A 65761-nucleotide genomic window follows, 5' to 3' on the forward strand; every position below is an offset into this window, starting at 1 on the left:
GCTCAGTTGCAGTTGTAAATTGAGAACTACCTCTAATACCAGGGGGCTAAGAAATAATCTAGATAAGTCACTGCAATTTCAGTGAAGCCTTTGAAGCTTTGCATAAAAGTTGGCTAGCTGTGTATCATGGGATGAATGACAAGCATTGTCCTCCTGCCTGATCTGGAAGTAGAACTGCCCAGTCCTGCAAACAGAAAGCTGGATTTCGCAAGATCATGATTCCCACCCACCCACCCACCCAAGTTTCAATGGCTGAGGCCACTGTTTCTCTTGGGATGGTCACTTGAACTCCTGGCTTTTGAAAAAAAACCCCACCCTTCCTGTTTTTACCTGGCTGATTTGCATCACTTTTAGCTTGACTGCAGCCTACTTAAATGGTAGGTATAATTACAGATGGGTGGATGGATTACATTGACGGGTGGATTTACATGGGCATATAAATTTAGTAAATAAAGATGCATGGATTATGTGCCATCAAGTCATGGCTGATTCTTAGTAACCATAGGGATGGATTTCCTCATGACATCTGTCCTTAATGGTCTTCTAATACAGGAGTCACCAACCTTTCAGACCTCAGGGACCACTAAATTCATAATTTTAAATCCCATGGACCACTAATATGATCTGCCTAATGACTGGCTGGGTGGGCGTGGCTAGCTGGTCACGAGACTGAGTGGGCATGGCCAATTTGATGTCACTCATGTCAAGGGGCGCCTCGCCAACCTCTACTTGCCCTTCCCCTCCCAGCTACTCTTTGCCTGCCCGCCCAAACTCCTTAGGGTCCCAACAGGAAGCAGTTGTTGGAGCTAAGCAGCCATCAAGAGAAAGAGTTGGCAAAACAGCTGACTCAATTCAAATTGAATCTGACTGAGATGGAGGCTCAGAAGAAGCACCTCACTTGAGGGCTACAAGCATAGGCTTTCCAAGCAGAGGGAAGACCTGCAGGAGGGCAAGGCCAGGTACCAGCTCCTGGAGGCTCAGCGGGCTGAGTTGGTCAGTCAGCTCCAGGCCATGGTGCCACTGGAACAAGGCCCTCCGGCTGTTCGCCACCAGCAGCACTTCCCTCCAACCTTCCCCAAAGTCCGGCACCAGGAGGCTGAAGGAGACCCCAAGTCGGAATTTCTCCCCCCTCCAACAGAAAGACCCCAAAGGGGAAGACTCTCTGCAGCAACACAAATGTTCATGAAAGGGAGATGAGCACCTCCCCCTAGAGCCGGGAACAACTAGTGCATATGTGCGAGCGTAACCTTTACCTTTTTTAGTAACAGCACATAGACTGTCTAAAGAGGCCTTAAGATATGAAAAGGTGAGAAGAATCACTTATATTTATTCAACAGTCACAGAGTACACAATGTATTAAGACAAAAACAATGTCCATTGGGGAAAAAACTGGATCCATCCAAAAGGTTTGTTTTGGAACCTTAGAATAAACATCCTGAAATCTGAGTTAAAAAATTGTGATAGAGAATGAAATGGATCACAGGGAAGTGAGTGGTTTTTTTAAAATCTATCTTTCTTTTTTTATTATTTTATTCCTATTTACTCCAACAAGAAGCAATGGGTGGAAACTAATCAAGGAGAGAAGCAACTTAGAAGTGAGGAGAAATTAGAACAATTAATCAGTGGAACAGAAGTTGTCTCCAGAAGTTGTGAATGCCCCAACACTGGAAGTCTTTAAGAAGATGTTGGATAGCCATTTGTCTGAAACGGTATAGGGTTTCCTGCCTAGGCAGAGGGTTGGACTAGAAGACCTCCAAGGTCCCTTCCAACTCTGCTATTGTTTTTTATTATTATTATCTTTTTTATTAATGTGAAACTTTATTTTGAGCTGCACCTCAGCATGGCTTTAATATATTCTGGTTGAAATGTTAAATGTTTTAAAGTGCCTATACTTTTAGGATAGTAGATTTTAGAAGAAGCTCTCCTATTCTACCACCTCTTACAATATTAAGCAACACACAGATCTTCAGGTTTCTAGGTTCCATTATCTCCAAGATCTTGAAATGGACACCTAACATTAGAACCATCTTTAAAAAGGCGCAACGAAGAATGTTCCCTTTGCGTCAGCTCAGAAAGCTCAGATTGCCCACGGATCTGCTGATGCAGTTCTACAGAGGAATGTTTGAGTCTGTTATTTGTACCTCAGTAACTCTGGTTTGGCACAGCGTCTAAACAGAACAGGTACAAACTTCAACGGATAGTTGAAACCATCGGCTGTCTTCCGTTGAAGATCGGTGTACTGTACAAACCAGAAAGAGGGCTGAGAAAATATCTACAAACCCTTCACATCCCGGAGATAATCAACTCTTCCCCTCAGGACCCTGCTATAGAGCAGCAGTGGCTAACCTTTTTGTCCTCACATGCTGAAATTGCGCACATCTGCGTGATTGCATGCATGTGGGTGCCCACACCCATAATGCAATGCACCCTGCACATGCGCGCATGACACCCCCCCCCACTCTCCCCCTACCTCTATGCATGTGTGCAACCCCTGTGTTCCCCCCGCACTTGCGGGCAAACCCCCTGTGCCTCTTTTTGGGCCTAGCAGACCTCCTTGAAGCCTCCTGAGACCAAAAACGGTGGGTGGGCACTGCATCCCTCTGTGCTCCCCCATGCCCCCACGTATGCATGGCAGAGACTGTGTGTGTGTGTGTGTGTGTGTTTTATTTGTGCTGATAAATAAATAAAGGTGTGTGTGTGTGTGTGTGTGTGTGTATGTATATATATATATGTGTGTGTGTGTGTGTGTGTGTGTGTGTGTGTGTGTGTTTTTATTTGTGCTGATAAATAAATAAAGGGAGACTAGTATAGATCTATTTCAAGCTATTTAGCTTTCATCAGCTAGCCATACCCTTCCTGGGATTCGAACCTGGGCTGTATTATATCTTAGGCAGACGTCTTAGCCATTAAGCTAAGCTAAGATGTAATATAGCCCAGGTTCGAATCCCAGGAAGGATATGGCTAGCTGATGAGAGCTAAATAGCTTGAAATAGATCTATACTAGTCTCCCTTTATTTATTTATCAGCACAAATACCACACAAATATAACAAAGGCAACAGTAAAAATATTGGGTTTCTGTCGTGATGGACTCTTGTGACGAGCTGATTGACAGATAATGGAAGCAATTAGCTTCCTCCCATAATTGGGGCATACCAGGGGTTGTGACACTAAATAGATGATAGATAGATAGATAGATAGATAGATAGATAGATAGATAGATAGATAGATAGATAGATAGATAGATAGATAGACAGACAGACAGACAGACAGACAGACAGACAGACAGACAGACAGACAGACAGACACACATTATGCTAAAACAAAGCCGGAGTTTCAACTCTTCATGGGTAGAAGACACAAATTTTGCTGAGTGTGTCATAAGATATGCACGCATTATTTTAATAAGGGAAATGCTGGACATAATTTTTGTTGTACATAATACAACAAAATCGACTTATGCAAAGCTGATGTATACAAGTAATCAACCTCCACCATGACATGCATTTTTTATGGCTAATGATTGTGGCATTACAAATATCAAACACAATAATTTCTTCCCTTTTTTCATTTAGATTATAATTGAATTATTAAATTTTTATCCCACCCTTTATTATTTTACAAATACCTCAAGGCAGCAACCATGCCTAAACATTCCTGTCTCCTCCTATTTTCCATAAAACTTTGAGAGATGGATTGGGCTGAGGGAGTGACTCGCCCAAAATCACCCAGCTGGCTTTTGTGCCTAAGGCAGAATTAGAACTTGCATCTCCTGGTTTAAACATTTTCTAAAACTACAAGTGCAAAGCGTTTGATTATAAAGCAGCAGCAGGCAAAACAGTTTTTGAACTTGTTAAAAAGCACACAAAAGTTATTAAACCACCATAAGCCCTTTTCTTATTTTCTTTCATTCCTTCTATCTATTCAGCAGTTTATCTGAGTCTCAAATTTAATATGTAGGTTGGGTGTGGGTGTGCATACAGTGTGTTTGTGTATATGCATGCATATATATGTGTGCATGTATACATGATGAATGAATGATGATACATACACATACCACTTTGCCCGAACCGGTAGTAAAAATGCTACCCATTCATCCAAACCGGTAGTAAAAAAAAAAATGCTACCGGTTCAAGTGAACCGGTTTTTCCAACAATCAGCTGTGATGGGCAATTTATATTAGCTAGAAAGCTAATTCTAGATAATCTAAATCATATGGCACTGCAGATTCCCCCCCCCCCTCACTGTTCACTTGCCTCTGCAGGTGTGCTCTGCGCATACTCGCGCCCTTGTGACCTCTAGACTGGACTACTTCAACGTGTTCTACATGGGGCAGCCCTTGAAGAGCATTCGGCGACTTCAGCTTGTCCAGAATGCAGCCGCACGAGCGATTGTGGGTGCACCTCGGTTCACCCATGTAACACCTATCCTCCGCGAGCTGCACTGGCTGCCTATTGGTCTCCGGATACGCTTCAAGGCGCTAGTCGTCACTTATAAAGCCCTTCATGGTATTGGACCTGGGTACTTGAGAGACCGCCTGCTGCCAATTACCTCCACCAGACCAATTAGATCCCACAGAGTAGGCCTCCTCCGAATTCCATCCGCCGGCCAGTGTCGACTGGCGACTACCAGGAGGAGAGCCTTCTCTGTGGCTGCTCCGACCCTCTGGAACGAACTCCCCGTGGAGATTCGCACCCTCACCACCCTCCAGGCCTTCCGCAAAGCCCTTAAAACCTGCCTGTTCCGACAGGCCTGGGGCTAAACAACCGTTGCCCCTATCTCGAATGGTATGATTGTTGCGCTTTTAAATTATGTATTGTTTTGTGTTGGTGTCAAACTGTCTGTATCCCCTTTCCCTTGCTCGACTTGTGAGCCGCCCTGAGTCCCCCTCGGGGAAAAGGGCGGCATACAAATGAAATAAATGTAAATGAAATGAAATGAAATGAAAATACGCGGAACGTCCTAGGCATGTGCGGAGGTGGCCCGTGCAAGTGAAGCGTGCATGCTCACCTTGCTACCGAACCAGTAGCAAAGATAAGTGGATTTCACCCCTGATTCATCATCATTTTAGTGTATCTACTGCAAGATGAAGGCTTTTTCCGTATGTTTTCCTAAGCTTTCCGTACGGTCCTAAGCTTTCTTTTGCCAATTGGGATCACAATACTTGCTGATATTGTTGATCCGTCTTGTTTTAGGTTTCTTTCTTGGGCGTGCTTTATCAAGTGGGATCCATTCTGTGACTGACTTGGTCCAGCTGCTATCAGTTCTCCTTGCTATGACCAGCTCATTTCCATTTCAATTCTTTTACTCTCTTGACGATATCGTATACTTTCATTTGTTCTCTAATCCAGGTGCAGGTCTTTCCATTGTTGAAAGAAATATCCATTTGTGTTCAGTTCCAGGGAGGGGGGGGGAGACACTAGATTCATGGAAGTTGCTTGGAAAGATGGTTTAATGGTGGACAGGATCGCATGCCTTGAGGTTCTGGGCAAAAAAAAAAACCCATGCATTTTTTTCACCCTTTCTGAAATGTGGTATTTCACCAAGGAGCTGAATCGGTCATCTGAATTCTTGTTGAAGAGCTCATCTGATTGTATAAAGCTGAATTATAAAGCTAGCATTGAACAGGACCTTTCTGAAATGTGGTATTTCAGAAAGGTCCTGTTCAATGCTAGCTTTATAATTCAGCTTGATACAATCAGATGAGCTCTTCAACAAGAATTCAGATGACCGATTCTTCTCCTTGGTCACATGTTCTCTGAATGTGTCTGAAGAGATATTGATTTTATTCAAAACCTTTTTTTGACTCTGCTCTTTAACCAAAAAGCTTTCAAGAGCATCATGCAAGGATTATAATTTGACATGCAATCTAAAAAATATGATGAATAAGGAAAAATAAATAGAAACATGAGTGTTCGTGGGGAAGGGGGGGGGAGTAACCAAGATGGCCACAAATACGCAATGAAAAGCCCACTCCTTTTTTTTAAAATCTGCCTCACAACATACATCAAAAGTAGGGAAGACTTTGATCTCATGATTCCGGCCACCATCTTGCCTTTTGGACTACCACCTCCCAGGCACTCCTCAATCAGCAAGAAAGAAAGCGGGGAGAAAAGATAATAAGATGCCTTTTCTTTTAATAACCATTCTAATAGCCAGGAGAAACAGGTCAGATAGCCTGATGGACTGCTGTTTAGTGACATGAAAAAGGAACCAAAAGTAGTTTGCTCACCAGCAGGTCTTACTTTTATTTTTCTCATCTTCTGTAATTTCATAGACATACAATATGGTAAGCCTATGAAGAAAGTTAGCACCCACACCTCTTCTAGGAGAATGAAATATTCTAGGAAATATTAAAAAGGCAGAATATTCTATTTCCCTGGATGAGAAAAGGAGAAACATGTTTTTAAAGACAAAGCAGCTCCCTGCCCCCCAGCAGATATTTGGTACCCGTTGAGAAGGACTGGGCCAGCCTATCTACAAAACAACAGACTTCAGCTCCATGGTGGTGGGATTAAGACATGGCCCTCCAGGACATAATAGGATTATCTATCAGCAGAACTCACCACATGGCGTAACCAAGCCCCTACATTACATCACCCAGCAAAGTTCCACCAAACTTGATTCAGACAAACATGACTCCTGTTCTGCCCCGGGCAATGAGGTTCTGCCTGGGCAGCCAGTTAACGCCACGCTTGGAAATAACTTTCAGATCACGTTTATTATCAGGAATCCTTAATAGCAAAACTTACAATTCAGTGTTAAGATTCTTCTGACTTTCCATGATCTGTCCCATCACGTCAGGGGTGGGTTTCTCGCCCCGTTCCAACCGGATCGGTTGGAACGAGGCCGGCGGCGTCCTTGCGCACGCATGTGGCGCGCATGTGCACGCACGCGGTGCACGCATGCGTACTAGCGTCTGCGCAATGCTCCAGCTGCTCCTGGAGGATCGCGCAGGCGTTCTGCGCATGCGTGGAAAGTGCAAAATTCAAAAAAACCGGGTAAGGAGCGGGTGCGGGTGTGCGGGCGCACGCGCGCGGGGGGGGGCTTCGCCGTTCCCGGAAGTTACTTACTTCCGGGTTTGGCGACCAACCGGATCGCAGGGACCGGTGCGAACCGGTCGAAACCCACCCCTGCATCACGTAGTGTAAAAAGACATTAATTCCTCTAACCCATGCTGCTAGTGCAAAGCTGCTTCTGGTAGTGCTGATAGCGATTCAGTGAGTGCGCAGTAATAAAAACAATTTCCCGGGCAAAATACCCCACTGCCCAATCAGGGAGCACAGAAGTGGTCACATGTTATGGGACTACATTTCCCATAAGGTAGTTGCATTTCCCATGAGATAGTTGCTTAAAGGAGACAGCTTCTAATTCTTAAATTGGCTATATACTGTTGGGACAGCACAACTCCACATGCGAGTCTGATTGCGACCAATAGGATACATACCCTTGCCACAGGAACAGGAAGCTCAAGTTCAAAGCCCAAGAGAAGGTGTGTGTGTGTGTGTTGCATTTTTGCTGATAAATAAATAAAGGGAGATTAGTATAGATCTATTTCAAGCTATTTAGTTCTCATCAGCTAGCCATACCCTGGAGTGGGGTTGAAAGGCAAAAGGGAAGCAGTATGCTCCCTCCCATATTTGGGCATACCAGGTGCTTTGACAAAAGAAAAAGAAACACACAGACACATTCAGACACACACACACATATCCTCCATGTGTTCAGCTACCCAGGACTTCACACCTATGTGGCCCTGTCCACCATTAAACTATCTTTCCAAGCAGCCTCCATGGTTCCAGTGTCTTTCTCCCCACTTGGAACTCAACCCAGATGGACATGTCTTCCAACACCTTTATAACAGGGACTTTAACAAAAACCAATATTAATAGGAATGCTTCCATGCAACTCATTTACCACATTAAAGTTTCCAATCTTGATACTGACAAACACTGTTTATAGCACTCATTCTCCAGAAATAGGATATTTATTGTTGGCCTTTTTCCCCCTCCCCAATCTTAACCCCATGGATTTGCTCCTTTTCACACAATAGAAGCTGGACAAGTGCCAGCTGTGTAACAACTTCATCTCTAAGTCAGGTCATGATGAGCTGTGCATTCCTCACAATCAGTGCAATGTTTTTATGTTCTGTTCTCTGATTTTGAAACCAAATCCACAGAACCAATATGTGGCGTGTGTAATGCTTCAGTGATTCCTCACAAAGCTACCTGTTTTACTTTTGCCAATTATTTTAATGTTGCGGAGATAGCAAAGGTCCAAGAAGAATTTTACAAGTCTTCAGAATATGATTTTAGTGGTAAGTAATTAAGAAGGTCATAAATCAAAATGATGGAAGTATCATGAGCTGTCTTTTTCTTTTTGGAGCTGATGGCGTTATGTGTCTCAAGTTCCAGCTTTGTACAACTAGAATTACCCATAAAACCACAGCAAACTTTTGTGATTTAAGATCTTTATTGCAAATCCACAGAAGCATTCAGACCGTTCATTTAAATAAACTCCAGTCCTTTCCTCTAGGTAAGTATAAGTTTCAGAAATACAACTTTTGTCTGGGGGAGGATGAGAAAAATAAAAATAATTCAGTTATTTTCTAAATGGGAAATTCTATCAGGCTGCCTGAATTCCATGGCATAGAAATCAATAAATAAAAATAATATGGCATAATAAACTACCTATAAAGTAATAGGATAAAAAAAAATCTAATGAATGAATGAATAAAAAGGGTCGGATTAGGAACAATTTCATTTTTTTTTCAGAATAGATTTCAAAGAGGAAGAACAGAAATACATTAAATGTTTCATTGAGGCAGGTTTTATAGGAGGTTTAAAGAAGGTTGAATCATGCTGGTTTTATGTTTGCATCCTTTTGAGTTCAGAATGCGGTAAACCCTAAAGACTATATCATTATTCAATACAATTTCACTTTAAGACCAAGAGTTGGCAACTACATGGAAATCATTGACCACTTGTCTTAGAGAAACTAAAATGTAGACCTCTGTCAGATCATAGAATATAGCATTCTTTATAGATGGAATAGAATTCTTTATTTGCCAAGTGGGATTGGACAGACAAGGTATTTATCTTTGGTGCTTATGCCCTCAATGTACATAAAAAGACAAGATCTATTCATCAAGAATCATAAGCTACAAAACTTAATGATAGTCATAGGGCACAAATAAGCAATCCGGAAACAATCAATATCAATATAAATCATAAGGATACCAGCAACAAGTTACAGTCATGCAGTCATAAGTGGGAGGAGATGGGTGATAGGAACGATGAGAAGACTAATAGCAATAGAAATGCAGCCTTAGTGAATAGTGTTGAGAGAATTATTTGTTTAGCGGAGTGATGGCGTTCGGATAAAAACTGTCCTTGTGTCTAGTTATCTTGGTGTGCAGTGCTCTATAGCGTCATTTTGAGGGTAGGAATTGAAACAATTTATATCCAGGATGTGAGGAGTCTGTAGATGTTTTCATGACCCTCTTTTTGACTCATGCAGTATACAGGTCCTCAATGGAAGGCAGGTTGGCAGTAACTGTTTTTTCTGCAGTTCTAATATCACGACTTAATATTACGACCATGTTATTATTTGTTTAAATTCAAGAACTGAAGCTATGGTGACTAAAGGGGAAATAGAGAAGATTCCGGTTACTTATAATATTGCCACCTTAACCGAGAAGCTGGAACAAATCTCCTTGGATTGTCCTGGCCAATTCAATGTTCAGTCATTGAAGACCCATTTGAAAACCTCTTCTCAATTTGGTAATCTCATACAGCATCCTTTGACCAACTCTCACCAATTAACACAAATCCAAGGTAAGTATTTCAAAGCATCCCTCTCCTATGCACAGCTGCTACAAACTTCAGGTATATATCTATTCACTGTATTTTATAATATAATTGTAACTTAGTAGAAGGACACGGTGACTCAGTGGCTAAGATACTGACCTTGTCGATCAGAAAGATCTGCAGTTTGGCAGTTCGAGTCCCTAGTGCCAGGTAAGAGATGGATGTGGAATGCCAGGACTGTTAGGCGAAACTGGAAAATCAAGATATTTCCTCTAGGAAAGCAGAGTTAAACCACCTCTGTTATTTTCAGAGAAACCTGAAGTCAAACAACATTAAATGAGTAGCATTTAATTTAAAGAAAGACAGAAAACAATAATTGTATATTGTTGCAGTGCTTATGAAGAATTTCATATTGACAAGGCACTTTTAATTGCAGCAAAATAGGATAAGGTGTGTGTTTTTTTTAAAAAAATAAATGCATACCGGTGTTTCCACATGTTGAAGTTTCTGAGGAAGGTTAGTAAGCAGAGTGGAGGGTTGGAGAAATGGAAAGGGACACAAGGCCATCCTTTATCTACTTTTCCCTCTAAATATGTGGAAATACCAGAATCCTCTTTCTGAAAAGTCCCAAATTGGGGAAAACAATTAGACTCATATTTACAAATATATGCCTGTAATTCACAGTTTTGGGAGAAATAAGGAAAGATTGAGAGAGGAAGGTGGGGGAGGGTCTGCTTTAAGGATAGCGAAATTGAAACCCAATCATTTTTTTTGTTTTTTCTTCACCGATGGCTTCTATCTGTACCACTACAAAGACTACCTCGAGTGGTCCTTGAAAATTGTGCCAAACAATTGACTGCAGACTTTATACAATCTATCCTGCATGATTCTGAAGGTCACCACTATGAAATACAGCAACAACAAAATCAAGAGTTTGGTGACACCTTTTCTAGCTAATAAATTTTATGAAAAGACATAAAATTTTGGCAATCATATTTTCATGCCTTTTCATAAAATTTGCCAGGAGGAAAAAATGCTACCATACTCTCCATTTTTTTTGCCATCGTACTCTCCATTATTTTTTTGCCATTATAGACCAACACAGCTCTCTTTTGACACTAAAAAGTAGGATTTTCTGAACAGATGAATAGAATTCTGTCTCTCTGACATGTAACCTGTATCTTGGATAATCAGCCTATTTTTATGAAAGCTTATGCCTTTTCATAACATTTGTTAGTTGAAGAATGTATTAGCAGATTTCTTTTCTTTCTGTAAATCTCAAAGCAAATCTGGAGGGTTACAGAATTTGAAACAGATAAGGTTATGCATACAACAAATGTTGAGATGATTATCTGGAACATATTTGATTTGTTTCCAAAGTAAATTCAGGTCTTTTGCCCCAGGTTGTTGAGCTGCAGTTTGTGTTAGTTTCAACTAACAACAGGCAACTTTTTCAAACAACACAAATTAATTCAGGGCAAGAATATTTGTGTCACACCTAACTACTGCTTTGTTTATAGTCACTATTTATCAGTCATTCTTTTTGTCATATCTTTAACCATTTCCCTCTTTCTCCTCCTCCCTTCTTTCCCCTAAATTGTTGAGAATATATAAAAGATCATCAGATGAAGCAGCCTATGAGCTATGGAATTTTACACAATTTTAAATCCACAAGACTCTTTGACATTTTGTTTAGAGACTTTTGTTTTGTTTTGCAGCTTTGAATGATGCTCCTGGTTGCATAATTAACAATGAACAGTCAGAGAAGGCAATGATAAAAACTCATCTTAATACTCGTATTTCAAAGATGCTTGGAGTCCAAATACCAATTGGTGACCCACTGCCTTTTCCGGTCCCCAAGCTTTCAGTGGGTTAGTATGGAAACCTTTATGCTTTGTTTAGGAATTGATGGGGGTATAATCCAGAGCTGGTATTCTGCCAGTTCGCACCAGTTCGAGCAAACCATTAGTGGCAGTGGCATAAGGCTCCACCCATCCAGACATCATCACGGACCTTCTGCGCATGCCCAGACGTATTTGCTCGTGCTTCTGCTACTGAACCGGTAGTGAAGAAAAGAGAATACCATTACTGGTATAATCTGACTACCAGCACCCCCTACAATGGACAGTCCAACACATCTAGAGCAAGAGTGGGTTCTAGCTGGCGTTACAGCTGGTTCACTCGTATGAGCGCTTTGCGCTTGTGCACTGGATGCATGTTGGATGCACATGGGCAGTTTAATAAAAACTTCTGTGCATGCGCAGAGTTCCAAAACAAGATGGCGGCAATGACTGAGGCAACTGGGGAACTGGTTCAGAGGTGTATTTTTCGGAGTATAAGACGCACCGGAGTATAACATGCACCAAGATTATGAAGACACAATTTTTTTTTTTAAAAAAAGGTTTTGCACTCTGCAGACCTCCCAAAAATGGCATGCATAGCCTTTAGGAGTCTTGTAGAGTGCTCCTGGGGGCTGGGGGGGGGCAAAAACCTAGCAAAAAACAGTCCATCTTTTGTCAAAAAAAGGGCATGTATAGCCTTTAGGAGGCTTATGGATTCCTCCGGGGGCTGGGGGGCAAAAAACGGCCTATTTTCCACTCATTTGGGCCCTCCCCAGCCCCCAGGGGCACTCTGGAAGCCTCCTAAAAGCTATGCATGGTCATTTTGGTGAAGGGCCAGGGTTTTGAGAGGCAAAACATTTTGTATTCAGTGTATAAGACGCACCCAGATTTTCACCCTCTTTTTTGAGGGAAAAAGGTGCATCATATACTCTGAAAAATATGGTAAATTGAATAGTTAAATTATCCTGCAATGAGTTGGCCGTGGCGAGTTGTCACATTCCGCCTTGAAGGTCCCTTCCTACTCAGTTATTCTGTTATTTTTCAAACCACTCTCATTGTTTCCTCACTTAAAGAATGTAAAATAGAAACAATACTTGGCAACTGCTAAGGATTGTATTCTGTGCCACCACAACTCCTTTCTGCTCCTTTTCTTGCTCAACCCAGTTATATCACTCTGTGCAGGAATCTGCCAGCTGTCCACACCTGTAAATACATAAGGGATGTAATTAAAGCTGATTTGGCCGTAGCAAGTTAGCTCTGGTGAGTTGGCTGCGGCAAGTTCTCCCATTCCGCCTTGAAGGTCCCTTCCTACTCAGTTATTCTGTTATTTTTCAAACCACTCTCATTGTTTCCTCACTTAAAGAATGTAAAATAGAAACAATACTTGGCAACTGCTAAGGATTGTATTCTGTGCCACCACAACTCCTTTCTGCTCCTTTTCTTGCTCAACCCAGTTATATCACTCTGTGCAGGAATCTGCCAGCTGTCCACACCTGTAAATACATAAGGGATGTAATTAAAGCTGATTTGTTAAAACAAAACTTGGCAAACCAACAAGCTACCTGCCGTATGTGAGCCACAACACCTGTTTTGCAGCCTCCAGAGCATCTTAAAATCATATCACTTATGTGCAGAGGCAAAATAACACATTTTGCCAACATAATTCATCTATTTGGGTTCATTGGTTTGTTTTTGTTTACAATTCACAAGTTCTTAGGTCATTCTAGGCCCTGACCCCAAGATTGAACTACTAACCATTTCTCCCGTGGTCTTTCAAGTTCAGCCACTAATTTAACTTCCAAATTGTCCAGCTTGGAATAGCGCTGAGATATGAAAATATTGCTCATTGGTATGCTAAATAGGTAAAGTGCCTATAGTGTGATGAAGGTTAACAGGCTTTATGACAGACTTACACATTTCAAATATGTTTCTTACATTTGAACCAATGTAAGAACAGTAGTAAAGCATTTGATATTCTAGCCCTGTGATGGCAAACCTATGGCATGTGTGCCACAGGTGGCATGCAGAGCCCTCTCTGTGGGAACGTGAGCCGTCACCCCAGCTCAGCTCCACCACGCATATGCGCACCCCTCTCACCAGCCAGCTGTTTTTTTCAGATCTGCTTGTCCACATCTCTTCGCCGTGACTTCAGCTGCCCAATCCTCCCCATAGCCAATGGTTTTTCTGTGGACCAGGGGACCATGGTTTTGTGCACTGCCTGCATCTCACAAGTGCATGGATGGGGCTTTGCTTGTTTGTGCGACCCAGTTTCTGACAGGCCATGGACCAGTGCCATTCACTGGATCAGGGGTTGGAGGGGACCTTTGCTATCGATGACTAACATAAAACTCAAGAGTCTTTTTTCTAAGGACCCAAGAAGATGTTTTCCAAAAGATTTTTTTTTTGTACCATTGAACTGGGTTGGTACTTCTGATGCTTAACCATTATTTTCCGATATTCACAAGGTCCTTCATCAGACACATCAAGAGAAGAATTCAAGAAGTCTGCCATAAGATCCAGAGGTGCTACCTCTTCTATTGAGTCAGAGAAGAAAGAAACAGTAAGTTTCATTAAATATCACTAAGTGTAATTTCATGTCATCAAATGTCATTAAGACTCCACTTTACTAAGGAGTGGCCTCAACCTTTGAGTATGAGAGAAGGAAATAAATTAAATGAGAAGTAACTATAATTGTGTACTGAAGCCTGAACTATTTGTACAGGAGATAGTTTCAGGGTATAGTAATTATGTCAGTTTCCTTCCTTCAGATGTTTTGCAATTACAATACTTAGACCGTTTTTGTTAGCTAAGAACCTTGAAAATTATAGTTCAAACAATTCTGGAGGGCACCAAATTTGGAGGGTTAGGAGATTGGTATAATATGTTACTAGCTGAAACCAGTGGGCTCTAAGCTGCTAGGCATGCAACTCCAAACAGCTTCAAAATTCAAAGATTACAGTCTTCAAAACAAGTTCTTGAATCCTGCTTGTTTGAGGATAAGGTTGCCAATGAAGGTGAGGGCAGTGTGTTAAGGCAAAGAAAGATAAATTAAGCAACTTCCAGTTTTCTAGCCATCTAGCTTCCTTAGCTTTCCTAAGCTGAAATAATTCCTAGTGAAATAATTAAATTAGAAAGAGTCTGGTAGCAGCTTTTCTAACTAACAAATTCTATTGTGTTTTGTTAGATATGGCTGACTACATCAAATGTATATGAATCAGAGGTGGTATTAAGCAGGTTCTGACCAGTTCTGGAGAACCAGTAGCAGAAATTTTGAATAGTTTGGAGAACCGGCAAATACCACCTCTGACTGGCTCCACCCCCATCTATTCTCTGCCTCCTGAGTCCCAGCTGACCGGGAGGAAATGGGGATTTTGCAGTAACCTTCCCCTGGAGTGGAGAGGGAATGGAGATTTTACAGTATCCTTCCCCTGCCACACCCACCAAGCCACGCCCACAGAACCGGTGGTAAAAAAAATTGAATCCAACCACTGATATGAATGGTTAAGCCAATGTAGACTTTAAAGGGGGAGTAAGGTACAGAGTAGAGAAAGGGGGGGTTGTGCAGATGCAAGTTAAGCAAATGACAGGACTTCATCAGTCAACATGATTGTGTTGGGTTAAAAACCCATTATGTTAGTTAAGACTTTCTGAATATCCTGGAACATTTTGGATATATTAGTTTGGCAGTTTCTCACTCTAAAACTGGTATAGTTCTATTGTTTTAAAATGGGCATCTTAACATCTGCCATGAAATCCACTGGGAAGGAAAAAAGGTTCTGATTTTAATCTTTTTTTACATCTGATGTCAAATATATAATTCTTTTGTGCAAAGTTTGTCCCATTTTTCATAGAATCTGGGAAGGGGGGACGACAGATCATGGCATGTATGGCATTGAAAGAGGAGCATGCAAGAGTGTTTTCTACACTGCTTAATGTTACTCTGTTTCCCTGAAAATAAGACCTCCCCAGATAATAAGTCCAATCGGGATTTTGAGCACATGTACTACAATAAGCCCGCTCCACAAAATAAGCCCTATTTGAAAATATTGCAACATAGCAGCCTAGCCATGAGGTGACCATGATCGCCGCTTCCTGCACCTCAAAAATAATAAGATCTCCCCAAAAATAAGGCCAAATGCTTATTTTGGGGGTCAAAAGAAAATAAGACCCTGTCTTATTTTGGGGAAAACACGGTAAAAAAATAACTTTCTCAACAAGGCCAAGTTTATCTGTCTGTTTAGTTCGAACATTTTAAGAATTCTCTCATGAAACTTTAATTTTTCTTTAATTTTTCAAAAAAAAAAAACCTTTCAAAAACTGCTGTCCCTTCTGCTTTAAACGTTGAGAGATTCAATTCTTCTTAAGCTTTTTGCTGAAAATTTAGATTTTTCTTTCTTTTTTCAGAAACTGTGCTAACTCACCAAGTGTATTTCTTTTATTTTGCTGCTCAGAAAAACCTCTCTTTAGCTGTAAAACATTTACATCTGATAGCGATTAAGAAAGGAGGCTTTTGCAAACCTTGCCTCCGTATAAGCCGCATTACAGCTGTCAGCTTGTTTGAAGTCCATCAACCCCCAGCTGCTCGACCGACATGTTGACTGCAAAAATCTCAGTTCCTGCTGTCTTCTCAGGATGAGTAGCTGTTGGGAATACAGATGGGCAATCTCACAATCTCTTTTGTTCTGGAGAGAATGTATAAGCCATAATTCACAAACTGGCTGTCAAATTCCTTTGCAATGCCAACCATGTTCTTTCAGGGATGTCTACTCCAGCACCCGAGGGACAAGATAAGTAACAGGTGGAAGTTTATAAAGAGAGATCCAACCTAGAATTAAGGAGAAATTTCCTGTCAATGAGAACAATTAATCAATGAAATGGTTTGCCTCCAGAAATTGTGGACGCTCCATCACTAGAGGTTTCTAAAAAGAGATTGGATGGCTATTTGTCCAGAATGACATAGGGCAGTGTTGACGAATCTTTTCGGCACTGAGTACCGAAACGGAAGCACCCATTTGCTGGAAACCATAAGAGTAGCTGCCCACTGGCCGGCGCATTGGAACCCGAAGAGCAACGGGTGACAGCTCACGTGCCCAGAGAGATGGCTCTGCGTGCCATAGGTTCACCATCACAGATATAGGGTCACCAGCTTGAGCAGGTGATGGACTAGGTGACCTTCAAGGTATCTTCCAACTCTGTTGTTCTGTATTCTAATAGAATAGAATAGCATAGAATAGAATAGCATAGCGTAACAGCGTTGGAATGGACCTTGGAGGTCTTCTAGTCCAACCCCCTGCCTAGGCAGGAAGCCCTATACCATTTCAGACAAATAGTTATCCAATATCTTCTTTAAAACTTCCAGTGTTGGAGTATTTACAACCTCTGGAGGCAAGTTGTTTCACTGAGTAACTGTTCTAATTGTCTGGAAATTTCTCCTCAGTTCTAAGTTGCTTCTCTCCTTGATTAGTTTCCACCCATTGCTTCTTGTTCTACACTCAGGTGCTTTGGAGAATAGCTTGACTCCCTCTTCTTTGTGGCAATCCCTGAAACATTGGAACACTGCTATCATGTCTCCCCTAGTCCTTCTTTTCATTAAACTAGCCATGCCCAGTTCCTGCAACCATTCTTCATATGTTTTAGCCTCCAGTCCCCTAATCATCTTTGTTGCTCTTCTCTGCACTCTTTCTAGAATCTCCACATCTTTTTTACATCGTGGTGGCCAAAACTGAATGCAGTATTCCAAGTGTGGTCTTACCAAGGCATTATAAAGTGGTATTAACACTTCACGTGATCTTGATTCTATCCCTCTGTTTATGCAGCCTAGAACTGTGTTGGCTTTTTTGGCAGCTGCTGCACACTGCTGGCTCATGTTTAAATAGTTGTCCACTAGGACTCTAAGATCTCTCTCAAAGTTACTGTTATTGAGCAAGGTACCACATATACTGTACCTGTGCATTTTGTTTTTCTTGCCTAAATGTAGAACCTTACTTTTTTTCATTTATTCTATATGCAGAAGCCAATCCAAAAATCTCTTACATTTTTTGAATTTATATTTTGAAGCTATATATTTTGAAACCATGCCAGAGACAGGAATTTTGAATCAGAAAAAGAATTACATCGTTACATAGTTGAGCAGAATAGTTAATATTTTAATTATTAATATAGACATGTTGTTGACAAAATATGAGTGGAGAGAAGTTTGAAATCACCGTTAAGGGGGGGGCGGCGACTGGAAATAATTTATTACATCAAAAGAGGAAATTATGTCCCCAAAATGAATTGTCCAACATGGATAATTTGTTATATCCAGCTCAATTCACCTCTGTGCTATAAATTGGAAATATCCACTAGTATTATCAACAAAGAACCATTTTCAGGTTCCAGGGAGGTGACCTCAAAATAAATTCCCACATTGAAAGCTAGATAAAATTCATGCTGCCACCCAAATGACATTGAGTCCTTATTGATTAGCCCTCAGTGCAAAGTTCCAGAAATAAATTATTACTAAAATTTGATAAAAGCAATTTAAAATGAAATTGGAATAAAATACGATCTAGGATGGAATTGGAATAAAATACAGTCTAAAATAAAATTGGAATAGAATACAATACAATAATTTAAGATATAGATAAAATATGATAAAATTATATTTTGGTGTCACCCTTACAATCTACTCCAATCAGTCCCATGCATGCAGATCTCAACCAAACCATTTTTTTTAAAGTCCTGTGCTGTGTTAAATGTTATTTTCCAGTTCTGGCCGCACATAAGGTAACGTGTTTTCATATGGGGATCCCAATGGGTCATTTGCTTGGTATATGGACCAAGGTACCTGTTTCTCACCCCCTTATACAGGCAATAATCAGAGGATGTGAGCCAGGTTTTCTACCTCTGCTGCTCCGCACAAGCAGAGACCCTCATTGTAGGGCATAGAATGGAATCTCTCATATCTGACCATTGGGTCAAACCGTTCAAATCTCGTTCCCGTAAAATATCACCCTAAGATGTTTTGGCAATTTTAACTTCAACTAGCTGTCTACTTGAAAAGTACATTTGTATTTACTCAGCCATTTCAAGTTACTCACCTTACTAACGATAGCTAGTAACTAAAGCTTTCTCTTGTGGATCAATCAGTTGAGGAAACTATGGAGGATTTCTCCAATAATTGTCCATCACCAGTAGGTGGCTCACAAACCTCATTTATATGTAAAGAACAACAACCAAAATAAGGCCAAGGTAGATGTGTAGACATGAAGGGGAAAAGCCAACATTTCTGGAAGCAATATCTTCAGTGGGCCCATTGAGGATTTTGTAATGTTGACCTACAGTCCAAAGTTGGGTTGCAACACTTTACTTACATTAAGTCCATGCAGATAACTGCAACGCTGATATTTACACAGCCAGAGTGTTCTACAAGCAACCCTATGGGGAGGGTTTTTTTTTCTTTCAAAAAAGCACAACATTTCACAGTTGTGCCCATGATGATAGAAAAAAAAATGGTGGCAGGGAATGCAGAAACATTTTTCGGCATGAATCCTAGGTGGGAAATATGAGGTTTATAGGTCAACGTATCTGGAGATGGCTGGAATAAAAACCCTGAAATTTATTTTTATTTTATTTGGTTTGTCAAATATGTACAAGATAACAGGTATACGTATAAACATGGACATGAACAAAGGAAATGAGTACAAATAAATGGGGACAGTAGGACAGGGATGGTAGGCACTCCGGTGTGCTTATGTACGCCCCCTTATGGACCTCTTAGAAGTGGGGTGAGATCCACAGTAGACAGTTTGAGGTTGAAGCTGTCGGGTAGAGCATTCCAGGCGTTGACCACTCCGTTGCTGAAGTCGTATTTTCTACAATTGAGTTTGAAGCGGTTTACTTCCAAAGAATCTGAATCTGAAAAGAATCACTCAGCACTGTGTTATTTTCTTCTTCTGTCTCTATTTTATGTTCTTTCTGTTGTCATCTTACCTCTTACTGGATTTGAAGGCAGAAAAGTCTCAGAGAGGAAAACAGATCTTGGAAGAAACTGGACATTTCAATCTACCTGTCTCCCAAGCCACAACTCACCAGTTATCCTATTGTATATTTGGAAACAATGATATAAATAAAGCCAGAGATGTATTTACCTTTGCTTTCCAGAATCAGCTAGTCTCAAGCAAAGCATAAATACAAGAGTAAATACAAGAATTTTCTGGCTAACATACAAGCCACCATCTATGATGTAGATTTAGCATTCTTTCGTGCGCAGAAGATCTGGAAATGCAAGATTAAGTAGCTGGAGAATAAGAAACTAAGCTAGATATACTAATAAATTAAATCAGATACATAACATTTGTTAAACATTACTGGGAAGTAAGATTTGCCATGTAAGCAATAAAAAGTGGTATTGCAATCAAGAACTTAGTGGCTCTTTTATTTCAAACAAAACATATTTGCTTCCTCTGACATTTTGGAGCTATCCAAATATACGGAACTACGGGTCGCAAAATTGCTCTAGCTTCAATGGCTGGGAATTCTGGAAGTTGGCACAACTGAGAGTGCCAAATTGAAAATGGCTGAATTAACAAATTGTTCAGTTTCATATATTTTGAGGGAGAAGTTGTTAAATACTAAGAAAGCATATTAAATACTTCATAAGAGATGTTTCCAGAATGATTTCCGTGGATGAGAATTGTTGGTAGGATGTCTACAGGAGAATGTCCAAAAAGTCAAGATGGCAACTGCACTTGACTTTTTGATCTCGACACGTAATAAAAGCCCTACCCCTTTATTGAAATCTGAATTGCATCGCTATCTTGACTTTTTTTTTGGCTTGCAGACACCTATGAGTGTTGCTCAACAGAAGCAATTGAGAAAACTTAAAAGAAAAGTATCATTCTACCTCGGGAGGGGGGCATTGAGAAAAATAACTAAGGGTCCCTCCCTTGAATATCTTCTATTGGAATGTAATTAAATGTGGATATCATACAACGTTCAACCATTTCTGACTGATGGACAATCCAGAATTTTGAGATCATCTGATGGGCATCTCTCAAAGTATGCCAGTTCATATGTTGGGGTGGGATTCAGCTGGTTTGGACTCATTTGGGTGAACTGGATCCTAATTTTACATATGTTTTGCTGAACCAGTAGTTGAAAGAACTGGATGGCCTTGCACACCCTCCTCTGACCCTCCCAGTAGTCTCCATGTGGCCCGTTTTGGATACCAGCTAAGTGCAGGGCCCACATGGAGGTTCTTGGACAGCGAAAAACAGGCTTCCCAGAAGTTCCAGAAGTCCGAAAATGGGTCTGTTTCCAGAGGGCCTCCAGAGCCCAAGAGAGGCTGTTTTCGCCCTCCCAGAGCCTTGAGGAAAGCCTCCAGAGCCTGGGGAGGACAAAAACACCCTCCAACGTGGTGCAGGAGGCTGAGTAGGCAACACCCACCATGGCCATGCCCACCCAGTAACCAGTTGCTAAAAATTTTCAATCCCATCCCTGGTTGGGTCTTCTATTCACAAAACCTCTGCAGTGGGAAACTTAGCTTCTTGGTGTTCTTCCTCAACTTTATCCATGGTTTCTTTATCATTCTGGTTTCCCTTATCTCAGCACCCCAGTTAAATAGGCAGACTTCCAAAGAAAATATTGGAATGCATCCATCCCTCATTTTCATTTTCTGTGAAAGTGAACATGTCTCTTTCAGAGTCCAGAAGTATTACTCGATCTAAAAATGATAATGGAAATGGGATGTCATCTCTGAATAAGTACAGGTAATCCTCGACACAGGTGGTATCCAGCAGGTTCTGACCAGTTCTGGAGAACCGGTAGCAGAATTTTTGAGTTGTTTGGAGAACTGGTAAATACCACTTCTGACTGGCAGTTCCCCCATCTATTCTCTGCCTCCTGAGTCCTAGCTGATCAGGAGGGAATAGGGATTTTGCAGTAACCTTCCCCTGGAGTGGAGAGGGAATGGAGCAGTGGTGGGTTTCAAAATTTTTTGAACCTACTCTGTGGGTGTGGCCTCCTTTGTGGGAGTGGCTTGCTGGCCATGTGACCTGGTGGGAGTAGCTTGCCGGCCATGTGTTCTCATTCTCGTTCTTGTTCTCTCTCTCTCTTTCCTTCCTTTTGTCTCTCTGTCCCTTTTTCCTTTTTTTCTTTCATCTCTCTCACTTTTTCTTTCTTTTTTTCTTTCTTTCTTTCTTCCTTTCTTTCTCTTTCTTTTTCTCTCTCTGTGTGAGTCTGTGTGTGTGTGTGTGTGTGTGTCAGTGGTGGGTTTCAAAAAATTTTGCAACCTCTTCTGTAGGTGTGGCCTGCTTTCTGAGTCCACTGGTGGAACCTCTTCTAACCGGTTCGGTAGATTTGACGAACCGGTTCTACCGAACTGGTGCGAACTGGTAGGAACCCACCTCTGGAATGGAGATTTTACAGTATCCTTCCCCTGCCACGCCCACCAAGCTATGCCCACCAAGCCATGCCCACAGAACCAGTAGTAAAAAAAAATTAACCCCACCACTGGTCCTTGACTTACAAACATTTGCTTAGCGACCATTTAAAGTTACAAAGGCACCAGAAAAAGTGACTCATGACCATTTTTCATACTTACAACCATTGCAGCATTCCCATGATCATGTGATTAAAATTCAGACCCTTGGCCACTGACTCGTATTTAGGATGGTTGCAGTGTCCCGGGATCATCTGATCCCCTTTTGCCACCTTCTGACACACAATGGGGAAGCCAGATTCACTTAACCACCGTGTTACTAACATAATAACCGCAGTGATTCACTTAACAACTGTGGCAAGAATGGTCGTCAAATGGGGCAAACATTCACTTAACAGATGTCTCACTTAGCAACAGAAATTTTGTGATCGTAAGTCAAGGATTACTCATCTTAATCTTTTTCTTTATTTCAGTTCTTTCAAATGCTACAGGTTACTTCCATAGTACTTTATAGCAGCTTCATGCCCTCTTTGTTGCATCACTTAGTTATTCCAACTTCCTACTGTGTTTCCCTGAAAATAAGACAGGGATTTATTTTCTTTTGACCCCCAAAATAAGTGCTTGGCCTTATTTTCGGGGAGGTCTTATTATTTTTGAAGTGCAGGAGGCGGTGACTGTGGTCACCTCATGGCTGCTGCTGTGTTGCAATATTTTTGTGGGGGCTTATTTTTGGGAGAGGGCTTATTTTAGCTCATGCGCTCAAAAGCCCGATTGGGCTTATTATCCAGGGAGGTCTTTTTCGGGGAAACAGGGTATTTTATATCTTAAGAAATGAAACATGGAAAGGAAAAAGATTCACAGATTCTTTGCCAGGCACGCAGGGACACCTAAGGGTACCTCAGCTCAACCAGAGTTTATGAAATGTCCTCATTTCTGCCTGGTCTGCCTGAAGGAGCTGCCCTCTGACAAGTGGAAAGATTCAATGAAGTACAACCAAATTGTAATTTGGGCAAAGTCCTTCATAATGAAACACAGGGATTCAGATAAAACGGGACCCTTTGTGTATTTAGCTTCTTAGCTATCTACTATGAAGGTCATCGTGACCTGTCATTCTGCCCTTTCCACCTTCCATTTCTTTCAACATTTTTTTTGGAACGGCTTATTAAACGTTACAGACCCATTTCATGGCTATAATTCAGCAGCAGCTATTCACCACTAGTGAACAGAATGGTGAGTGTAGCCTTCATTTTAAGCAGAGGTGGTATTCAGTCAGTTCTGATAGGTTCTGGAGAACCGGTAGCGGAAATTTTGAGTAGTTCACAGAACCAGCAAATAGGCTGGGCCCGCCTCCACTGCCTCCCAGGCTCCCAGCTGATCTTCTTTTGTTGCCCTGAACAGGACAATAGAGCTGGAAAGCATGTTAGTGGGGTGGGGAGGGAATGGATATTTTGCAGTATCGTTCCCCTGCCTCACCCACAAAGCCACGTCCACAAAGCCATGCCCACAAAGCCACACCATGCCCACAAAGCCACACCCACAGCACCGGTAGTAAAAAAATTGAATCCCACCACTGATTTTGACATTATGTAATTTCTGATTATTCCTATTATGCAATTATGTAATTTCACACCAATTCTCCTCCCTGAGAATACTTAGGAAATCCAACACAAATAATGCAAATTTGGGAAACAGCTCTGGAACGAATTTTCACCTTTTCCATGCCTGCAAACCCATGTTTGTAACACTAGCTAGTCTTGACAAGGAGCTAATATCAATCCTAGTTTTCTGACTTACCTTCCAAATCACACAGTCTACCCAAATCCTATGTAATTTCTGCACTCCGGGTAGTCCTCAAGTTACAACCACAATTGAGCCCAACATTTCTCTAGCTCAGTGAGACATTTACGACTTTTCTTGCCACAGTTGTTAAGTGAATCACCACCATTGTTAAGGTAGTAACACAGTTGTTAAGCGAATCTGGCTTCTCCATTGACTTCACTTATCAAAAGGTCGCAAAAGGTGAACACATGATTCCAGGACACTGCAACCGTCATAAATGGGAGTCCATTGCCAAGCATCTGAATTTTGTTCACATAACCATGGGGATGCTGCAATGGTCGTATAAAAATGGTCATAAATCACTTTTTTCTGGGTCCTAATTTTGAACGGTCACTAAACAAACTGTTGTAAGTCGAGGACTATCTATAGTGAATCACAGCATCGCTGTAGCACATTTGGTTATAGCTGAAATGAAATAATGGCTAGCTATGTTATGATTATTTGGGCACAACAATAATTGAATGTAATTTAATGGAATGGAAATTATCTTGGATCACAGTTCCAAAAAGTGGCATCTTTCCATGCTTTTTGTTTGTTGTACAAACAAGGTTTGTAGAGAACACCAGTGAAGGAAAGATGCACTGAATTCCACCCAGACAGATTTGTAAGACAGTGTAAGAAAAATCTTTGATTGAGAATGTCTTGGCAACATTTCGGCGAGGTCTCACTCACCACCTTCAGGCTGGTGTTTTCGGCTTAAAGCGTGGTCCGAGCTGCCGTCTTTCTATAAATCTTGGTGGGGGTGTATGGAGTGCTGGCTTTGTTTCAGTAAGTGGATTGATTGGATGTGTAGCTGTATCATGATTGGTAGATTGGTGCTGATTGGTGCTGGCTGTGTGTCTGTTGTTGTTTTGTGTTGTAATGGCCTGGGTGGTGGGTGGGGCTCGTTTGTTGACTAGGGGTGGTTTCCAGATGTCTGGCAGGCGTCACAAGAGACCATCACGACAGAAACCCAATACACAGGTTCGAATCCCAGTAAGGATATGTCTAGCTGATGAGAGCTAAATAGCTTGAAATAGGTCTATACTAGTCTCCCTTTATTTATTTATCAGCACAAATACAACACAAATGTAACAAAGGCAACAGTAAAAATATTGGGTTTCTGTCGTGATGGTCTCTTGTGACGAGCCGATAGACTAGAGAATGGAAGCAGTTAGCTTCCTCCCATATTTGGGCATACCAGGGGTTGTGGCACTAAATATATACATACATACATACATACATACATACATACATACATACATACATACATACATACATACATACATAGCAAAATTCCACTTAAGCAGCATCACAAAATCTTCAGAACCATAAAGGCTACAAACCTGAAATTTGGCAAGTGTGTTCCTCTTGGTTTCTAGGTGCTCATTAAGAAAGGATTTCTCGAATTGACCATCAGATCATTAGTATTTTTTATACAATAATTAACATGCTCTGATGCTAAGGGGTTCTGCTCCCACTCCCCACCTGAAAAGAACTCTGTTCCAACTGCCAGTTGCCTCACATTCCATTACCTTAGTTCAAACTTTTAGGAAGACATCATGCAAAAATGGAGCAATTTGTAATGGACTTCCAGCACCTTGTTAATCAGGGGTGAGTTCCGTCAGGCACTACTGCCAGTTCGCTTGTGTGTGCGCCGCACATAAGTGCACGCTGTGTGCGTGTGTGCAGTGCAATTAAAATTGTTCTGCACATGGACAGAACTAAAAAAACAAGATGGCGGTGCCTATGGTGCCATCCGGAGAACCGGTTCAGAGTGTGGCAGGCCTGGGTTGCTGCTGGTTGCAGGCCACCAAACCACTACTGGTTTGGCCAAACCGATCCAAACCGGTAGGAACCCACCACTGCTTGTCAACTCCCTGGAGCAATAGATCTGCATTTCAATCAACCTTGACAGAATTTAAATGGCATCCTGAGTCGTAGGTTTTTAAAGGAAGAGCCAACCTGTCATAATTTCATTTCCAAACAAAGTCAAACTTTTAGAGAGCCTGGGGGGGCGGGGATAAGGAATGTTGGCCCTTGTTCAAAGGCATTAATCTAATCAAAGTGATCTTTGCCTCAGACCAGTTTGTTTGCATATTCTACCTTGGCACCATGCTTGGTTAAAATCAGCAAAAGCTCCAACACTTTCCATAAGTACCAAGGAAGTAACAAAATTAATCACCTGGAACTCTTTAGAATCCTACACAGTGGAATAGCTATGAACCACAGCTTCTTCTTCTGAGAGTCTTCACCCACTCTTTGCGTTTTGTTGTTCTTTTTTACCAGATACTGTATGTTCTGGTAACTCCACTCTCCTTTCACTCCTCTTTTATTTTCTCTGGGAGGGGCCATTCATCGTCCACCTGTGGCCTTACTCCCAAGTCGACCCCTGTTCTTTAGCTGTTCCCTTCAATTGAGCCGAGGTGGCACAGTGGGTAAGAGTGCAGTACTGCAAGCCACTTCAGCTGACTGTTCTCTGCAGTTCGGCTGTTCAAATCTCACCGGCTCAGGGTTGACTCAGCCTTCCATCCTTTCGAGGTGGGTAAAATGAGGACCCGGATTGCTGTTGGGGGCAATATGCTGACTCTGTAAACCGCTTAGACAGGGCTGAAAGCCCTATGAAGCGGTATATGTCTAACTGCTATTGCTATTGCTATCTGGCAACTCTGCGCATGCGCACACTGGGAACAGGCTCCAGCTGTTCTTCTGCCTCACTGATGTCCAACTCGGAAGGCAGCTGATAATTGTCATACAGCCCTGGCCCCCTCTCTGCCTCCAACACAGAGCCCTCATCAGAGCCTTCCCCAGACTCCAGGACTGGCCCATGTTCCTCCCCAACCTCCTCACTGTCCGAATCTGCTGCCAGCTTCACCGGCCCCTGGAGGGCCACAACACTATGAAGCTTTTTCTCATTTTCATGAAAAAGGTGAGCTGATTTGCCATCACCAACAAATGCAACTTTCCTCTGATAAACTGAGCCCCAAACTTTGCCTTGTGCTGCCTCGAATTTCTTTCCCCCAAATAAAATAATTTGGGAAAGGAGGAACAGGCGGCACCAGGCAGCATAATTGACTATGGATAGTCCTTGGATTACAACCATTTGTTTAGTGACTGTTCAAAGTTACAACCACACACAAAAAATGACATCGCCATTTTTCACACTTATGATCGTTGCAGCATCCTTATGGTCGCACAATTAAAATTCAGGCGCTAGACAACCGTCATGTGTTTGCATTCCCATGTGATCACCACTTGTAACCTTTCCAGCTAGCGTCTGGCAAGCAAAGTCAATGGGAGAAGCCAAATTCATTTAACGACTACATCATTCACTTAACAACTACATCAATCTGCTTAACAACTGTGGTAAAAAAAATAGAGCAAAACTCACAAACAATTGTTTTGCTTAGCAACAAATATTTTGGGCTTCATTGTGGTCATAAGTCAAGGACTACCTGTAGGGAAGATACATGTCCTGGAAAATCACATGTTCTTCTTCCCTGGCTTGAAATAAAAAAATTCTTGCAGGAGATATAATGAAATGTACCCTGTTTCCCTGAAAATAGTGATCTCTAGGCTGGAATACTGCAATGTGCTCTACATGGGGCTGCCCTTGAAGAGCATCCGGCGACTTCAGCTAGTGCAGAACGCAGCCGCGCGAGTGATTGCGGGTGCTCCTCGATTCACCCGCATAACACCTATCCTCCGCGAGCTGCGCTGGCTACCTGTCGATCTCCGGATGCGCTTCAAGGTGCTATTAATCACCCATAAAGCCCTTCATGGCAGTGGATCTGGATACTTGAGAGACCGCCTTCTGCCAATTACATCCCTGCGACCAATAAGATCTCATAGGTTAGGCCTCCTCCGTATTCCATCGGCCAGCCAGTGTCGGCTGGCAACTACAAGGAGGAGGGCCTTCTCAGCAGTAGCCCCGGCCCTTTGGAACGAGCTCCCTGTAGAGATCCGCACCCTCTCCACCGTCCAAGCCTTCCGCACAGCCCTGAAGAACTGGCTCGCCCGCCAGGCCTGGGGATAAGGATAGTGACCCCTCCCGAATGATGAATGTATGTTGCTTACCATTTTAGTATTTGTCTCTATTTTGTTGTCTGTATCCCCCCCCCTTCCTAGTTTATGTGAGCCGCCCTGAGTCCCCTCAGGGAAAAGGGCGGCCTACAAATTCCAATAAACTATTAAACTAAACTATTAAAACTATTCTTTTGACCCCCTGAAATAAGTGCTTGGCCTTATTTTCGGGGAGGTCTTATTATTTTTGAGGTGCAGGAGGGCAAGCATAGTCACCTCATGGCTGCTGCTGTAGTGCAATATTTTTGAGGAGGGCTTATTATTTTTGAGGTGAGGAGGCCCCTTAACCTTGGCCTGCAATCAGCTAATCCAGAGAGGGCCGGAAGTTCTGTCTCTGTTTCTGGCACACTCTTGCCAGCCCTAGCATCACTGAACATGCTGTTGTTTTTGCAACTGCAACTAAGAGAAGGGGAACGGTAGCCAGGGTTGCAGCAGCGACCTCTGCGAGGCTATTCCACGTGGATGGCAGGTGTATGTGGGGCAAGTTTCCCGCATTCCCCCCCTCCCATGAAATGGCGGGGACTGGCTGCGCATGTGTTTAAATATTTTATGGGGGGACTTATTTTGGGGAGAGGGCTAAATTTAGCATATCAACTGCGCTCAAAAGCTCGATTGGGGTTATTATCTGAGGAGGTCTTATTTGGAGGAAAACAGGGTATCGGGCCGGGCTGGTGTGATGGCCTCTTCTCCCTGCAAGTATTTGTTCCAAAACTCGCTTTTCTTGTTTTAATTCCAGTGAGAGGCACAGGGTGTATTTCAGTGCACACCAGGAAAAGAGAGGCCTCTTTTTACAACTGGCAAAGTTCCCACGTCAATTCCCCTCTCAAGACAGAGAAGGGGAAGAAAGCAGAGAGAAGGAGGGGTGTGTGCAGGGTGTTGTGCAGGGAATAAAAAGGTCCCATTCAGGAGAGACGCTGATTGACACTCACAGTTTCTAAAGAGAGCTCAACTCGCTCTCTTTCAAACCTATCTGGATTTGAAGCACCGTCTCTCTGGACTTTTGAATGCTTCGGGTTTTCTATTTTTTTTTTCTTTTTTCCCCATTTGGGTGGCTCTGAACGATTAATCATTTGCTCTTCCTTGTGATGTGTAACTTGGGGATAGGAAGCGAGACGGGGCTGTGCCCACATAATACGGTTATCTCACCTCGGCTGAGTCTGTGTTGAAAGGACAACCTTCACTGCCCTCCTCCCGGCTGGGTTCTCTGCCCATTGGTGTGTTCAATTTTGTACCCGCAAAACACACCATGAAGTTGCAGGCAGCTTGCCGGTATTTTTGTTGGCTTTACTTTTTCTTAGCTGCTACAGCAGAAGGTAAGTGACCAAGTGTTGTTATTTTGGGGAGCAAGTGGAAATTAGAGCTTCATGGAAAATTATTGTCACTTTTTTTTACCCCAAACCAGTGGTGGATTCCTACCGGTTCAGACTGGTTCGGCCCAACCTGTAGTAGCTTGGCAGCCTGGGTCACTGGAACCGGCAGCGACCCAGGCCTGCCATGCCCCCAAACTGGTTCTCCCAGCAGCACTGTAGGCGCCGCCATCTTGTATTTTGCTTCTGCGCATGCGCAGAGCAATTTTAGTTGTATTGCACATGCGCATGCAGCGCACATCAACCATGCGCACATGGCGCAGCTCTGAGTGGACCGGCAGTAGTATTTGCCGGAACTCACCCCTGCCCCAAACCCCTGAATGCCAGCCACTCTGTGTAATGTGAAATCTAAAAAAAAGGATGCTTCTGATTTGTATAGAATTGAAAAACCTAAATCCCCAATTGAAATGCTAATTAGAAACAGAGAACATTGAAAAGGTAAGCTTCACAGAAATTTTATGTAACTAATTACATCATTGCATAATGAAACTGTTTAATTTAATAAGAGGGTCCTGGGACCTAAATGTATCATTTGGTCTCAACCAATGTTGAAAAATTAAAACTGATGTGGCCCAATCAAACTAAAGGATTTCTAATAATCACAAATGTCACCCAAGGTTGTACAACCTTCTACATACCTTGTTACCAGACCTTGCTTCTGAATTCATTGGGACTTATTATAGTGTATGTATGTATATAGTTATATATTACTATAAATAAAAATGAAAGTAGAAAATCTACCTGGAGAGGGGGAGGCAGAGAGGGAGGGAGAAATGGAGGGACATACACACACACACACAGAGAGAGAGAGAGAGAGAGAGAGAGAGAGAGAGAGAGAGAGAGAGAGGTTGATACAGCCTTCCATCCTTCCAAAGTCGGTAAAATGAGGACCCAGCCTATTGGGGGTAATATGCTGACTCTGTAAACCGCTTAGAGAGGGCTGTAAAGAACTATGAAGCAGTATATGTCTAAATGCTATTGCTGTATAGAATAGATAGATGATAGATAGATAGATAGATAGATAGATAGATAGATAGATAGATAGATAGATAGATAGATAGATTCTAAGGTAGAACATGGTACTCATGCTCTCCTGATTTCTAATCCTGCACTATACCATATTGGCTGTCATGATTGCTATACGAATAGTATGCCATATATGCCCACAAACCAGAGGTGGCATTCAGCAGGTTCTGACCAGTTCCGGAGAACCGATAGCAGAAATTTTGAATAGTTCGGAGAACCGGTAAATACCACCTCTAACTGGCCCTGCCCGCATCTATTCTCTGGCTCCTGAGTCCTAGCTGATAGGGAGGGAATAGGGATTTTGCAGTGACCTTCCCCTGGAGTGGGGAGGGAATGGAGATTTTACAGTATCCTTCCCCTGCCATGCATACCAAGCCACACAAACCAGGCTATGGCACACCCACCAAGCCATGCCAACAGAACCGGTAATACAACATTTTGAATCCCACCACTGCCACAAACACACATTTTCTGAGGTAACTCATAGTAATGAACAAAACCTTTGACACATTGATCGCAAAACCACCATTTCCCTATCTGTTGACCTCCAAATGTGCTGGATCTCAGCTATTTTAGGATTAGAGTAGATGAGTTTCAAAACATTTGGAGGACAGGAGTTTGCCAAAAGCTGACTTAAAGGTTCTTAAGACTTGTTTCTTTCTGCATCTGTGTTACTTTCTCCTAAAACTAAATAGCTATTGATGGTAATTAGGGAAGGCAGTGTGGGTTTCACAGTAAAATGTAACACAAAACTAAGAGTGCAGGAGAGTTCAGCCATTCTTCAAACAAGCTATGTTGCTGAGGACATCATGTTAAATTGCATATGTTGTGTTTTAATGGTATAATGCTTGCTCATGCTTAGCCTGTTGTATGAAGCCATTTCCAGTTTATTCAATAAACTTATGATTAAGACAAAACACAGCTTAGAAAAATAAATGAACCCAAGCTAACCATTCTTTTCTCACATATCAATGACTCAATTGTCATGTATCAATGATAGCAGCAATGACTCATTATCTTATTTAAAAGCTTCCAAGTTACATCAGCATGGGACTTAAAAATTTTTTTTTACAGGAAACTTGGAAACACCTTCTTTCGGCTCAGGAATTCTCTATCAGTATCGATACTCACTAGACAGCCAACTAAGTTTCCTATCCAGGCCAACTTTGCAAAGAAGCAAGCTTCAGGCAGAAGCTGTGGTTGATGTGAATCTCTTGTGGAGCAACACCAATTCAGACGAACAACTGCTCCAAATTCAAGTAAGTACTGTGCTCTTCTGCTTTCTTGGTTTTTTATCTTCTGGGGAAAACATGAGCATTCTGTAGACTAGGAGTGTCAAACTCACTTCATCGGTGCGGAGTTACATGATATACCGGGCCATTCCCCCCCCCTTTGCTAAACTCAGTGTGGGCGTGGTCAGTGCGTGGTTTTACCCAATGAAATGATATCCATTAATCTATTTGCAATATTAAATGCTTTTGAACTGCTGGCTGGATTGTAGTTTGGGTTTGAGGGATGGGAGCTCACACCATCTCACAGAGCCAGGCTCGAACCGCCAGTGTACAGATCATTTCTGGCCAGCAATTCCAGCATCATTAAACCTGTGCCATTGCATTCCCTATTTGTGGCCTAATTCTACAGTATATCTAAGACTAAATATAATAGGGGTGTCAAACTCACAATGTCACAGAGGCATCACATGACATATTGGGACTTTTCCCCCCTTTGCTAAACTGGGTATGGGTGTGGCTAGCATATGACGCTCCCGGCCCATGGGCCAAGAGTTTGACATCCCTGAAATACCGCTATAGTTTGAGCATCTGCATTTTTCCTTATTTCCTTCTTTTAAAATCTGATTTAACTCCCTGCTTTAAACTGCATTCTTGTATACTGCTTTATGACACAGTTTTTAATCTCACAATGCTATTCTTGATTTGAAGTGTCCCGATTTTATTCCACCCATTTTGGGGATTTAGTTCCATGACTTACGCATCAATCAAGATTTGGAAAAGGAGGATCGGACTAGCAAAGGCCATTCTGTAAAAGGCTCGCAGAACGCTACCGAACTCCAGCAACCATTTTTCCTCCATTGGAATAAGGGAAAGGTATGTAAATATTTCTCTACGCACCAGCAGCTGATGGCCCCTTTTCATTCGGACTTGTTTACATGCCATTTTCCTTTCAGCTTTGTGTGCAGGTACATTTTTTTAGCCATCCTTCCTCAACTGCATATTGAGACCATAGCTTTCAATATACAAGAATGTTATGGTGCTTAGTAAGCGGGCACTCCTTTTTTTAATGGACAAGCACTGCTTTTTTTATGGGAGTAAGACACTGGTGGGTTTCAAATAATTTAACAACGGTTCTCTGCCCTAAGGATCAGCTGGGTTGGCAGGGCTTGGCAGTCATGTGGTTGGGTGGACATGGCCAATTCAATGTCACTCATGTCGATGGGCGCTTCGCCTTAGCTGTTACAATGTAACAAGGGTTAACCAGAGAGGCAGTTTCTGTAAGCAGGGCAATAAAGATTAGACTAGGAAAAAACCCAGAATGTTTCCTTCCTGCCTTCCTTAAAGGATTAGCCCTGTAAAGTGGGGAAAAAATAAGATTTCTTCCAACAACCAGTTCTCCGAACTGCTTAGAAAGTTAACAACCGGTTCTCTCGAATAGGTGCGAACTGGCTGAATCCCACCAACTAAGATTGATATCAATGGGCAGCACTTGATTCTGCTACTACCAAATGCATCAATTACACCATATTCTTATCCCGCCTTCCCCAAGTAGTTGCCCTCCGGTTGAATTGAGATAACGGTCCTTCTCTATCCGATCTGCCGCTCGGCTCTCTTAAATCTTTCCCTGTCTGTCTTTACTCGCCGCTTCAGCTCAATGCACCCACTTACGTATCCGTGCTCAGAACAATTAGATTATTAATTTCTTCAAATTTAGGTTCTTAAATCAAGGTCTTTCGTTTACCGTCTTCCAATCCGATATGTTCCCTGCAGCTGTCTTTCCCTTCCTTGTTAAAGGCTGGCAGTCACATCTTCTGGTCGGCCATTAATCAGCCGACCTCCTTTGCACTCGATCTGAGGGAGCCTCTCGCTTCGTGGGGGAGATCGCCTTTCTCCCTCCGCTGCTCCGATGCTTCCCCCCTCCACTGGTCCTCACACCTCGAAAAGACCTTGCCTGCTACAGCCACGCTCGTGCAAAAGGCCGGGCAAACCGAGCAGAGGATCTGTCGGCAGTTCGCACCGGCGTGATGCCAAACCGGAAGTCCAGTATTGTATCCTGTGATGTATCTCTTGTTCACTTTCTTATTCTTTCTTAGGTATGCCCAGAGGTTGGCTGCTGCTGGTTCAGACCGGTTTGGGCAAACTGCTAGTTCTGACCAGCGGTTGAGCCCGTCCACCCACCCTGGCGCTATCCTGTTCTATATAATCGTGTTTTTGGTGTCGCGCACATGTGGCGCTTACCTTTTCAATTCTGGGCAAACTGGTTGTTACATTATGTGATGCCCACCTCCGGGCATGCTTCTAAAAGTTGACTTTCACCTTGCAGGTCAAAGCTTTCTACGTAGCCAAAGAAGAGAACCCTTTAATTTTGGATTTGAAGCGAGGTCTTCTCAGCCTTCTCCAGTTTCAGACCCATTCTGGAACAATGACTGAGGTACAATATAAGGTTTCCCTGGACTACATAGCATCTGTAATTCTGACCTCTCTCTCGAGGTAGTCCTCAATTTACAACCGTAATGGAGATTGCCCATTTACAATCGTAAGTCGTCACAATGGCCATAAAGCAGATCACCCACACATCAGGCCCAATTTTATGACGTTTGTTACAGCAGCCATTAGACAAATGATCATTAAATGACTCCATAGTCATTAAGTGAAGCCATTGTTTGCTCTGGGGAAATAAATGCTTCAGCAAAAATGTTGCCATTTGTTCTCATGTGACCATAAGATGCTACAAATAATTGTAAATGTAGGCTGGTTTCCAAGTCACAGGACCATGGAGGGTGGCTTTCAGAACTTTGGAACTGGATTGTAAATACCTTTGAGGTCTGTCACAACTTGGTAAGTCATATGTCTGGTCATAAATTGGGGACTACCTGTATTAACAAGCCCATCATTTTAGCAATAGCAATAGCAATAGTAGATAGTCTTATATACCGCTTTATAGGGCTTTCAGCCCTCTCTAAGCGGTTTACAGAGTCAGCATATTGCCCCCAACAACAATCCGGGTCCTCATTTTACCCACCTCGGAAGAATGGAAGGCTGAGTCAACCCTGAGCCGGTGAGATTTGAACAGCCGAACTGCAGAACTGCAGTCAGCTGAAGTAGCCTGCAGTGCTGCATTTAACCACTGCGCCACCTCGGCTCTTTTTTATTTTTACTTGAATACTGAATCTAACTACTCTTCACCTTTGCTAAAAAATGTTTTTATACATTGAAATAAGTGAGGCCTTATGTTTTAGGCAAGATTAATGATGCTTTGAACAATACGGATCCATAATGATTATTCATTAAATTCATTGATTTCCATTTATATAGGCTGCTTTTCTCAACTCGTTACTCTGCAAAGCTAACAATATTTTTAAAAATACTGACAACAACAAACATATAAACCACAGCTAGTGTAAAGGCGAAGGGGACATGGTGGCTCAGTGGCTAAGACGCTGAGCTTGTAGATCAGAAAGGTTGGCAGTTTGGCATTTGAATCCCTAGCACCGCGTAATGGAGTGAGCTCCTGTTACTTGTCCTAGCAGTTCGAAAGCATGTAAAAATGCAAGTAGAAAAATAGGGACCACTTTGGTGGGAAGGTAACAGGATTTTTTGTCCCTTCGGCATTTAGTCATGCCGGCCACATGACCACAGAGACGTCTTCGGACAGCACTGGCTCTTCAGCTTTGAAACGGAGATGAGCACCGCCCCCTAGAGCCAGGAACAACTAGCACATATATGCAAGGGCAGTGGTGGGTTTCCATTTTTTTTACTACCAGTTCGCTTGTGTGTGCACGCGACACTTCTGTGCATACGCAGAAGCATCCAGGCAGGTGGGCGCAGCCTCCTGCCACACTGGTTCGCCCGATCCAGGCCGAACTTGCAGAAACTCACCTCTGGGCGAGGGAAACCTTTACCTTTACCTTTAGGTTAAAAGCAAACTCCTCAATAGTAAATCAACATCACCATTGTAGATTATGCTTCCAGGAACAGAAAAATGTAAACACTGAATAAATGGCATTTATCACAGGGATGTATTGCTAATCCCAATGCCAAAAGAAGTCCCTAAAATTACAGTATGAGATCACAGGACACATCCTGTACAGAAACAGGTCATAACTGGTTTACCCTTCTCAGATACCTTTTGCTTTTAAAAGCAAGGACGACTATTTCCAGATCCTAGAGCAGTGTTTCTCAACCTTGGTGGCTTTAAGTCCTGTGGACTTCAACTCCCAGAATTCCCCAGCCAGCTGTGCTGGCTGGGGGATTTTGGGAGTTGAAGTCCACAGGATTTAATGTTGCCAAGGTTGAGAAACACTGTCCTAGAGAAGCAGTTTCAGATAGCCCTGCATTTTGTGTGGGAATCTCTTAGCCTGCAATAAAGTGGATTTAATATAAATTCAACCCAGAAGAATCTGTTTTATAACAAGTGATCCAACACAGTGCTTGCAAAATAGCCCAGAATTTCACACGTAAAATCTTTTTAAAAAAAAAAAGCAAAGCAAAACAGATGTTTGAATTATATTAAGGGCTAATGTTACATCTGCTATTTTAATCACAGTATACCCATTTTTATTGTTTAGGAGGATATTTCCGGGAGCTGCCAGGTTACCTATGCTGTCTCTAAGGATACTGTTTTGAAAACAAAAGACCTACAGAGCTGCATAAGACCGAAATTTGGATTCAGCACAGCTAACAAAGCAAGTCAATTTCTATTTATCACATTGTGTATTGTACATATTTCAGATGTACCAGTGGTCTCCGTGGTCCGTGAACCACTGGTGGTCCATGAGAAAAGTTTGGTGGTCCGCAGAAAAATCTTTGCATTTTTGCATTTTTTTAATATTGTACTAAATCAGGGATCCTCAAAATACGACCCCTGGGCCAGATATGGCCCACCAAAGCAATTACTCTCACTCACTGATGGGATGGGGTCCTTCAGGCACTTAGCTTGGCTGCCTGTTTAGTAGCTCCAGCCCTTCCCTCCCTCCCTGGGAGTCCAGGCGCTTTAGTGAGCAGTGCACGAAACTTCGGCCAGGCTCCTCAAAAGACAGAGTTTGCAGGGGGCTGATCTAGCACCTGGGCTGGCTACAAGACAAATATTCATTCTTGGGCATATTTGAGATTCCTAGCTGCAATAGACAGCAAACCTAGGGTTGGCCCTGAGCGCTTCTCTCAACTAACAGGTGGCCAAGCTAAGTGCCTGAAGGACCCCATCCCATCACTAATTCATATTAGTGGTCCATGGGATTTAAAATTATGAATTTAGTGATCCCTGAGGTTCAAAAGGTTGGTGACCCTGAGATATACTACAGTCTGTCTATTAGAACACTTCCCCCAGGAAGGAAAGAGAGAAGAAAGAGAAGAAAGGGGGGTAGGAAGGAGGGAGGGAAGCAAGGAGGGAGGGAAGGAAGGAGAGAAGGAGAGAAGAAAGGAGGGAAGGAAGGAGGGAAGGAAGGAAGGAAGGAGAGAAGGAGAGAAGAAAGGGAAGGAAGGAGGGAATGTAGGAGAGAAGGAAGGGGGGAAGGAAGGAGGAAAGGAAGGGGGAAAGGAAGGAGAGAAGGAGAAAAGAAAGGAGGGAAGGAAGGAGGGAAGGAAGGAGGGAAGGAGAGAAGGAGGGAAGGGGAAGGAGGGAGGGAAGGAAGGGGAGTAGGAGAGAAGAAACGAGGGAAGGAAAGAGGGAGGGAGGGAAGAAGAAGTAGGACCGTTGTAAGATAAGATGGATCTATGGGATGATTAAAAAAAGCAATCTTCAAGTATATTGTTAACAGTAGGGAAAAATTGTTATAAATACATATTATTAATAACAGTTATGAGATCATATAATTGTGAATGTATATATGAAATTGATGAAATTAAAATAAAATAATAATAATAATTTTTTTAAAAAAGAACACTTCCCCCATGACATAATTTTTCCTTTAGCTTGGTTTGCTATGATCAGAAAAGTTGTCAGGGGACAAACCTCAAATTTCATTCATCTTTCACAGCCAACATACAAATAAAACTAACCCACCCAGCAATGTTATCTTTCTCTGAAATCTGAAACCAGGATTATGATTTCTTATGTCAAACATGCCCAGGCTTCTAAGGATACTTAAACCAACATTTATTTGGGGTTTCTAAACCTTATTTGAAGCAAATTAAAATATACTCTGGAAACAAACGTATTGAAGCAACTTATACTATTATAACTTATACTATTTAATTTGTTTTATTGCTTTATAAGAAGCCAGATCATCTCCCTTTCTTCATGTCCTAGAGCCCCAATTTTTTGTTATTATGCCACACACATACACATGCACATACATACTATCCAGGGGTGGTATTCACTTACTTTCCCTACCATTTCACAAATGTCAACACAGCACACGCCCCATCCACGCATGCGTTTGGCTTTCCGCGCATGCACTTTGGTTTGAAAATGTGCCTAAGTGGGACGGCATAGAATCAGGATGGGAGGACGGGTCCACCCGCTATTTCCACTACTGGTTCAAGCGAACTGGTACGAACCGGCTGAATACCACCTGTGATCCTATTCCCCTCCTAGAATGAAAGCCGTGATCTCCTAGGAAGAAAAAAACACAACTGGCTTTGCCATTTACAAATTAACAATCTGTAATTTCCTAAACAAAGGTTACTAATGGTATAACTCAATCAATGCCATTTTTAAGGATATAAATCAGACAATTCTTGGCCATTATCATTCTATGGCTCAAACCCAGATTCATTAACACTATTTTTTTCAAAAAAAATTCAAAGTAATGCTTGACTGTAATCAACCAACCTGTGGATCGAGTTTTTGTATTTCTCCTGGCCAGAATGCAGTATGTGAGGGTGTTTGGTGTTCTCTGAGCTTGGTTGATGGCTTGCTGACATTTCATTACTTAACCTGATAACAACATTGGAGCACTGGTGATATTGTTACCCAATGAAGTAATGAAACATCTGCAAACAAACAACCAAACTCAGCATCAACAACGCCCAGGGGTGGGTTGCTAATCTCGTTCCAACTGGTTCGGTTGGAATGGGGCCGGCGGTGTCCTCGTGCACGCGCGCAGTTCACGCATGCGTCTTAGCACCTGCGCGATGCTCCAGCTGCTCGCAGAGACTTGCGCAGGCGCTGTATGTGCCATGTGCCTGCGTGGAAGCGCAGAAGCCTTCAAAGACCGGTAAGGAGCGCGGGCGGGCGGGTGGGCCCTTCGCCGTTCCCAGAAGTTACTTACTTCCGGGTTCGCCAACCAACCGGTTCGCGGGGACTGCCGCGAACCGGTTGAAACCCACCCCTGACGACGCCACAGTTCAATTCTGAGCTACATATATTCTCTCCTGTTGGAAAATGCAAATTGATCATATTTCTGTTCTTTTCACAGATTTTTGGACTCCTGTGGCATCCCACAAGTAAAAGCCATTATGTTATGGAAGGAAATCTCATTAAGTCAGCCTTGTCTGAGGAAAATCATATAATTTATCAAGGCATAAAGTCGTCTGTTGGAGTTGATATCACCTCCAGGTTAATTTTACATCGCATCTCACTTCGTACAATCCCCCCTCCTATTTTCCCCACAATAGAAAATGCATAGTAGAATAATAGAAAGTGTGGCAGGCCAAAGATCCACCAGAAAATGTGGCTGTAGGCCTGACACAAAGTCAATGGGGAACACAGATTCATTTAACAACCATGTTACTAACTTAGCAATAGCAATAGCAATAGCAATAGACTTATATACCGCTTCATAGGGCTTTCAGCCCTCTTTAAGCGGTTTACAGAGTCAGCATATTGCCCCCAACAACAATCCGGGTCCTCATTTTACCCACCTCGGAAGGATGGAAGGCTGAGTCAACCCTGAGCCGGTGAGATTTGAACCGCTGAACTGCTGATATAGCAGTCAGCTGAAGTAGCCTGCAGTGCTGCATTTAACCACCGCGCCACCTCGGCTCTTAACACCTGCAGTGATTTGCTTAACAAGAAAGACTGTAAAACGGGGCAAAACTCACTTCTGATTCACTTAGCAGCATAAATTTGGGGCTCAATTGTAATCGTAAGTTGAGGACTACCTATATTTAAAGGCAAAAGTCCAATTACCAGTCTCTTCCTTCTCTCCCTAGGCAACATCTTGAATTTCTGACTCAAATGCCTGGATCCAAAGAATTATCTGGAAAGAATCTCCAGAAAACTCTGAACTCTCTCCTGGGGAAACCTCAGCCCATTAAGTTAACAAGCCAGCCATTCAAAAGGATTTGCAGTGAGTGCCCAACGGTGAGTGAGACAGAAATGTTTAACCTGTTTAAATTGCTCCGTTTTCGGCTGCGACAGCCTCCTGCCATCCTCTGCCAGTGAAAATGGAGCTCGGCGAATTGTGCACACACACACACACACACACCCCAGCTCCATTTTCGCTGGCAGAGGGCTGCAGGAGGCCGTCGTGGCTGAAAATGGAACTCAGGAGCTGGTATTCGCTGGCAGAGTGCTCGGGCCACCACAGACGCCACCGACATGAGTGACGTTAAGCTGGCCATGCCCATCCTGGTCCCCGAAGTTAAAAACAACCCGGATGCAGCCCTCAATGAAATTGAGTTTGACACCCCTGGTTTAAAACATGCACAGTCCTAATATATATTCCTCTATTCAGGTAGCCTTCAAGTTAGACCATAACGGAACCTGTTAGATTATAATGGAGTCATAAATTATAATTGTCATAAAACAGATCAGTGACATGACCGATCCAGTTTTACAACTTGCTGTGGCTGTTGCTAAGCGAATACCAGGGTCGTTAAGCAGAGCCATTGTTTGCTATGGTGTGATTTTGCCAAAACTGAAGTAGATACTGGTTTTTGGCAAAACCGTTGATAGCCAAATATGGCTTTTTCAGGCTTGGGCCTCAGTGTGCATTTTTTTCCAATGAGACAAACTGAGACAGGAAGATCATTTTATTACAATTTATCAGAATATAAATTGGAGATTTATAGGAGATTCCTCTCATTCGAAGAGGGAACCCAGATCTTTAGCTTACATCCCCTTTTACAGTTAACATAACAAAGAAACCTGAAAGAGGAAAGTTGATTGGACAGGATAACAGCATACATGTTTATTAAAATTAGGGCTGAAGGGGAATAAATTGTAAGGAGAAAGGTTGTTTAGTTCACAAGAGATAAGCCAGACCCCAATTTGTACTAACAAACTTTTCTTATCAGGAACTAGTCTCCAGTTTGTTTATCAGTTTAGGAATGTTAAAAGCTAATAGATCTTGAACATCACTTGAAAAGAAAGAATATAAATCAGATTAAAATACAAACTAACTATGTTAGTTAACAAGTAACAAAACCCATGTTATTTGCCCCTCACTGTCATAAAACTTGGTCACATGACTGAAAGACGCTGCAAATGGCCATGTTTTCAAGCACCCAAGGGGCAGTCATGTGAACACAGAGGAACCTAGGATTCAGATCATGTCTCCTTTTTCACATTGGTTGGAATTCGAGGACCAACTGTGTAGTATATTTAGAAATATAGAGGGTTGTTTGTCTTTCCTTGGACCTGCTTCATTTAATACCATATCACATTCATTGGCAGATTACTTTGAACATATCAGAAAGGATGTAAAAGTACCGTATTTTTCAGATTTAAGACACACCAAGATTTTTTACACTCTCCAAACCTCCCCAAAACGGCCCATTTTTTGTGAAAACGGGCCTGGTTTTTTTGTCAAAAAAGGGCATGGATAGCCTTTAGGAAGCTTATAGAGTGCTCCTGGGGACTGGAGGGGCCAAAATTGAGCAAAAAATAGCCCTTTTTTTGCTCATTTCTACTCTCCCCAGCCCCCAGGAGTACACTGAAAGCCTCCTAAAGGCAATGCACGGCAATTTTGGTGAAGTGGGTGGGGTTTGGGGAGGCAAAAAATGCTGTATTCAGTGTATAAGATGCACCCAGATTTTCAGCCTCTTTTTAAAGAAAAAAAGGTGTGTCTTATACTACTATAAGGTAGTTTTTATATGATTTATAGGAGTTCATGATAATCCTCACAATTCTTGTCTGATGAACATTCTCAGAGCACCAGGGGAATCTACAAAGGGAAGATTTATTTATTTATTTATTTATTTATTTATTTATTTATTTATTTATTAATATTAATTCAATTTCATATATACATTCACAATTATATGATCTCATAACTGTTATTGATAATATGTATTTATAACAATTTTTCCCTACTGTTGACAATATACTTGAGGATTGCTATTTTAACATCCCATAGATCCATCTTATCTTACAACTGTCCTACTTCTTCTTCCCTCCCTCCCTCTTTCCTTCCCTCGTTTCTTCTCTCCTACTCCCCTTCCTTCCCTCACTCCTTCCCCTTCCCTCCTTCTCTCCTTCCCTCCTTCCTTCCCTCCTTCCTTCCTTCCCTCCTTCCTTCCCTCCTTTCTTTTCTCCTTCTCTCCTTCCTTTCCCCCTTCCTTTCCTCCTTCCTTCCCCCCTTCCTTCTCTCCTACATTCCCTCCTTCAAAGGGAAGATTTAAAAGGCCAGAATGGTAACCACCATTGGAAGCTCTGATTCCTTTTTCCCCATGGATTGCAAATACGGCACAAGGAGAGAGAAAAATCTTTCACTGTGTAGTCACAGCTGCCATCTTGACTTTTTCGACCCACCCAAACCCCATCTCAGAACATTTCACACATTCACATGTAATGCAAATTCCTGTGGTTTGAATATAAGCAGTCCTCATCTTACAACAGTTCATTTAGCTTCTATTCGAAGTGAAGACACTGAAAAAAGTGACTTATGACCATTTTTCACACTTAGGACCATTGCAGGATTCCCATGGTCATGTGATTTACATTCAGACGCTTAACATCTGGTTCATATTTATGACGGTTGCAGTGTCCCAAGTCATGTGATCATCTTTTGCGATCTTACTTGTCAGACTCAAGTAACAACAATTACTAATTTAACATCTGCAGTGATTCACTTAGCAAACTTGACAAGAAGCGTCATAAAATGGGACACTTAACAAATTTCTCTTTTAGCAATATAAATTCTGGGCTCAGTTGTGGTCGTAAATCGAGGACTACTTTCTGTACTAAATCTGTATTGTTGAGAAGGGTGTAAATATCTTAAGTTTTATAGTGGCAAGAATGTTTGATTAGCTAGAGGGCACTGTAAATTGTTCTTGTTCTTTTAGCTCAGATCCTACTTGAAAACATTTGCCAAAAAGAAGATCAAACTTGATCCCTCTAAAGCATCAACTACTTGGCATTTTTCCAGAGTTGTGCAGATGTTGCGTAGTGCCAAGAAGAAAGATATCCTTTTACTACTGAAGAAAGCTCCAGAGAGCATGTTGTAAGTAAAAGAAAATTATTATTCCTGTTATCGTTTTTTGCACAGTCAGCCAGATATTTAGACTGGATTTGGCATTTTTATCCACCTATCAAGTCCTTCCCAAGGACCTTGGATAAGCAGAGATTCTTGTTTGATGGAGTTATAGCTATCTTTGCAGGATGTAAGATGTTCCAAGTAACCTCTTGGGTTTTTTTTTTTGCATTTGGCTGGTAATGATTTTGTCAATGCTGTATTATTATTTTCGCTTTCCTGAGGACATCCAAAGTACTGCTATTCCTTTTTACAGAAAATTAAAGCACAATGCATTGTACTTATCCGGGATATTTGCAGGGTTGTGTCAAAAAAGTCAAGCCCACAACCATCTAATCAAAGTCCCACACACTTAACTAATTCTGCAGATGCCCTGAACTTTATCATTCTGCCCCCAGCTATCTCAACATTTAATATTTTTTTTGTCTTTCTTATCTCATTTTTAGACCCTTCTACATTGAAGCTGCAATAGCTGCCCATTCAACACCTTCCTTATTAGCGGTGACTGAATTTCTGGATTTGCAGGGCAGAAAGCAAATGTCCTTGGTGGAAAACTTCCTCTACGCTGCAGCTTTGTCTCCTCGTCCTTCCAAGGAACTTTTCGGTCTGGTGCTTGTAAGTCCAAGCCATTTCTGGTATTCGTTGTATTGCTCTTTCCATATCTCGATGTTCCAATATTGCTTTTATCCAGTGGTGAAATCTAAAAAATTTTCCTACTGGTTTTCTGGGAGTGGCTTGGTGGGTGTGGCTTGGTGGTGGTGGGGGTCATGTGACTGAGTGGGCGTGGCTGTGTAGTCATGTAATTGGGGGATCAAAAGACAGAAACTCATTTTAATAATGTCCTGCTGGAGCAGGGTTGGACCTCCGGGTCCCTTCCAGCCCTGAATTATCCTCTGAAACTGCATCTAGTGCCAGGTTTGTAGTCCTTCCTTCCTCTCCTTTTTCCTTCCCTCCCTCTATCCCTCCATCCTTTTCTTTCTCTTTCTCTCTTTCTTTCTTTCTTTCTTTCTTTCTTTCTTTCTTTCTTTCCTTCTTTCTTTCCTTCTTTCTTTCTTTCTCAGGACTCCCCACCCTCGTTTTTTGCCTAGCAGACCTCAGGGAAGCCTGCTGAGAGCAAAAACGGACCCCCCACCCCTGCATTTCCGGAGAACCTGTAGTAAAAAAAAAATGCTGAACAAGTTTTTTAAGCCTACAAGCCTCCTAAAGGCTATTCATGCCTATAAAAAAAAACAGGCCCGTTTTTGTGAAAATTGGCCCGTTTTTGGAAAGTTTGCAGAGTGCAAAAACTTTTTTTTTAAATTGCCTCTTCAAAACCTTGGTGCGTCTTATACTCCGCTGCATCTTATACTCTAAAAATACAGTAATCAGAAGTTCCGAAGATCAGCTGTGCAACGTGTGATCATCGGAACTTTTTTTTTTTATACATATTTTAGTATTTTTTACTATTGGTTCTGTAAACCAATAGCATTTTTTACTACCGGTTCGGGTGAACGGGCTCAAACCGATAGCATTTCACCCCTGCTTTTATCTCCTTTTACTTTTAAGTGATGCATCAATGGATGGATGCATGCATGGGTGCATGTATCTAGGTCCGTGATGGCAAACCTATGGCACGTGTGCCCCAGGTCAGATCTCCGTGGCGTTTCTTTCGTGACTTCCGTTTCCCTGTAAATGACAAAACAGAAGCTCACGAAAGGAAAAGATCTTACCTCTTGCTTGCGCTGCCAGTGTTGGGATGCCCCACCTCCCGCCAGCCGCCTGGTGTTCAGGTCTCTGCTGTGCATGCATGCATGTCCATGCATTTGCGCGGGTGCACAGCTTTCAGTTTGGGCATGCGCGCGCACAGTTTGGCCACTCGGTGGATAAAAGATTGGCCATCACTGATCTAGGTAAAGATTTTGATATGGCTGTGAGATGCCCAAGTTACACAGCAAAAATGATATGAAGCAGCACCATAGAATGGAATACAGATTTGACAAAAATAGAATGCCACAATAATTTTTCTATGGTCGTCTCATATATTCTATGGTCGTCTCATATATTCTATGGTCGTCTCATATATTCTATGGTCGTCTCATATATTCTATGGTCGTCTCATATATTAGGAGCCAAGGTGGCGCAGTGGTTAAATGCAGCACTGCAGGCTACTGCTAGATCAGCAGGTCAGCGGTTCAAATCTCACCGGCTCAGGGTTGACTCAGCCTTCCATCCTTCCGAGGTGGGTAAAATGAGGACCCAGATTGTTGGGGGCAATATGCTGACTCTCTGTAAACCGCTTAGAGAGGCCTGAAAGGCCTATGAAGCGGTATATAAGTCTACTGCTATATTCACCCTTGCTTTGTATTCAGTACTTGGTGACCTTTTGATGAATATTTGAGCTGTCTGCACTGAAAGAAAATACTTCCAAGGCAAAGAGCTTAATAAGATTAATAAAAACAAGTAAGAACTTCACTGCACAAATTATATTACGATATCTCTGACAAGCTGTTATCCAGGTCCGTGTCTCCGAAGGGAAGCTATTCCACTGGTTTCATGGAAGACAATTTTCCCATGGAGTGGTGGGTGGGTGAGGAGTATGCAATCTAGATTCTATACATGTGCAGTTTACAGTAGGGTTTGCTGTTCCGCCGCTCACCTCCACCTGTGCTGCCCGGTTCTTAATAAGCCGAGGACCGGTACTGGTATGTTGCCTGGGAATTGGGGACCAGTGCTGTATAAAACAGTTGAACAGAACAGTTACAGTGTGGTCCACCTGAGATCTCCTGCCAGGTTGATCCCGAGTTATTTATGAGTACCTGTTGCCACAAAAGAGTCTTTCCGGATTATAACTATTCCTTTGAGCTCTTGGCAACTCCATGGATACATCCATGTACTTTTATTAGCAGCAAGTCAGATTTGCTTTGCTCTATTCTGGGATGTTTCAATGGTCCCTACAGCCTTTAATGTTCTGGCGGTCAACTATCCAAGTACTAATCAGGTTCAACCAGGGGTGAAATCTACTTACCTTTGTTACTGGTTTGCAAATGTGACCGTGTGGGCGGAGCATTGAAAATGGATGTGACAACATCCAGGTAGGTGGGCGGAGCCTGCTACTGAGTGTGCCTGCAAAGATAAGTAAAATGGGGGGGGGGATCCGCAGTGCCACGTGATTTAGATTAGCTAGAAAGCAGGAAATCTTGCTTTCTAGCTAATATAAATCGTGCGTCAGAGTTTATTGTTGGAAATACCGGCTTTTTTTACTACTGGTTTGGGTGAACCGGTCCAAACCAGTAGCATTTCACCCCTGGGTTTAACTGTGCTTAGCAGCTGGGAATCATGCCAAGATTAGCAAGATGTTGCCAACTTGGGCATCTCTCCTTCTGGAAATTGACATTACCGGACTGGAGAATTTTGGTACAGCAAGTATCATCATCTCAATCAAATGCTCAGCGCAAAAAAAAACCCCACACCCTTAAATTCTTTGCAATTGTTCAACTCCCTTCAAGATGACAATCCTCTTTAATACACCCTTGAATGAAAAGACATCTGCTGCCATGTCTCTCCTCTATCTTTTTTATAGGACAGACTAAACAACAAAAAGCTAAATAAAGCCACTTGGGAAACGGGAAGCATGGTCATTGGCAGTCTGGTGGGCAAATTGTGTCAGATGAATCAATGTGACCTGGAGGTGAGTTGATACCGTATTCTCCTCCTTTTCACTTTGGATTGCCAATTTGAATTTTGACAGATGTCGCTTCTTTCGGTTTGTTCTTTCCATCTCTCAAATAAACTAGGAAGTCAGCCTTGCGAAGGAAGCCATCCTGAAAAAGCTTCATGGCTCCAAAACAGACTCGGTGAAGATGATGCACCTGGCGTCTCTGAAAAGTACTCTGCTCCCAGAATTCATCTCTACCTTCCTGTATTATGCAGAGGAAGGCTCATCCACCATCTCAGCTGCAGCGGTGACAGCTCTAAAGAGATACAGTACAGAGCACATCACAAGCAAGGTATGGGATAGGATGTCCTGTTGCTAAAATAAACCTTGCTAAGAATTAATCTTTAAAACCAGTGCTTTAATGAAACATTGCTGCTATTCTCTGCCAGGAAGTCCAGAAGCTATATACAGTAATTTGATCGTTTCTTGATTTGCATCAGAAATCAGAAACCGTTTCCACAGTACCTTCCATCTATGATTCTTCTTGACTGGATTTCTGACTGTTTCTCCTACTGATTGAATCAAGAGACAGGTTACAAAAGATCAGCTTCCAGCTGCTAGCTGGGGTTATGAGAACAGCAGAGCCATAGATTGAAAGAGTCTCAGACTTTGAATAGTGAACTTAAAAGGTAAAGCATCTCTTCACACATATGTGCTAGTTGTTCCCAACTCTAGGGGGTGGTGCTCATCTCCGTTTCAAAGCAGAAGAGCCAACACTGTCCGAAGGCATCTCCGTGGTCATGTGGGCAGCATGACTAAACGCCGAAGGGGCACGGAACACTGTTATCTTTCCACCAAAGTGGTCCCTATTTTTCTACTTGCATTTTTTACATGCTTTCGAACTGCTAGCTTGGCAGAAGCTGGGACAAGTAATGGGAGCTCACTCCATTACACGGTGCTAAGGATTTGAACCGCCAATCTTTCAGATTGACAAGCTCAGTGTCTTAGCCACTGGGCCACCATGTACCTTAGTGAGCTTAAATGACACTGTTATTGTTCTGAATAAAGTATTTGACATAGTCTTTTTCAGACATTAAAACTTCAGAAAATAGGTTTGCTAGAAATGGATAATGCATGGCCTTCATTGTGCTATTAACTGCATTTGAACCAGTCATAGAACTGCTTCTTTTTTCTTTTTACGACCCTGTATAATTCCTTGATTCAGGGTGGGGTCAGGGCAACTGGGTGGACCTGAGGTTTACTGGCTGGATTCCCTTCCTGATACCTACATGGAGTTTACAGCAGATATTTTCTCTTTGCGTCCCGAGACAGAAACATATACTGCTATCTAGGATCAATCTCTCCCAAGCATCTTCACCATTAGGCCACCATACCACTCAGTCATAGGACTGTTGATGTAGGGGAAATAGGAGATAGGATGATTAGCTATACTCATGCTTTGATTGAACCAAACTAAAAAGGGGATTTTAAAATATCTAATGATTAAATAATGCTCCCGTTATCCCTTGCCCTTTTCCACATAGATCTGGCAGAAACAGGAATTTAACAATATCTTGAAATATAGAAAACCAGCATGTCAAGGATGTAAGCTCATTTGAATGGAAGAAAAGTTGCCATTAAATCAAGTTATTGTCATTGCACCAAAAACACCTATGGTTTGTATCTGCTTTCTGTCACCAGGTTAAAAAGGCAATGAGACGCATTTTCCATCAAGTTCAGAGAAAGTATCAAAAAAATTCAAGGTTGGCAGCTGCAGAAATCCTCTTGGATAACAGTCCCTCGCACACAGATTTCATCAATATCCTGTTGGCCAGCAGACAACTTTCACCAGAAATGCAAAGATTTATATTGTCCAAAATTCTAGGCATTATATCTTCTGATAACCATCCAACCAGGTAAACTATATTGAATATCATTACATAAAGTTATATCTAATATTACCTCTCCATAACAAACAGTGTTGTTTCTTTTCCTTCAATCTCTTAAATAAAACTCAATAAAACTTCTTATGGATAATTCTGCTGCGTAGATAAAATCTCATATGAATCAACTTTATGTTAGGCCAGTGATGGCTAACCTTTTTTGGCTTGGGTGCCAAAATTGAACCCATAATTCAATCCCCCCATGCACCCCAGTGCATGTGCACATGACCCCGCCCACTGTCCCTCCCCCCACGTATGTACACATGACCCCCCTGGTCCCGTTTTGGGCCTAGCAGGCCTCACTGAAGCCTCCAGAGGCTGGAAACGGCTTACGTGCCCTCAGAGATGGCTCCACATGCCACCTGTTGCAGGTGTGCCATAGGTTCGCCATCACGGTGGTATATCTTTGATCAACTAGCTCAGTGGCACATTTTCTACATCACTGCTGACAATTATTCTTTGAGATGGTAGAAATATTTGCTATTTTCTTAGAATGTAAGATTTAGACTTGCAAAGCAAATATTCATTTAGAACTCGGGTTCTAAGGTTCTCTGATCTGTATTGAAATATTCTAGTGCAGGTAGTCCTCATCTTACAGCAGCTTGTTTAGTGACCATTTGAAGTTACAAAAAAGTGACTCGTGACCGTTTTGCACCATCCCCATGGTCATGGGATCAAAATTCAGACACTTGGCAACAGACTCATAAGTCTGTTTGTTTGTGACAGTTGCAGTGTCCCGGGGTCATGTGATCACCTTTTGTGACCTTCTAACAAGCAAAGTCAATGGGGAAGCCAGATTCACTTAACAACCGTGTTACTAACTTAACAACTGCAGTAATTCATTTAACAAATGTGGCAAGGTTGCAAAATGGCAAAAAAATTCACTTAACAAATTCTTACTTAGCAACAGAAATTTCAGGCTCAGTTGTGGTCATGAGTCAAGGACTACCTGTAACTCCCATAGTTCAACTCCCCTTGGCTCCACCGTGACCAGCAGACTGATGTTACAAAGAGAGTCAGAACAATACAGTGAATAAAAACTCAAGCTAAAGAAATCCCTCATAAAAGATAAATACCGTCTTTCTGGACTATAAGACGCAGCGATGTATAAGACACACCAAGATTTCAAAGAGGTAAATAAGAAAAAAAGTTTTTGTCCTCCCCAGGGGCACTCTTCAGCAGAGCTGGGGGAAGGCAAAAACGCCCCCGTTTTTGTGAAAAACAGGTGGAAAGGGCCCATTTTTCACCAAAACGGAGGCATTTTTGCCTTCCCCCAGCCCTGCTGAAGCCTGCAGAGTGCTGCTAGGGGCTGGGGAAAGGCAAAAACGCCTCAGTTTTTGCGAAAAAGGGACAAAAACTGGACTAGTTTTCACAAAAATGGGATGTGGGGGCAGGGCTTCAGGAGGCCAAAAATGGCTGCATTCAGTGTATAAGACACACCACTCTCTTTTTTTGGGGGGGGGGTGCATCTTATACTCCAAAAATATGGTAGTATCAAGTAAGCATATTATCTAGTACAATGAGAATGATATAGCCAAACATAACCTTCTTTCATTAAAAAAAGATATAGAAATCAGGGTTTAGGGGATAGAACATTTTAGCAAAATATGAAAAAGTGCAGCTGGTCTCCTTTTTGGGGGGGACAGGGGACATAGTCTGCTGGAGTTCATCCATGACTTCTTTCATTTTTTCTCCACCTCTCCTTTTGATCCAGGCAGCTGATCAAAGATCTCTTGAAGGATCCAAAGATAAACAATTACCACTACTTCTCACCCAAAGATGGCAAATCCATCTCTTTCTCAGGATTATTAGCAGGTGAATAATTACTATTTAATCATGTCTCTAAAAAAAAAAGTGGGAAAATCCCTTTGATATTCAAAAATATCTATGGAGGCCTCCTGTATCAATGTGGTAAAAAGTGCTCTAACCCAAACCACTAAGTACAATAACACTTCAAGAATATGAAATAAAGAAGGGGTTTCTTTTAATCGTATTGACGATTTCATGGAACATGTCTGGCTAATTTTCTTAGCAATTAAATAAAACTTTATCTTGCCATTGTTTCCTTCCATTTTTTTTTTGCAACCCAATGTAGCCTAAACTTGGAACTTTATGATACTCTCCCTCCCAAGTATTAATCAAGCCTCAGCATGCTTAGTTCCATCCATCCACCCATCCATCCATTATTTTCTTTCTTTCTTTCTTTCTTCTTTCTTTCTTTCTTTCTTTCTTTCTTTCTTTCTATCTATCTATCTATCTATCTATCTATCATCCATCCATTCATCTATCCATCCATCATTATCTATCTATCCATCTATCTATCATCCATTCATCTATCCCTCTATCATTATCTATCTATCATCTATCTATCTATCTATCTATCTATCTATCTATCTATCTATCTATCTATCTTATATCTATTTATCTCTATCTTCATGATTATCTTCCTATCATCTGTGTGTGTGTGTGTGTGTGTGTGTGTTTGTTTGTGTGTGTGTGTGCATGTCTTTCTCTCACAATGAATATGTTATATGCCATATCCCAAATAGCATTTGACCTTCAGAAAGGCAATTTTATCCCTGAGTGTACTGCTATGATTATTATGAAATAAAATAACCACAGCAAATACATTTTAAATATACATCCCCCTCTCACTAGATTTCACTATTCAGAAATCCTAAATAGTACTTTTATGCAAAATCACTTCCAAAGTGAGAGAGACTTTGATATTATACTTGAGATGGATTCCCATGTCTGCATTCATCGTTCAACAGTAGGGTTTTCAGTGCTCTAGTAAAACACTTTGCCATGGGCTGCACATAACCAGAATCCCTTTTGTCAAATTTCACTGCTCCCATCAATCCTTCACCCATTCTAGAGAGTTAGAACTTATAAAAGATACATACATCTACAAATACTCTTTTTAAAAAATCCACTCACTATTTGACATCATGGTGCCATTTTCCACACCACTCCTGTTTTCAGGTGTCTAAAATAGTAAAAGAATGGCTGCTGGTGTAAAAAAATGTGTTTTTTCCTACACTACAATATGTACATCTTATGTGGTTCTTCCTTTAGGAAAGCTTTGAAAAAAGTGATGGAGTTGTTATTTGCTGTATAAGGCCTCACAGCAGCCTTCATATTCATTACTGTCTCCTTTTCCTCCCCTTTAGCCACTGAAGATGCATCTTCTACTTTTGGTGTGGAAAACTTATTCTCAGATTTTGGTTTACTTCAAAAGAGCACCACTAATGTTGACATTGAAAGTCATGGCCACCGGCTCCAAGCAGCTCAGGTCTGATAGTTTATGTAGTTGATCAAAGTCTCTTCTGCTATTCAAGACAATTCTGAAGACTTCTGCTAGCTACCCATCACCCTCTGGAGTGCTCTTTAAGTGTTCCATTAAATTTCTACCAGATATATTTATATCCATAAAGTCATTTCAAGTCTTCTCAGAATGCCTTGAATGATTGTCCATACTCACCAACTAGAAACCAGATGGATAATTGATTGCCTACATATCATCCAAGCGCTTTAAAATTGTGTTGTTATTTTTAATCACAATTGATTGCATTTTAAAGTGCTTCACTAGCTATGGAACAGTGATGCAGATTTTGTTTTCAAGCCAATTTACATTGGTCCAAGTGGCGTATTGAGGATGATATTGTAGAAGTAGACTGGAACAATGTGCATTTTTGATCATATTAAATATCATAACTTAATGGCAATGTTTGTACTCCTGATCTGGCACTTCTCTTGGGTCTATCTTCCTTATTTTGGAGTCTTCCAAATATTTTAGGCACCTGTTTTTATGAACTGTACTCACCATCTAGTCCTAGATGATGGAAGTTGAAATCCAATGTGTTTGGTTCAAGGTTTTCCAAACTTGGCAACTTGAAGACTTGTGGACTTCAATTTCCAGAATTCCTGAGCCAGCCATGCTAGCTGGGAATTCTGTGAGTTGAAGTCCACAAGTCATAAAATCCACAAGTCTACAAGTTTGGAGACACCTGGTCTAGACAACAGCTGTTTGAAAAAAGATATTCTTGTTTACTACCAAAGCTTTTCATACGCTTGAGTCATCAGTAGTTTCACTTCTAGTGGGGAAAAGCTAGCAGGCATCAGCAGAAGACCTAAATGGCCTTTAATGGGCTTACCTGGTAGAAATTTGGAAACAGAGATTACACAACCTTTAAAAGCATACCAAAATATAAATTGAAAAAAACCCGTGCATCAGAGCTGTGGTGGTGCAGTGGTTAGAATGCAGTACTGCAGGCTACTTCTGCTGACTGGCGGCTACCTGCAATTTGGCAGTTTGAACCCATGATACGCTGAGTGTGTAAACCTCTTAGAGAGGGCTGCAAAGCATTATGAAGCGGTATATAAATCTAATAGGGATGCAGTGGCTCAGTGGCTCAGTAGCTAAGGCACTGAGCTTGTTGATCAGAAAGGTCGGCAGTTCGGCGGTTTGAATCCCGAGTGCCGCGTAACAGAGTGAGCTCCTGTTACTTGTCCCAGCTTCTGCCTAGCAGTTCAAAAGCATGTAAAAATGCAAGTAGAAAAATAGAAACCACCTTTGGTGGGAAGGTAACAGCGTTCCATGCGCCTTCAGCATTTAGTCATGCCGGCCACATGACCATGAAGACGCCTTCGGACAGCGCTGGATCTTTGGCTTTGAAACGGAGATGAGCACCGCCACTTAGAGTCAGGAACAACTAGCACACATGTGCAAGGGGAACCTTTACCTATATAAGTCTAAGTGCTATTGCTATTACACTTTATCTTTCTGTGCATCCTGCAGGTGGTTATTGAAGCAAAAGGGCTTGAAGGATTGTTGGGTGGAGATCCAACTGAGGAACAGGTGGACTTTACAGCTGGCATGTCTGCCATTTTGCTTGACGTCCCATTGCGGCCAGTGATCTTCTTTGATGGATATTCAGATCTAATGTCAAAAATGTTTATGAGCTCAGGAAAGCCCATGAACGTGGTCAAAGGGAACGTCCTGTTGGTGGATCATGAACAGGTATTAGTCCTATAGGATATTTACGACAACTCTAAAAATTTTATGTGATTAAGAATAGGCTACTTGGAAGTAAGACCCATTGAACTTAGATTTATTTTGGAATGGCTCTATACCTTTAGTGATTGCACTGACTATGTAAGGTGACAGTAACAGGATGTTATTGTTCCAGGCAGTTCCACTTCAATCTGGGTTGCAATCTGTGATTACTCTTCAAGCTGGACTGGGCTTAGATATTTCAGCTGATGTCAACATGAATATGTGGGAGCAGGAATTCAATACAAGTATTACATCAAGGTATGTGAATAGGTACCAATTTCATCTCTAAACAGTGAGAATGCAATGGAATGGAATAGGAATAGAATAGAACAGAACAGAACAAAACATAATAGAACAGAAAATTATATTTGGCCAAGTGCGATTGGACACACAAGAATTTGTCTCCAGTGCAGAAGTTTTCAGTGTATATGCAAAACAACAAAGTAATAATAAGGATAATAACAAAGCAGATTAATCATAATATGATGAAGTAGCACAGTGGTTAGAGTGCAGTACTGCAGGCTACTTCAGCTGACTACTAGCTGCAGTTCAACAGTTCAAATTTCACCAGCTCAAGGTTGACTCAGCCTTCCATCCTTCCGAAGTGGATAAAGTGAGGACCCATCATATTGGGGGCAAAATGCTGACTCTGTAAACTGCTTAGAGAGGGCCGAAAAGCACTATGAAGTGGTACATAAGTCTAAGTGCTATTGCTAATGCTAATAGTGATATCAAAAGAGAAGGTAGTGGAACAGATGAGAAGGATAAAAGCAATACAACTATCCTATATGGGTAAATATACTTCATCATAAGACAGTACCATGGGAATAAAGAGTTCAGTAGAGTTATGGCAAGAGGGAAAAAAACTGTCTCTGTTGCTTTCGCATGTGATGCTCTGTTGACGTGTCCCAAAGGGAGGAGTTGAAAGTTTATTAGGCAAAGTTCATGCAAGTTATTTGACAACAATATACCGTATCAACTCATGGAAACCTATAGGAGGGATATTCTGTTCTCCGGTTATGTTTATTACATAGTCATTGATAGCAATTTGTTCAAATGGCTGGCCACTGCTGAGATATCATTATTTATTATGGAAGTTTTCCCCAATATGGTGCCCTTTGGATGACCTACACCTGTGCTCTAAGAATTCCTGCTGAAGAACCATGAAGAACCCAAGCAAATCAGAACTCTGAGGCTAAGGTCTTCCTTAAAGAACTTCTTTATTGGATACATCATATCGGCACAATCAAATGCAAAACAAACTCTACTGTAAATATTTCCCACGGTTTTAGTATAATGAAAATAGGAAATAACTCCCTCCCCAAAAGTTACAGGTCACATTGGCCAATTAGATTAATTGGCAAGCTCTTCAGATATTCCTCCCCGGCTCTATCCAGCACCTGTATCTTGTCTTTTTATGTACCCTTGAGAGCATATGCATCAAAGACAAATTCCTTGTGTGTCCAATCACACTTGGCTAATAAAGAATTCTATTCTATTCTATTCTATTCTATTCTATTCTATTCTATTCTGTAGAGATGACCTTGGTTCTCACGAGAAAACTCTGTATTTTGACTGGCCACGCATTTCATCCTCCTTTCCCTTCCCTGCTTTGTGTAGAAACTGAGGAATAGAAAAATGGCTTCCGCCAGGTTCGATTCAAAGTTGACACCATGTTTGTATGGGAATCTGGAAACCTTTGTCCAACAAATGGGGAAATGTACAGAGTGTTTAATGTCATGCCAAGGAAAATTTACCATTCAACAACGTAGCCAGCTATGAGGCCCATTATTTTTTGATTTTTTAAAACATTTTTTCCTTCTCCAGATTTATATTCAAATCGATCCAATTTAGGTAATTTGTGTCATACAAACAATCTTGTTGCAACAGTAAATGTGGATGGCCTTACAGGATTGGCCAGATCAGAGTCACCATTTCTCTGAATATCAATTGCTGGGTGACAATAAGACTGATGCCCTCGTGTTCTGCTTGGTGATCTCCAATTGGCCATTATGGGAAATAAAAAGTAAAAGGAGTGGATTTTACTCTGCTTGTAATTGCTGATTATAGGGGACAGTGCTCATTTCCATTTCAAGGTCATTGAGCCTGCACTGTCTGAAGACATTTCTATGGTCATGTGGCTAGGATGATACCACGAGCACTGTTACTTTCCCACTGCAGTGGTACCTATTTATCTACTCGCATTTTTATGCTTTCGAACTGCTACGTTCCGCAGCTAATGAGCGAAGGTTCTCCGGTGGTTAGAGTGCAATACTACAGGCTATTTCTGCTGATCACCGGCTGCCAGCAATTTGGCAGATCGAATCTAACCAGGCTAAAGGTTAATTCAGCCTTCCATCCTTCTGAGGTGGGCAAAGGACCCAGATTGTTGGGGGCAATAGGCTGTAAATCGCTTAGAGAGGGCTGTAAAGCACTATGAAGCAGTACATAAGTCTGCTATTGCTAAGTGCTAAGTAGGCAGGAGCCGGGGTGAAAACAGGAATTCACATTGTCCCATGGCGCTCAGGTTGCAAAGCTGGGCTGCCAGCTTTCCAGAATGACAAGCCCAGTGTCTTAACCACTGAACCACCACACTGCCCCATTATGGGAAATACCACATTGATGTTTACTCTGATCCAGCAGGAATCTTCTTACATTTCTGTAGAGTAGAAAGCAAATTTCAAAAAAAGGAAAGAAAAAGTGTCCCACTGGTGTCAGTATTGACCTGTTCTTTCTCTCCCCAATACAGAGCTGCACTGACTGTTGATTTCCAAGCAGAAATGGATACTTCCTTCTTTAAAGCCACTCTCAAAAGCCAATCAGACATAGAAATGGGCACCAATGTTAACATTCTTGCAAGGCTTTCTTTGGGCCCCATGCTCATGTGTCTGCAACTTGCAGAGCAACCAGCCTCTTACAGGTAAACTAGATATAAATTTTAAGCCAAGGCACTATGGCCGTGATGGCAAACCTACGGTACACGTGCCACAGGTGGCACACAGAGCCATATCTGCTGGCACGCGAGCCGTCAGCTCTAGCGTGCATGCATATGACAGCCAGCTGATTTTCAGCCTTCTGGAGGGCCGGGAGAGGCCGTTTTTGCCTCCCCAGGTTTCAGGAAAGTTCCGGAGCCTGGAGAAGGCAGAAACAGTCTCCCCCGGTCGCCCGGAGGAAAAACCAAGCTCAGCTTGAAGGCGAGCAGTGCGGCAAGACTGGGGGTTTGTGCGGGCATGTGGGACAGTGGTGGGTTTCAAAATTTTTTAGAACCTCTTCTGTAGGTGCGGCCTGCTTTGTGGGAGTGGTTTGCCAGCCATGTGACTGAGTGGGAGTGGCGTGGCAATCACGTGACTGGGTGGGTGTGGCCAACTTGTAAAATGTGGTGAAACTCACTTAACAACGCTCTTGCTTTGCAACCAAAATGTTGGCTCAGAAACTCTGGCATTTGAAGCACGCAAGTCTTAAAGCTGTCAAGTTACAAGACCCTTGCACCCCTAACCCTTTAGAAAAAAACCCCAGGGGTGTTCAAACTTGACAGCTTTAAGACTTTAAGGTTTAGATAGGACTCTTAGAGGCGGGCAGGGCGATTGGTGAGCCAGCCAATCAGTAAGCGGCAGGTGGGGCAAGCTTGGTGCAGACGGGCAGGGGGAGGGAGCTGGAACTGGTTCTAAACGGCACGGTAGATTTGTGGAACCTCTTCTATAGAAGAGGTTATAAACCTCTTCTATAGAAGAGGTTATAATTGGCAGGAACCCACCCCTGATGTGGGGGTGCGCTTTTCATTTTGATTGCCAGCATGTGCATGTGCTATCGCATGCGTGCACTCGCAATTTTGGCATCCAACAACAAAAAGGTTAGTCATCACTGCACTATGGAGTCCAAAACTATAAATAATCTTAGGCATTGCTATGAGTACTGCTTTATTTTGCTTTAAAAGTAATCTCCTAAGTAATCATGGCCTTTCCACATTGCAGGATGTGCTGTTCCTGACACGTAGCCATAGATCAGTTGAAGCATGCGCTGTTTATCCCAATTGCCAGAAAATTAAACAAGGTCTAGCACATGTATCGATCACTGCAGATCAAATTTATAAACAGATTCAGTTCAGATGCTAAACCATTTGGTTTTGTTGATGATGTAAATTTCAAGTATACAGTATCAAAAAAAAAAAAAAATTAAGCCAAATGGCTAATGAGGGGTTCTTGGTGCTCTCTGAGCCTGGTGATTTTCTTGCAGACATTTCATTATCCAAACTAGGCAACATCATCAGTGCTAGTAAGGAGTGGGCTTTGCTCTTAGTTTATATTCTAGTGACTTGCCCTGTCAGTGTTAGTGAGAGTGATCTTGGAGGATCTTTGTTTGGGAGGTGTATAAATAAATAAATAAACACCAAAACACCTCCCACCCAGCAATCAGCACCCAGATGAGCACAGATTAAGTTCAAGATTAACATCAGACCAACAATCAAGAAGTAAACTATCAAGGAACTGCCATACAAGGTAAACAGGAAACAGTCCAACCAAAGAATTTTCAAGACCCAACAACACTGACAGGGCAAATCACTAGAATATAAATTTAGAGCAAAACCCACTCCTTACTAGTACTGGTGATGTTAATTTTACATGCATAGGATAGTTTCCAGAAAAAAACATAGCAGATGCTACATATTGTAGTTGTTGTTAGTCATGAAGTCATGTCCGACCCATCACGTTGTCCACACCATGGACAATGTTACTCCAGGCCTTCCTGTCTTCTACCATCCTCTGGTGTCCATTTAAGCTCACGCTGACTGCTTCAGTGACTCCATCCAGCCACCTCATTCTCTGTCGTCCCCTTCTTCTTTTGCCTTCAATCCTTCCCAGCATTAGGCTCTTCTCCAGTGAGTCCTTCCTTCTCATCAGGTGGCCGAAGTATTTGAGTTTCCTCTTCAGGATCTGGCCTTTTAAAGAGCAGTCAGGTTGGTCTCCTCTAGGACTGACCGGTTTGATCGCCTTGCAGTCCAAAGGACTCGCAGGAGTCTTCTCCAGCACCTTAGTTCAAAGGCCTCCATTCTTTGGTGTTCACCCTTCCTTATGGTCCAACTTTCAAAGCCGTACATTGCAACTGGGAAAATCATAGCCTTGACTATACACACTATTGTTGGCAGGGTGATGTCTGTGCTTTTTAGTATGCTGTCTAGATGCTACATATTAGATGGGATTAATTGTATGTATCTTTCACTTTTTTTCCTCCTTACAGGGAAAAGTTCTTCATCTCTGAATCATCTGCAAACTATAACACTCAAGTTCGCAAAGGGAGACGGGGTACGACGCCTGGGCATGGATTTCCTTTCTACAGAGCCAACTCTGACATGTGTAAAGTTCTGCTCGCAGGAAAAATGTAATAAAAGCACTGTTGTTTTGTTGTATCACTGGCTTGCTGATCCTTTCCCCACCTTTCATATCTGATCTACGTTGTAGTTTTAAAAAGCGGAATCCAGAGCCTTGTCTTTAACAGGGAAGGTAAGACAAAGCCAAATAACTGGTAATTTCCATCCCTTCAAAACAGCATAGCCTCACACAGCTTGATTGGATAAATGTACACTTTGTGCATGCTCCATACTACCATTTCCCACTATTTCTATTTCACTTTCTTCTGGCCTTTGGCAAAGAGCCCATATTTTACAGACATTTGGCATTTTTATTTAAAACACTCCAAGTGAGAAAAACCTATTCCTGAAACCCCAAAGGGGCACAACTAGGCTTAAAGTTTTGATTACCATATTTTTCAGAGTACAAAACGCACCCTTTTCACCCCTAAAAGAGGGTGAAAATTTGGGTGCGTCTTATACACTGAATGTAGTCCCGCCCACCCACTGGCCCCCAACCCTTTGGCCTCTGACTCCCAGCAATTTACCTCTTTGCAGCAGGGGGGCGGGGGCTTGCACAAGCTTCAATAAGCTATAGCAATCCCTGCTGCCTGAAACAGCTGACGATCAGGAGAAACTGAAAATGAAACTTGCTGTTTGCTCCAAGAGGCAGAGGCAAAAAAAAAATTCTTGTGCTAATCTGGCTGTTTACTGCAAGGAGGTAAATCAACAACTATAAATGCCTATAGAATGTTCAAATTATTAGACTTATTTTTTAAAGACTGCTTTATTATTATTCTAGACAACTTAACAAAATGAAGCTTTTTAAAATAAATATGCTTGATCTGAAGAGGCCCAGTGCTATTGTTTTAAAAAATGCTATTCTTTTAAATAACAGAGAATAACTATACTTGCAGAAAGCACATCAATTTTAACAGCATCTGTACAAGTATACTCTGAAATACAACACTACAAAGAGTGATATTGTCTGTACTGTTTGTTGCAAGGAGGCAAATTGCTTGAAGGCAGAGGCAGATTTTTTCCCCTTGCTTTCCTCCCCAAAATCGAGGTGTGTCTTATACTTCGAAAAATATGGTAAGTATGAAAATTCTTCCATTTTCATCCAAATGCAGAGAAATTAAAATAGGTGGAAGCCTCAAGGAATCCTAGAGCAAAGTCTGAATCCATACCTTCTAGATATATGTTCATAGTATTGGTATTCTAATTCCTTTTAAAAACATTGTAGTGAATTCATTATTTCTCAGTGGAAATCACACTCCCAGGATGAGACAACCATTAGGTCAGTTGGTTTTGAATTCAGGAAGATAATTCCTCCATACGTAGCTGAGTCATAATGCTACTGAAATGCCACATTTCAAAGTGAGACCAAATATTTTCTTCATGTTTGGTTCTCCACCATGGGAAGTAGGATACTGGACTGGATTTTCTTCCCATCAATCTAAATTTTATAGCTCAGGGGTGTCAAACTCCTGGCCCATGGGCCGGAACCAGCCCGTGGGATGCTTAAATGTGGCCTGCGGGAACTGCCTAGAAATAGCAAAGGACCAGCCCCCAGTGCCTTTGGCAGCCAAAACGCGGCATGGGGCACCTCCTACAACACCCCCCTCGTGTCCTGTTTTGACCGGCAGATTGCTGCAGGCTGTCTGGGCTGAAAATGGGGCACAGGGGGACACACAGGACCCCTTGCGCCCCATTTTGGCTGCTGGAGGCACCGCAGGCCGGTCCTTTGCTATTTCCAGGCCGCCTCCACAGGCCAGATTTAAGCATCAGCGGACTGGATACCCCATTCTATACCCTTTCACCTGTCTTTCCAGGGCTACTGAATATTACTTCCCATTAATCAGTTGCGTATGGATGGAGGACTCTTCATTTAGAATAAAGAATCTCTGCTTCTTTTGAATTTTTGGTGGTGGTGATGTCTCCCCCACCTCAACTAATACTTGAGGGCGCTTTTTGAGGTCTATCCAAGCTTCACCATTATTTCACAGCTTGCGATATGTACCATACAAATTCCAAGGCTATATAATCTCTCGGCAGTTTAGCTTTAGGCAGATCCGCCCATGCCTCCTAAATCAAACATAAATGGCCCTAAATCAATGATCATTCAGCTACATTAAATTATTCATAGATTGTATTCCTTCTTTTTATAAAGAAAACATCAGTCCTTTATGAATTGCCCATTTTTTACAGAGTTAACGTCGCTCTTCTCACCCCCCAGCCCCAAAATAATAAAATAATAATAAATACATTAAAAATCCAAATCTCATATTTACAAAACTCTTACACACGATAATATTCATCAATAATATTCATCAAGTTTATAACTGTTCAATTATTGGATTTGTTTGATAGCATTCCTCTGAATGGAAGCCAGAGACAAAGAATCTATCTTTAATTAAACATTTGAACTGGACTCTTCTGCATATTTTCATGTCAGTTGAGATTTTCTCTCCCTGGTAACTGTGATATAAATGGACAATTGTCTTTTATATAATGAAAAGGGGCTATTGGAGAGGGTGGAGGAAGATAAAACATTTTCTTCATATTAAGGTAAAGGTTCCCCTCGCACATATTGCTTACGTTCTCGACTCTAGAAGGCAGTGCTCATCTCAGTTTCAAAGCCAAAGAGCCAGCGTTATCCGTAGGCGTCTCCATGGTCATGTGGTCGGCATGACTAAACATCGAAGGTGCATAGAACACTGTTACCTTCCCACCAAAGTGGTCCCTATTTTTCTACATGCATTTTTTATGTGCTTTTGAACTGCTAGGTTGGTAAAAGCTGGGACAAGTAACATGAGCTCACTCCGTTACGTAGCATTAGGGATTCGAACTGCCGAACTGCCAACCTTTCTGATCAGCAAGTTCAGCGTTTTAGTCACTGATCCACCCTTTGTTCATATTATAACAATGTAATTCACCTAATATTTTCTTTGCCCAGAGATCTCCAAAGGGTTGAGGGAACATGAAGGTAGAATCTTTCACTTTGATTTTGCAACACACTTCACAGTGCTTAGTACTATTTTGAGAAACAGGTCTCTGGATAATGTCCAAAGGGTTTAAAAATAATAATAAATGGGAGGTGTGGGCATGAAAAACACTGTTAGGGAAAAATGGCTGAGACTATGACAGAATGAGAAAATCATAGCTAGGATGCCAAATTCTTCATGTATTGCCCACTGAAGTAAGAGTCGATTTATTATATTGGTACAGGTAACACCCTAATTCTTAATGGAAACAAATTCAGAAACATTCTGAGGAAAGAGGGAGAAGAAACATTCCCACACCCAAATCTACTTTCATGTTACAAATGTTGCTGAAGTGTGAGAATCACTTCGTCACTCTCACAGGCTGGTCTTGAAAATAATACTCCTGTTAGTCTGAGAGGCAACAGTTTGAATTCACAAATGCAAGGTTAAAAAGAACATGCTTGTTTTCCACTTCTCCTTTTAATTCGGAGGTTTGTGCCACATCCTGGAACACTCATTCTGCTTGGAGTGGTTATTAAGAGGTATACGAGAACTGATGTCAAAATTGCCACCAGTTCCTTTTTCAGCCTTTGAAGGCCAAATGGAGAGTCAATTATAAAATCTTCATTGATAAAGATGCATTCCTCACAAAAGAAATGTTTAACCAATATGGCGCTCAAAAAAAGATTGTAAACTTGGGTTGGTCACTTGGGTGATTCAATTTACAAGTATCATGACTTATGGCCATGATTAGGGAGGCTTCCATTCTGGTCATAAGTCTAGGACTATTGTTATAAACCAGGGGTCGGCAACCTTAAACACCCAAGGAGCCACAAAGGTCCTAACTGGAAGCCCCCTGTTCAATTCTGGAGCCAAGCAGAAGTCCGGTTCCCCCACCATAGAGTTTCCTCCTAGCACAGCATCCTTTTTCCTCTACCTGCCCTTAACCGAAAGCCCTATCAATTTTGGAGCCAATTGGAAAACCCGCCCCTTGTCTAAGAGTCTCCTCCTGGCATGCTGTGCTTCCCCGCCCCAACCTCCTCTTAAAATTGTGGTGGTGACTGGAGACAGGGAGCCACAGCAAAGGGATGAAAGAGCCACACGTGGCTCCAGAGCCGCAGGTTGCTGACCCCTGCTATAAACAGTCCAGTTTCCAGTAATGTTGCTGAGCAACCAACACACCCAAGCAATGAGAATGGGAAGAGAACTATGAAGTCGTTGATCAAACCAAAAGCACTCTCATGTTTTAGTGTTCAGTGACATACATCCTGACACAGCCTAGCTTGGCATTCAGAAACTGCTTTTATATATTTACATCGATGGCTACAATGCATTTAGCCCCAAAGGCACATTTTCTTCTTAGATCCCAAAAAGAGTTATTTCTAGAATGTGGCAGAGTAAACATATGTACATATGGCTTCAGTGGAATAGAAGAATAGAAGGCCTGCAAAGATTTAGGTAGTCTCTTTTGAGGCTTGGTGATTCTACTGCAAATAGTGAACATAGCAGATGGAAATTGTTAGGAAAGAGGAAAACTCATAGCTAATATAGGCAGTTTTCACAAATAGAGTCACAGCAGCTTTCAATAATTCAATAAAATTTAAATGGCATTCAATTGCACCAGTCCCTCTTACTTCAATGGATTAGCATTCGTAATTCAAACTCAGTTTGACACACTCAGGGGAACAGGTGAAGTGAAAACTGAATCCCAAAGGCAAGAATTTTCAAATGCTCTTAAAGATTTGGATAAGTATTTACATTATAATAAAAGAACTTGACTATGGCTAGGATGAAAGCTATTATCACAGCATTCCTGATTCAAGACGGGAAGGATAAGAACAAGAATCTTTTACCAACAGTGACGTCAGATTCTTATTCTTATACTCCTGTCACTGTTGGTAAAAGACTCTTATTCTTATCCTCCTGTTCTCATCTTGACTTTTCTGCTAGCTGTTGACTAAGCTCTTGGGATGAAAAAAGGGTTAGATAAGACTGGAGGAGGAATGAAAATTGTAGCAAATAGCATGACTGCTATGAAGCTAGAAGACAGAATTATCAAAGACAGATGTCAAAAGAAGAATAAGAATAAAGCAAACAGTGGAATCAAAGGAGAGAAAGGGGGAGTGGACATAGACAGGGGTGGTAGTCACTTACTTTCCCTACTGGTTCGCAAATGTCGAGCACCCACATCTCAACACATGCACACGGCCTTTCCCGCATGTGCTTTGCTCACTTGCATGACTTGCACAACTTGAAAACGTGCCTAAATAGGATGGCATAGAGCCGAGGCGGGCAGTTCCCACTACTGGTTCGGGCGAACTGGTCTGAACCAGCTGAATACTAACTCGGAACCCAGCGGAGGGCAGCATGCAAGATTAACGGAAGCCAACGTCCACACACTTTTCTTAGACTCATAGGTCTGGAAGGGACCTTACCTCTCTAGTCCAACCTGCTACCCAATGCTGGGATCCTTATTCCATCCCAGATAAATGGTTTTCCAATCTTTTCTTGAAAGTTATGGAGCACCCACCAACTTTGGGAGGCATTGCTGTCCCTGCTAGGACATTTCTCCTTACTTCCAAGTAGGCTCTCTCTTTAACCTGTTGCTTCTTGCTCTGCCCTCAGGTGCTTTGAAGAATAAGTCAACCCACTCTTCTCTGTAGCTCTCCTTCAAGTATTGGAAGACTTCTATCAAGTCACCCCTAATCCTTCTCTTTGTTAGACTAGACATACCTAGTTCCTTCAATTGTCCATCAAGTAGTTTAGCCTCAAGACCTTTTATGATTTTTGTTGTTCTTCTCTGCATGCTTTCTAGGATCTCAGTGTCTTTTTTTTGAATCGTGATGACCAAAACTGGAAGCAATATTCTCACCAGGCCTCACATATTGAATGAAATACTAGCCATCCAAGTGTTTGGCTGCTGGCCTTGAAAATATATGAATGTTTCTGACCTCTGCTATCAAGGGATTTCCTGTATCATTTACCAAATAAAACTATGATGCCAATCTTCTTTCTATTTCCTTTCCCACAATTCTATATAATCAGTATCAGCTTCCCATAACAGCAGACTTCCAAAACAGCTTCTCAAAATGTGAGAGGTGTACTTTTTATCTTTCCTAAAGTTTCAGTGAAAACAAATGTTAAATGTCTACTCTGAATGCAAACAATTATAGGCTTGCTGGAAATCTAGTATATGGTTGGGTTATTTTGCAAAAAGAAAAACATGGAATCCTTCCCATTCCTCTAAAAAAGGAAGTCTTTTCATAGCCATACCTATATCGTCTCCCGGAGAGGAAAAAATGTGAGAATTGAGAAGTTAACCCAGACTACTGCTTATAAAAGCTGTTCTGATCCCTGAGATTATGCTTGTACCATTTTAAAAAGAGACAAGAAAGGAGAGTGAAAGAATGTCAACTTGCATGTGTGATTCCCATATATAGGAAAGGGAAAGGTGATTGCTATAAAATCTAAACCAACCACATCCCCTGAAAATAAAGAGATTTAAGGTCATATATGGAATGAAATGGGGTATTAAGACAGGCTTGATTTAGTGATTAAAATACATTAGGTTGATAGCTTCCCTGTATGTCTTTCCCCATACATAGACACTAATCTTACAGCACATGCCTCTTACGTTCTTCAACATAATGAAGTCAAGGTCAAAACTACCAATATGTTCAGGAGTAGGATTGAAAATGTTTAGCAACCGGTTCTCTGCCCGGTTGTTGGGTGGCTGTAGCCATGGGTGTGTGGCCTAGTTAGCTTCCTACACTGTGTGTGTGTGTGTGTGTGTGTGTGTGTGTTGTGTGTGTGTGTGTGTGTGTGTTTTTGCCATCCCCAGTC

At 42.0% G+C, this 65761-nt stretch overlaps 2 protein-coding genes across 2 annotated transcripts; both read left to right on the plus strand.

Annotated features, from left to right (window-relative positions):
• Positions 1–1245: 1245 nt before the first annotated feature.
• LOC148042548 (uncharacterized) lies at positions 1246–19873 on the plus strand. The gene is made up of 5 exons (XM_087702040.1): positions 1246–1306; positions 9620–9831; positions 11523–11675; positions 14111–14205; positions 19638–19873. The coding sequence occupies exons 1-5, from the start codon at positions 1299–1301 to the stop codon at positions 19815–19817; spliced, it is 648 nt and encodes a 215-aa protein (XP_087558166.1). The 5' UTR covers positions 1246–1298; the 3' UTR covers positions 19818–19873.
• Positions 19874–29005: 9132 nt separating this feature from the next.
• On the plus strand, positions 29006–58991 carry LOC106538954 (microsomal triglyceride transfer protein large subunit). Its single transcript, XM_087701981.1, has 18 exons — positions 29006–29282; positions 31437–31621; positions 32339–32467; positions 33918–34025; positions 36163–36279; positions 38953–39092; positions 39689–39839; positions 42764–42921; positions 43398–43566; positions 46511–46618; positions 46725–46937; positions 48287–48501; positions 50243–50343; positions 51702–51823; positions 53330–53551; positions 53721–53845; positions 56337–56507; positions 58823–58991. Exons 1-18 carry the CDS (start codon positions 29216–29218, stop codon positions 58965–58967), a joined length of 2646 nt encoding a protein of 881 aa, XP_087558107.1. The 5' UTR covers positions 29006–29215; the 3' UTR covers positions 58968–58991.
• Positions 58992–65761: the final 6770 nt, after the last annotated feature.

The sequence above is a fragment of the Thamnophis sirtalis genome, unplaced genomic scaffold, assembly GCF_051295495.1.
Source record: "Thamnophis sirtalis isolate CommonGarterSnake01/CBP01778 unplaced genomic scaffold, rThaSir2_p1.2 scaffold_15, whole genome shotgun sequence".
Taxonomy (NCBI): domain Eukaryota; kingdom Metazoa; phylum Chordata; class Lepidosauria; order Squamata; family Natricidae; genus Thamnophis; species Thamnophis sirtalis.

Excerpts from the sequence above, each read along its gene's own strand:
- LOC106538954 (XM_087701981.1), top strand. The coding sequence starts at position 29,216 with ATGAAGTTGCAGGCAGCTTGCCGGTATTTTTGTTGGCTTTACTTTTTC. Across the intron at positions 31,622-32,338 it reads AACAACTGCTCCAAATTCAA|TTCCATGACTTACGCATCAA; the intron begins GTAAGTACTGTG and ends TTGGGGATTTAG. Across the intron at positions 34,026-36,162 it reads ATTCTGGAACAATGACTGAG|GAGGATATTTCCGGGAGCTG; the intron begins GTACAATATAAG and ends TTTATTGTTTAG.
- LOC148042548 (XM_087702040.1), top strand. Across the intron at positions 11,676-14,110 it reads GGTCCCCAAGCTTTCAGTGG|GTCCTTCATCAGACACATCA; the intron begins GTTAGTATGGAA and ends GATATTCACAAG. Across the intron at positions 14,206-19,637 it reads AGTCAGAGAAGAAAGAAACA|GCAGAAAAGTCTCAGAGAGG; the intron begins GTAAGTTTCATT and ends CTGGATTTGAAG.